Raw genomic sequence first — 60948 nt, forward strand, 5'->3', positions numbered from 1 at the left:
GTTTGTATTATTTTGGGTGGTTATCCTAGAATTAATACCACAGTCTTAGACTTAATGGTGTATTAATTCATGTAAAATTAATAATCTCCTGAGAGTAAAATTCCACTTGACTACTTCCTATTCTTTTGCTATTTTTTTTTTATGTATTTTACTTGTGTTATAAATGTCATGACCCTCAGTCAGTTATCTTATGCAGAAAATAGGAGTAGGGAAAAAAAGAGCAATATTTTATATTTACCCATATATTTCCCATTTCTTGCTCTTTCTTTCTTCCCAGTAGATCCAATCAGGTATTATTTCTCTTTGGCATGAAGACCAGCCTTGAATATTTCTTAAAAGTATAGGCCCACTGAGAACTAATTCTCTGAGCTTTCATTTATCTGAAAATGTTTCTATTTTGCCCTCATGTTGTAAGAGTATTTTCATTGGATATAGAACCCTAGCTCAATAATTATTTTATTTTTTCTTTCAGGATTTTGGGGATCCATTTTATTGTCTTCAGTCTCCCCATGTTTCTAATGAGAAAGAAGCAACTAACATTCATATCACCGTTCCTGTGTACGCAATGTGACAGAAATCCGTGTTTGCTTTCCAACACTTTGACTATGATGTGCCTGCCATGTACAACCTCTATAGATTTTCCCTTTTTGGAAAATGCTTAGCTTCCTGGATCTGTCAGATGATGTTTTTCACTTAATTTGAAGCCATTGTTTCTTCAAGTATTTTTCTTCCCCATTCTATGTTTCCTTTTTTTCTGAAATTCAAACTAGTCATATGTTACATCACACAATATCATCCCATAGGCCACTGGAACTAGGTTAATTCTTTCTCCAATCTCGGTTTTCCTTCTCTTCTTTAGATGAGATCATTTTTATTGTCCTGTCTTCTAGTTACTGACTGTCTTCTGCTTCCTCTATTCTGCTGTTAAGCCCATTCTGTGAATTTTTATCATTTCAGAAACTGTACTTTTCAATTCTCAAATTTCTAGTTTTTAATAGTTCATTTCCTGCATCTAGTTTTTTATAGATTATCATTCTTTAGTTTTATAGGAGGTCATCAAAAGGACATAACTGCTAATTGACTGGTGAGCTGGACCCAGGCAATCAGAGGCTCCTCATTCCCTTCCCTGTCCTTGAAATATACATTCCACCCACTGTTGTCATTCAAGAAGCTATTGCAAGGACACAGACTTGAGAGAGAAATGTGTTGTTGAAACTATCAGGACTGAATGTGATTGAACCCCACTGAAGCTTCTATATAAACTTGAGATTCTGGTGGTTGGGTATGGAGATCTACTCATCTTGCAGACGCCCAAGACAAGCCTCAATATGTAAGTCCCTTTGCTTATTAAAACTACCATCTACCAACCCGGGTGGTCTGCCTCTTTATTTGGTCTCTGCTTGCTTTACATGTATGGGGGCCAGTTTTGAATTTCACTCTGGGAACTCCCTAGGTTGTGAACCAACATTTACTGAGATTTCTCATCTGTTCGCTCTTTAGATCTATTCTTCCCTTTAGGTAATTTAACATATTTACAAAATCAAGTTTAAAGTCTTTGTATGCTAATTTTCACGTCTGATTCATTTGCTTTTTTGTCTTGTTTACAGGCCACATTCTTTTGCTTTTTTGCATGTCTAAAAATTTGTGCTGTATATTAGATACTGTGTTTCATTATAGAGATGCTGGAATCCATCATTTTCCCCAAAAAGTGTCGGTTTTTGTTCTGGAAGGAAGATAAATTACTGGATGATTATTTAGAATCTGTGGAGGCTTAGTGTTGTGCTTTGTGGGGGTGGGTGGGTGGAAAATCCATGGGCTTTACCAAGTTCCCTAATTTGAAAGGACTCAAACTCTGAACTCTGTCTTCTCTGCTTTCAGAAGCATCTAAAATTTCTATTCAGTTTGCCATCCTTTCAGCTCTTACTTTCTAACGGACTTCATGGCATCTCCCCCATGCTTGCATGGTTCAGAAGCCAGCCAAGGACTTGAACAGAGTTCATCTTCCTATTTTTAGTCTCCCTCCCTATAAATTCCTCCTTTGCAGGAGGTTCTCCTAAATTCTCAGTCATTCTGGCATTCTCAAACTCCATCCTCTCATTTCACAAACAGGTAGAATTCTGGCTTTCAGTTTAAGTGTAGATATTCCATATCATGCTCATGGCATGTGACTTGTGTTTTAAAAAATTATATAAATGTGAATTTCACAAAGTGTGTATGGGTGTCTTCTTTTAAGGGTTAAATTCTCTCTAAATTCTGCCTGCCTCTGGCCATTTTTCAATGCCTCCAAATTGTAGATACACAAAAACACGTATACACACACATGTGCGTGTATTATAATTGTTATCTGCGGAAGGGTCAGTCCAGTTTTCTGCAATTACTGGGATTAGAATTCCATCCTTGGCATTCATTTTCAGGTCATCACTCTGAACTACAGCAAGAGCCTCTAGTTCCCAAGGGCCTTTAACTCTTCTTTGACTCACAATTTTGCTCTGTTAAAATATATTCTCCCTGCAGCAGCCAGAGTTATTTTATTAGAAATCCAGTATTAATCATGCCACTCTCCTTAACGTCTTTGTATGGCTTCTCATTACACCTAGAATCGGTCCAGAATTCGAAATATGGCCTTTAACAACTTGCACAATCTATCCCCCATCTATCACTTCTACTCCAACTTACCTGTTCGATTTTCCAATTGGATTCTGGTAACACCTCAAACCTTTAAACTTACCCAACAATATACCTGCTTAAGGATTTCAGATATGCTGTGCCCACTACTAAACCAATGTCTTTTCTACTCCCTATATGAGTCACCTGACTTAACCTTCAGGTTCTCATCTAAATGTCACTTTCACAAAGATGGTAGGGCTGATTCCACACGGTGTTAGTCAAGTACTCCATTATAAACAGTGAAACCCTAATATCCTTCTACTTCTTGGCTTGGAGAAAACTGGCAATCCAGTTTCAATCATCCATAACTTAAAAGCAGGAGATTGGGGATTTCTTTCTTGGGGTTCCATCCCTAAAGGAAAGACCTAACAGATCCCTTATGATGAGTGCTCTGCAGTGAAACTGTCTAGCTGGATTATGCTACAGAGAAACCCACCAGTCAATAGTCCCATCTACATCTATGCAGAGAGGGCTTCCTGTCACCTGCTTGTGTCTCACTCTGAAATGTGAGCAGACAGTCAGGGACCACCAGACTGTTGAGGAGAGGGCCCGGGATGAAGGACAGAGAACAAAAACACATCCTGCAAAAAGGAACTTTCAGGAGACAGAAATTTTAGATAAAAAACTTTTTTAAAAAATCTGTCATTAATGCCCTCACAGAACCAAGCTTTTCTTCTATAAAAGGACAAAACAGGACATTTTAACTGAGGCACCAAGGTGTGATGAACACTGGATATTAAAATGAGTTACGGGACAACATCCAGTAGCACTTACACATTTCCAAGTGGTGTGGTAGAAAAGTAGACAACTCTAAAGCTCATGCAGAGAGTATAAATGGGTTAGCAGTGGAAATGGAGAAAGGATTTAGGGGAAGGGTTTTGTGGGAGCTGCTGGGATGCTATGAGCCCAGGTGGGGTACAGAGGGTCTGCAGGAGGACCACTCAGAGAACTTGATATGTGCCCCAGAGTTAGGAGGGTCATGTGGACTGGTGACTGCCTCCTGCCCAGGAACTCTGGAGGGCTAGAGCGTGCTGACAGGTCGCTTTGGTGGTGGCAAAGAAGAAGTGCTCCTTATCACTTTGGGGTTAGTATGCATAAAGACACATATCTGGGGGTGCCTGGGTGGCTCAGTCGTTAAGCGTCTGCCTTCGGGTCAGGGCGTGATCCCGGCGTTATGGGATCGAGCCCCACAAATAAATTAAATAAAATAAAATAAAATAAAATAAAATAAAATAAAATAAAATAAAATAAAATAAAATACCTTTTAAAAAAAAAAGACACATATCTGCTTTCTGTGGGCAGATGTGGCCACATATTAGAGAGAACAAGCTTGGGAGGTGTCTTAGATCCTACCCAAAATTGTCACCCACATGGAAAAACAGGCCTCAGCAAAAAAGCTGGTGATGGACAGCTAGACTCCTGGAGGCTTACTGCTCTATTCAATGGGGTGACTACACAAATCAAGTGTATCAGTCTAAGCCAAGAAAGAGCCACACCAAGGAGTTTGGTCTCCAAAGAATTCTCTAAATCTCTTCCACATCCACCAAAATAAAGTCATCATAGGACAGAAACAGTAGTAAAATGATTGCCTGAATACACAGAGAATACAGCCAAGGTGTTGATGGAATTAATGTTGACATGGTTATGTGTCAGTCTTCCCTTTCGGAAAAGTTTCTCCAAAGGATGATTGAAGTTCTCCATGTTACTTTATCAGAAAGGATGGGAGACCAAACACTTACCTAGCACTAACAATATTCTAGGCACTTTCCAGGAACTTCATATTAAATCATTTGATTTTTCCAAAAACCCTATTACATAAGTAATAATATTACCACCATTTTACATATGAATCTGAAGCCCAGAAAGGTTAAGTATTATTACTAAAATCACATAGCCACTAAGTGGTGCAGCCCGGGTGTAAGCACCTTAGTCTGGCTCCAGAGTCTGTGCTCTTAATCTATATATTTTATGGATAGCTCTCTCATTCTAGATGAAAAGATTATTCCCTGGCACACATCCTTGATTATAACACATACTAATGATAATATTCTGACATGTTTCTCTTTCATTTTAAACCACGTTGTAAGGGAATAGGTTTTTACCGTTTACAGCTCTTACTCTCCATGATCTTTCTTCAGAAATAGAAGCAAAAGGAATCTACATCACTCAAAGACTATTGCTATCGTGGGATTCATCTCCGGGGTCCATCTCCCTTACACCAAATTAAGGTAATAAGTAGCTTGTTACTTTGATCAAAAATTTCTTAGTTGAGACAATCTTTAGGTTATATGCATCATAATTTAGAGTTAAGTTTGAGAGTCCAGGAACTCTGGATACACATGCAAGGCACATTAAAAATAAGCCTGGCTTAAAAAGCTAATAAAAGTGTATCAATTCTCTACCTGGAGGTCACTATTTTGAATATAGTTTGTTTCCAATCTAACTAGTTGCCAATATTCTCAGTTAAAAATTTCACATTTTAGGTCATTCAACACAAAGCTAACAGACCTCAGGAAAAAAGTGAAATATTTTCCATTCCAATTATTTCTAAAAGGCAAGACTGTTAGCATCGTAACTGAGATCTTTTCAGGTTTCTCAGGATACAGCACACATGTGGGTAATGGGAAAGATCTAGATTTCCTGATCACCGTAACTAATTTTCATTTATTCATTTATTCAACAAATATTTATTGTGCTGTTACTGTGTGATAGGCATATGCTAACACTAGAAATCCAAAATCGAATAAGATAAATACGGTCTCTGCCATCATGGAGTCTGCAGCCGAGCGGATGTCTCAGGATTGTGTAGACCTACCTGTAACATGTACCGTTGGTAAATGGAAACAAAGTAGATAATCGGGTGGCCTCTGGATGAGGACCTAAGGGGACTTTCTGTAAAATAAAGCATTAAGGCTTTATGGTATGAAGTTTAAACACCGAGGTGCTTATTTTACACTCTCTTTGAACTCTCTATTTTTATTTCATAGCACTATTTTTTGTAAAAATCTGTTACCTTTGTCACATTCATAACTAAAAAGCTTACTTCCTTAACCGTATTTTCAGGGAGCATGTTTCTGTTGCTTTTCAGTTGTTCCATATTGGGTGCTTCCTTTTCCCAAGGCAGAAACCGAAGCAGGGAGTAGACGGGCTGAAGCAGAGTGCTGTCAAGGGAGCAGCATGTAACAACTGGGTGGTTTGGAAACAGTAGCTTCCTTGAGCTTCCTAGGCTGAGTCAAAATAATGAGTCTATAAGACGTTTGGTGAGAAGTTTCTTGGCCCTGATCTTATGTTCGTCAGGCCTAAAATATACCTCATTCTAATTCTCAGTGTCTTCCCAAACAAACAGTACGATGTTAAAATAACAAAAAGAAAAGATTGGCAACTTATGAAATCCTTAGTAGCAAAATGGAATGTGGCAACTAAGTTAAACAGGCTCTATATTCCCTAATTCTCTTCATAAACTCCCCCTGAGGGGTACTCAGCGGTTAGCAGCCTCCGGAAGAGACTCCCTTGCCAAAGAGCTGTGTGAGACGCCAAGAGCACTGGAATCAGACCAACTCCTGACTTCCCTTAAGATGGGCACTTCCCAGGCCTCGCTCTCTCACCAAACCAATATTGGGGATGCCCTTTCTTCTCAGCCTCTGGATATCACAATTCTTAAAAATTATGTCTTACCTCATTTACTTTTTCACCTTCTTTTACCTTTTATTGTTTCAGATTCCCTTCATTTCTCCTTATTTTTCTCTTGTTTCAGGATGTCCTGGGCCAAAGTGTGTTGTTTTTTTTTCATGTGGAACCTGCCGGGAGTAAAATCAACAAGGATCTCTCATCTATACTTAATTTTCCTCACAGCAGGTGCTGTGATACAGCAGTGATTCTAGACAGAAATGTGGTAAGGCTTTTGTTGCTGCTGCCACGCTAGTTACCAGAAAATCAATATATGATTAGAGCACCTAACAGAGTGAATGGTTCCAGCAGCATTAAAATGATGATAGGGGAAATCACTTAAAATTCATACATGTACTCGTTCTTTGGCTGTCAAGATTTCACACTTAACATGCATAGCAGCTAACCAGTGTCTGAATATATTGTTTAAAAGAGTTTTAAGATTGATTTTTGTTGTTGTTCCATGCTTTGCAAAGAGAAAAAACAATTTAGAATTTGTAGCAATCAATATAATCAGGTAAAAAGTGAAGAAAATCAGTACACGTTCGTTTGTCCAGTATCTGCTCATGTAAATAAGTTTTCTAGATAGCTACTGTTTATTCTTTCAAGCATGAAAACTTTAAAATTTATAATCACTTCAACTTCACCAAAAGCTCTCAAATTCCTACACACAATTCCTTCCTTCCTGAAATCTGAATATGAAATGGAATTTCATATTTTTCTTGATCCAAGAATTGTAGTTACTCATTTGCCCTTGCTCTAAATACGCCTTTGGTTGTAACTGGCTTTTACAGTTTCTCCATCTTTCCACACCTGGCAGAAAATGCCACAACCTCACAAAATGAATATAGTTCAGATCTTCATGTCCACATTCAGGCATTCAACACTGATCATCAGCCCTTCTCTTGTTCATCTTCCTGTTCTCCATGCAAAATCTAAACTTTTACCGGTGACCTAAAGCTTTCAATTCCACCACTCACTCTCACCTCCTTTAGTCTTCCTATTACATTGAGAAAATTGAACCACACATCAGTCAAGGTCTTGTCCCTACTTAATTCATATTTCAACTTCAGCTTCCCTTCCTCAGGGGATGAATGGGTCCTCTTCCTTCAACCTCCGTTCTCTATTCTTCTGGTGTGCTCCAGGATTTCTGTCAACTATTTCCCCTGACTCTTCCATCTAAACCTGTTTTTAATTTTGTCTTAGAAACACACTTAAGTCTATCCCATCTTAATGAAGAATGAAACAAAGCAAAACAAAAACTCCCATTGATCCTACATCAAATTTCAAATTCTGTTGTTCATACTGATTCTTACTCACAATGGCTTGTTTCTTAGCTGTTTTCTAATTCTGAATTTTGAGCTCAGGTAATCTAAATCTATGGAAATAATGATGGGATCAGAGTTAAATGAAGACTTTTCTGGAAAGCAATTTTATTTGCTTCTGCCACATACCCATGGTGATATTATTCTAATTTCTAGGACTGGGATTATGTAAATCTGAATAACAATTCCACAAAAGGTCAGTGTTGTATTTAGGAATTCTTAAGAAATTCTTTTTTTTTTTTTTTTTTTTTTTTTTTTTTTTTTTTTTTTTTTTTTTGCCCTACCCGGAACCAGAACCAAGGATGAACAAGTGACCTTGTCATGTGTCTTTGCTGATGGAAAGATTTTCTTTTCTAGCTTACCTTTTTACTGAGAAAATATCCTTTTGAAGGAACTGACTATTGGAATCACTTTGCACAGGTAAATGGTATTATCGAGCCATGAAAACACAGCCTCTTTGTATCAGAAAATACCTTCATACAGCCACAAGTCCAGTGTTGGTTTACCACACCAGATTCCTGCTTTTTTCTTTTTGAACAATGAGGAATTCCCTTATAAATTTTAAAAAGTTTTTGCATTATGTCCAGCACATTTTGTAGTAGGAGATCTAGCCTTCCATAGTGCTAGAAGCAAAAATTCCCAGGTTTCTCTAACAGTACAATTGAAATCCTATCTATCAAGGTAACATCAGGCTCAGTCATTGTGATTACAGGGAGCTCCAAAATACAAAGTTTTCTAGACCTACAAATCAAAACATTTATAACTTATTTTGTTAGAGAAAAAAAAATTAGTCCAAATTTCCTCACCTTTATATTAACCGAACAGATAAAAACAAAAATCGGCCTTTCACAACCAACTATGGGAATTATATTTAATACAATTTCCATTTCAAAGAGATGAAAGAAATTTAGCCTTAAAAATTTAGGCAAATTGCCTAAGGTCCGACAAACATTAAGAAAGAAATCTAGGGGTGCCTGGGTGGCTCAGTCAGTTGGACATCCAACTCTTGGTTTCGTCTCAGGTCATGATCTCATGGGTTGTGGGATTGAGCCTCCACGTCAGGCTCCACACTCAGCAGGGAGTCTGCTTGAGATTCTCTCCCTGTGCTCCTCCCGCCACGCATATATGTGCTCTCTCTCTCTCTCCCTTTCTGTCTCAAATAAATAAATAAATCTTAAAAAAAAGAAAGAAATCTAGTATGCAAACACAGAGCTCTCATTTTTAAAAACCCACAATAAGCAACAGAATATATCCTCCAAAACCTATGACAATGTAGTTACTGAATAGCCACTATAAAATAACTATATTTAGAATAAAAATAAAAGATATATGAAAAGAATAAAAGACATACCAAGAAAAGACTATAGAATGGGACAGGCAAATTTTAAAAGAATAAAATAGAACTTATATAAATGAAAAACCTAGTAATTGCTCCTGATTTTCATTTTCAGTAATTGTAGCAAAGTAAATCAGATCAACCCTAATGCTAAGAAAAACTATTAAAGTTGGCAAGATATTTTTTTAAATCTGCTTGATTTCATTTGAGGGTTAAAGAAGCAGGGATAAATTAAAAGACAAAGATCTAGGGGAGGAAAGGAAGAAGACAAGAGGTCTGTATCTGGTGCCACTTTTTCTTAATGTACATACTTATAACAGAAGCATCTGAGAGAATTACATGTACGTGCTTTTATCTGAGGCATCTGAGAGAATCAGAAACCTAGCAGGATTTTGAACAGATTCATGGTGCCTATGGAACAAGAATTGGAGTCATGATAAACATCTTGGACTTGGGTTTGGGATCACAAAGTCATATACTCTAGGAATATGGGTTTATAATCATCTTAAATTGTGATTGAATTAAGATGATCTGAAATTTGTAACTACCTACCAGAAAATATGAAACCTCTCTGATGGGAAATATCATCATACCCCTAAATTAGCTATATTACTTTGCATTAAATGTACCATTCACATTAAAAAATTAACAAGATATGGGGAGTCAAGACAACATGATTACAACCATGAGAAAAACAGGTAACAGAAACAAACAGGAAATCCAAATAATAGAATTATTGGAAACAGATTTTAATATTTTTAAGGATTAAAAGATAAAATTGATAATATTGGCAAATATAAATTATAAAAAAGAATCAAATGAAAATTCTAGATATGAAGAAAATGTAATGACTAAATATTAATAACTCAATATATGGGCTAATAGCAAATAAGTCACAGATGAAAAAAGAATAAGTCACCTGGAAAATAGTTTGGAAGAAAATGTACAGAATTAGGTAGAGAAATAAAAGGAAGGAAAAATAGACAAAATTACCTAGAAGATTCATAGAGGATGCAGTGAAAGTTTGAACAGATGTGTAATTCAGGTCTCAGAAGAAGAGGAGAGAAAAATGGGGCAGAAAATGGTTGAAGAGAGTATGACTATGGATTTTTCAAAACTTGCAAAAGAGATCAAGCCATACATTCAGGTAGCATTAGAAAACTCAAAAACGAGGGGTGCTTGGATGGCTCAGTCAGTAAAGTGGCTGACTCTTGATTTTGGCTCAGGTCATGATCTCAGGGTTGTGGGATTGAGCCCTATGTTGGGCTCGCACTCAGAGCAGAATCTGCTTGAGATTCTCTCTCCTCTCCTTTTGCCCCTCCCCCTGCTTGCTCATGCTCTCTCTCTCTAAAATAAATAAATAAAATCTTTTTTTAAAAACTGAAAAAAGTAAAGAAAACCCCAAAACGATAAATACAAGGAAAACTACACATAAGCACATCATATTGAAATCAATGAAAATCGAAGAAAAATAACAAAATCATAAAATTGGTTGTAAGAAAGGCAAAGCTTGATGGGATCCATAATAAGACTCATTATTGACTTTTTAATAAAAATAATAGAAGGCAGAAGACTATAAATTGTATTTTCAAAGTGCCAAAAGAAAATAACGGACAACCTAAAATTCTATAATCAATAAAAATGTTTTTGCAGAATTAAGATATTCGCAGGCTAAGACAAGAGAATCTGTTGTCAATGGATCTCCTGATGTTCTCAGTAAATTCCACTAACAGAAATATTAAAGGACTAACAGTTACCTCTAGGTAGGAAGAAGGTCATAATGATTGGGATAGGGGGCTTCTGGGTGCCGACAAAATTCTACTTATTGACCTAGGTGGTGGTTACTGAGTATGTTTGGTATGTTTATTTTGTAATGATTCATTGAGATTTTTCCTTACAATGTGTGCGCTTTACATAGATGAGTTAAACAGAAAGGACTTTAATCAACTTGATAGAGATTTAAGCAAACTATCCAGAAAACAGCATAAGGAAACAAAGAGATGGATACAATGAAGAAGTTTAGAGACTGTTCTAAAGAAAGGATTCACACAGCTGTACTCTCAGTTTTGAAGGAGAAAAAACTAATAGAAACAGAAAGAAGAAAAGGGAGATCTGCACATAGATGAGGGCAATAGTAAGCCGTAAGGGAGAATAAGACAAAGTTACAAAAAAAAAAAAAAAAAAACGGTTACTTACGACATCCAACCTCATTAGCTGGGGAAGCGCGGTGGAGACAGCCAGGCTGGGGTCCGGAATGAGAAGGCTGGGTGGAGCGTCCTCCCCTCAGGTGAGACTTGCAGCTGACCATCCCCTTAAGGGCCGTATTTATAGGGCAAATGACGGGGTCTGAAGTTAAACATTTGTTTGCCTCTGCACAGTTTGGAGCAAGCTGCTTTCCTATGTTATTATGTCTTTACATATTCAAGGGTCTGGGCTAGGTTGTTCTGGTGCTTGCCTCCGCTCCCAGATTCCATTCCAGGGGGCCAGCCCAGCCTGGAGCTAGAGGGGATGTAAGGCAAGATTTACAGCTCTTGGAGCCCAGACCAAAGGGCCAATTTTAACCTGGAGGCCAGTTTATGTCAACTAATCAGGCTCCCGAGGTCGCTTATGCAGCACAAGTCTCATTAACAACATTCTTTAGCCTGTCTGCCTGCATACGTGGGTCTGAGTGGTCGGTTATGCAGGACACATCACAGAAACCTCCACCCATGTAATAGAGAGACACAGAGACTAGAACATCCAGTTGCAAAGGAAAGTATTGAAAGGTAAGAGAGAAGCCAGAAAACTCTTTAACGTGCTAAAAGAAAGTAACTGTCAACCTAGAACCATGATAACTTACCCATCAGTTAAGAGTGAAATAAAGACATTTGCATTCATTCATTCACACATTTTTTTTCCCAAGGATTGTTATTGGGCGCTCACATTATCTAGACATAGCGACATGGTATTAATGAAAATAGAGTTTCTGCTCTCGCAGTTCTGAGTTCAGAAGTCTGAAATGAAGTGCATGGGATAAGAATAAGGATGTCGACAGGTCTGGTTCCTTCTGGAATTTCCAGGGGAATTCTATGCCCTGCCCCTCGGGCTTTCAGAGGCTGCTGGCATTCATTGGCTTGTAACTGCATCACTCCACTCTTTGCCTTCTCTCTGACTCCTCTTGCAACCCTTTTATAAGGACTCCCGCAATTACATCAGTCCCATCCGTATAATCAAGGATAATCTCTCCATCGCAATATAGCCTTAACTTAATCACAGTCCCTTCAACCGTCGTGTAAGGTAACACAGGCTCTGAGGATTAAGATGTGGACATTCTTAGGGGGGCATTATTCAGCCTACTACAATACATATGCATTTCTATTAGATTTTACCTTGGAGTAAAACTATTAGTGTATAAGATATTCATTGTGTTCAGCATTAGTAGATAAGCCAATCAGTGTTTCCAAATTGTATCTACTTCTGCTTCAACGAGCTGTGTTTCGCATACACATCAACACTTGGTTTTAGCTTAGTTTTAGCTATTCTGGTGAATGTATATTGTTCTTATCATTACCTTAGTTTCATTTCATGTCATTAGCAATCTCCTAGTAATTAATGAGGTTGAGCACATTAGCACATTTCAAATGTTTAGTTGTAATTTAGATACTCTCTTTCGTGAAGTACCTGTTAAGTTTTTGCTCATTTTCCTGTTGGGTTGTAGTATTTTTCTTACTGATTTGTAGAAGTCCTTTTTATTTCTTGCATATAAATTGTGTCAGATATGTGTGTGTTAAAACTATTCTCTACTACCCTGTGTCTTCAATATCTATTGTTAGCCTTTGATGAAAGTTTCTAATTTTAATGTACTTCAATTTGTCATGTTTTTCCTTTTTGGTTAGTATTTTGGGGGGTAATGTATAAAGAATTTTTACCAACTCCAAAGATGAAAAAAAGGTTTCTTTATGTTTTCTCTTACAAACCACCATTTTCAAAATATTCCCGTGGCTGTTAGGTGGGCAGTAGTCTTAAATTGTATCAATTAGGAGATTGCTAATATACACTTACTACTCAAAGATATCACTACCAAAGTCTCAGTAATTCTCCTGGATTTACTTTTTAGATTCTGCTGAAATTCTTGCTACCACTTTCACATGATAGACATTAAAATACAGGAAGCAGCAACATAAAAAGAGTGTTCTTTTCAGATTTATCAGCTCCTTCAAAGGAGAGCTTTCCCCAAAGCTTCAGCCAGAGACAACTCTAAAACCTCCTTAACCAGTCCATTTGCAAGAGAAGTAAGGAATTGTCATTTTTTAGCTCACTACTATGTCACTCCAATTTAATAGGATATGATTTTTAACAAAAGAAGAGAGAATGGATCTTTGGGAGGTAATTAGCAATATTCACTGAGAGGACAAGAGTAGAAGCAGGATTATCAGGAAGCAAGCTGTTCCCATCACCCATCTGAAGAGGACTAGGATGATGGTGGGGGACATTGTAAAAGTGGTCAGATTCTGCAGCCATTTTGAAGATCAAATGGGGTTTGCTGATGGACAAATAAAGACTATGATAGTTTTACTATTGATGGCTATTTGCAGAGAGTATGGATGGATCTATCTCATAATGAAGGAATTTGAACTAAAATGAAGGAGTAGATGGAAGATGAAACTCAGAGGGGGGAAAAAGTTATGCCTTTGACTAATTTGGAGAATAAAATAATGGAATAAAGTTTAAAAATTATATAACTGGAAAAAATTAAAGTTTTCTAAGGTCCTTCTATTATTCAAGAGGAGAGCAAATAAAGGCTATTAGAGCACAGGAGGGAGAAAATTACATGGCCAGGGATAAAGAAGAGAGGAAAGGGCCTTTCAGAAAGACCAACTATTAGATGCAAATAATCAGAGCTCTGCAGGAATCCTGCAGATTTCGAAAAGGACAACAGTGTGGCATGTGGCTGTATCCCAGCTTTCGTTAAGGGAGCTAAGGAAGGTTAAGACAAAGCTGGGGCAGTAAATTGGGGACAGAATGTATAGGGTTATTTCGGGAGGTATTCGGGAGTCTGTGCTTCATTGCTTTGACCAATGCAGAGCCATTAGGTATTTTTAAAAGCATGTGTGGCATGAACCATGCTTTTAAAATAATTATGTTTTTAATATAAATACGTTGTAGAAATGTAAACTAGAATTAGCAAAACAAGTAAGTGACTACTGTAATAATCAACGTGTAATGTAACAATTTAATATTTCACCTCAAGGCACTGTGCTGTATGAATGTGTGAGTACAAAAATGAAAGACATGGTCCCTAAACACAGGTACCTTGTAAGACGCGTTGCTGGTGTTCGAAAAGAGAATTGAAACAGGTGAAGGATGTCGGAGATTAGAGGCAAAGAATCTTTGGGGTTCAAAAAGTGCTAGAAGATGTCCCTGGTGGTTGGTTTTTCCATAACATCTAACCACTCCCTAGCATGCACACACACACACAAACACACACATACACACATATGCAACATCCCTTTCCATTGTCTGGCTTGTGTGTGTTGAACAAATGCCATTAGGAAGAAAAAACACTTTGGGTTTAGAACATGATTTTATGCTGTATGCTTAGAGAATTTCGTATTTGTTTAAGATAGCAACATATCAAATTTCGGAAACCAGGCTAAACAAATAATTAGTAATACTTTAAGGACTTCTAAACATGTTTCCTTTTCTTTAAGATTTTATTTATTTATTTATTTATTTATTTGAGAGAGAGAGAGAGCACAAGCAGGAGGAGGGGCACATGGAGAGGGAGAAGCAGATTGGATCCCATGAAACCGGGATCATGACCTGAGCCAAAGGTAGATTCTTAACTGACTGAGCCACCCAGGCACCCCAACATGTTTCTTTTCATGTTGTTTTCTCAATGAAATTACTCAAAAGAAAGCCATCATAGACAGAAGTGAAATGTGTAAAGCCTTCATATGGTTATGTGGCGTTTCATGGTGTAGCTATAGGGTTGAATCTCAATTCTGTCTCTAGTGTCGGAATTAAGGTCTCAATCTGAATATCTTTTCTCTCATATCCCAATCGATTCTAGTGTGTTTCATTTGCTTGAAAGATGAATGCCTCATATTGCAAGGAGCACAGATGTGCCTCTCTTTCTCGGCCATAATGATGAAAACCTCCAGTAAGCAACTATTTTGTGAATGGATTTTATGGGATGCCAACTCATACTGCAAAACTAATTCATCCTTCTGCTAACAACAAACATTCACCCAAATTTCCCCCACCCACCTTCCAGAATAAGTATGATAACACATACAAGATTTTAGATCAAAATGTATTTACCAAGTTCTGAGGCAGTGTTCAATCATAGCAATTTTATAGATTTTCATGAGGAAAATCCGTTAGACTTTGCTATGTTGCAGTATATCACAATCTAGAACGTTGTACTGTCCCAGAATTTCAAGGAAGCAATCTTGTTATGAACGTTGTTTTGACCTCCGGAAAAGCAGTTGGAAATTTCTAACTTTACTTATAAGACATGCATATCTTGAGGATTGGGTACTTCATTACTGACCCTTTGTTTACTGTCCAATTTTTTTTTATTTATAGCTAAATATTTCATGAAGTAAAATAAGAGGCTTTACTGTCTGTTGGTAAAAGTTTGTTGGCAAAAGATTTTTTTTTAATCTCAATGCTTTCTATTTATTATATTTGGGGTTCAGTCTAAACTCTGGGGTCTCTACCAAATAAGAAGATCAGAAAGGTTTGTGAGGCATTAGTACTGACAAAGTGGATGGTCTTAATTACTTCAACTACTTCACCACCTTCAAGTTAATTAGTGTATAAACAACCCTACTTTTGTACTTCATGTCTAAAAGGAAGAAATTTCCCTTGTGATATCCAAGCTTAGTCCATCTTTATTACTTTTCTGTGACTACTGTAAGAAATTACCACAAATTTGGTGGCTTAAAACACCAGAAATATATTCTCTCCTTTCCTCATCCAGCTTCCGGTGGCTACAGGCGTTCTTCAGCTTGAGGCTACATCATGTCACCTTCTCCCTTTCTGTATGCCTCTCTCTTATAAGGACATACATGATTATGGTTAGGGCCCACTCAGGGAATCCAAGATAAACTTTTCCTCTCAAGAGACCTAACTTTATCACATCTTTTGTCATATAAAGTAATGTTCATAGGGGCGCCTTGGTGGCTCAGTTGGTTAAGACTCTGACTCTTGGTTTTGGCTCAGGTCTGATCTCTGAGCTCAGTGGGGAGTCTGCTTGTGATTCTCTCCCTCTGTGTCTCCCCACACAGGTGGGCTCTCTCTCTCTCTCAAATAAATAAATAAATCTTCTTTTAAAAAAAAAGTAATGTTCATCAATTCTAGGAAATTGACATGCATATCTTTTGGTGCTATTCTTCAAATGACCACACACCCTTTATCTGTGATTTTATCTCATACTTTTCTGCCATGTCTGGGATTTTCTCCCCCTGATTCCCACCCTTCTGCCTCCTCTTCCCTTTCTCTTGTCTTTGATTCCTTCCCCTTCAACAGTTCCTTTCCCTCATCATGTACTCATACTGTGTCAGCTTGCTAGGGCTGCTATAACAAAGATTGAGGGGGTGCGGGGGTTAAAAAACAGAAATGTATTTTCCCACAATTCCAGAGGCTGGAAATCTGAGCAAGGTGGGAGCAGGCTTGGTTTCTGAGGCCTCTCTCCTTGGCTTGTGGATGGCTATCTTCTCTGTCTTCTCACATGACTTTCCCTCCGTATATTTCTGTGTTCTGATTTCCTTCCTTATGAGGACTCCAGTCATATTGGATTAAGGCCCACCCTAATGCCCTCATTGTACCCTAATTACCTCTTTAAGGACACTATCTCCAAAAACAGTCACATTCTGAGGTGCTGGGGTTAGGACTTCCACATATAAATTTGGGGGAAATACAATTCACTCTGTAACACAGACCGTTTTTTCCCATTCTGGAAAAAACAAAAACAAAAAAACCTTCCATCTAAAGAAATACTCCCTCAAAATACCAGCTGTATCAAACATTTACCCCCATCAAATAGCCTGTGTTTCTCCACATTTCTTGGCCCTCTTGTTACAAGGTGGAACCTTGGGACTAATTTCTGGGAGGCAGAACTACAGCTCTAATGGACCAGGAGAGGTTTGTACTATGAAAATGCGGATATAAAAAAGAAAAGTAATTTCATTTTAGAGTCACCGTCTTCTAAGATGGATAACAAATGGATGATAAATGTTTGTTTCACAGAAGGCAGTTTCTGTGATACTTTCAGCTGCATTTTGTTCTCGTGTCCTCAGCCTTCATCAATGGAGGCTATAATAAATAGCTTCACACAGTCTGTTGTGACATTTACTGTAGGAAAACTATTTACTATAGTACATCTCCAAAAATCTTTGCTTCCCCTGAGGGTCCCTCTTCACTTTTTGGCCAATGATCATCCTGTAATTGACATATTTGTTTGTTTTGGTTTTGTTTTTGTTTGGCTTAAAAGCCATATTTGGGGTGAAAGTCATACACTCCAATGTAAGCTCAAATGAAGGTAAGAACAAATGAAGGTCATTCACACATCCCCTACGCCCAGTAGAGGTGTTCAATAAATATGTATTAAATAAACAAATGAGCCAGCTTCATAGAGCTATATGGCCTGAATGCCCACACTATTTTTCCCTAGATCTTGACTTTCTGTGTTTACTTGTATTGGGGGGTATACTTTCTCTAAATTATGGACATAAATATTGTAAAAGTTATGAAAATATCTTTAATCAACATTTAGTTAATGGATTATCTCAGTTGATTATGTTGTTTCCACGGACCTGATACTTTTAAAGGATGAAGTGCCAAGGGCAGCCTCAGCAAGAGACTCTATACATTCATTCTCCATCAGATCAGCAGTCATCACAGAAAGGGTTGAAGCATCAGTGCTGAGAGGGTCAGTCAGGAACCTCTAGTGTCCCTAAAATCTTTCAGGGGGTCTGTGAGGTCAAAACTATTTTCAAAATGGTATTAAGTCATTATTTGTCTTTTTCACACTTATTTTTTCATGCATATACACAGGGAAGTTTTCCAGAGACTACATGATATGGGATATCATAACAAACGGAATTAAGAAGCACCTATTAAGCCTCAAAATGAAGGACACAGTCTGAATATACCCAAACACCCAACATTTATAGTCATGTAAGCAAAGTTTAAAATTGTCCTGATTCCCAGAAATGCTGACTCTGACCTTAAATAAAACTTACACTTTTGGGGCACCTGGGTGGCTCAGTCAATTAAGCATCTGCCTTTGGCTCAGGTCATGATCCCAGGGTCCTGGGATTCAGTGCCACTTCAGGCTCCCTGCTCAGCGGGGAGTCTGCTTGTCCCTCTCCCTCTGCAGCCCCCCCCCCCCGTTTGTGCTCTCTCTCTCTCTCAAATAAATAAATAAAATCTAAAAACAAAAAACAAAACACCTTATGCTTTCTTCATATCAGCATGACTTGATAGCTTGCTAGCCAATCACGTAAGCAGAGAGGCAAACAAATCAGCATATAGAGGCTACTACCCTAAAAGGAATGTGAGTTTCTAGTCACAAACCACAACAGAAAACAATGCACTTCCTCATTCATGCTTTATAAACTGAGCTGTAACCACTGAAAACCCCTCTTTCACCACTTTTCGTTTTGAAGTCTCTCTGCTTATGAATAGTTTGTTTCTTGCTCAATAAAATATTCATATCAGATAAAGTTCTCTGAATTTTCTTGTAACAAGCCAAACATTAAAAAGATTTGGAAAAACATAAAACAATGCCACTCCTCTCACTAAATTTTTTGTTCTACAGATCAATTTTACAAAATAAAAATACATTATTTATGTTAACAGGCATTTTACTGTAGTCATTCTCAATAACTATTTTAGTTTCTTTCCGTTTTAATTTTAACACAGTAAATATTAATAGGTATAACCCATACATAGAAGCTCTTTGAGAGATCCTCAGAATGTTAAAGACCACAAAAGTTTCCTGCGACCAAACAGTGAGAACCACTAGGAAAAGAATGAACTCCCGCTTTTAAGAAGCTCCTTTCTCTATGCTGTGATAAAACAAAACTAAAAACAAATGTGTCCCTTGTGCTTGGGTGGCTCAGTCATTAAGCATCTGCCCTCGGCTCAGGGCGTGATCCCAGGGTCCTGGGATCGAGCCCTGCCTCGGGCTCCCTGCTCCGCTGGGGCCTGCTTCTTCCTCTCCCACTCCCCCTGCTTGTGTTCCCTCTCTCTCTGGCTGTCTTTCTCTCTCTGTCGAATAAATAAATAAAATCTTAAAAAAAAAGAAAAAAAAAAACAGTGTGTCCCCTTTCACTACTTTGGATCATTAGTCCCAGGAAACACCTATGATATCACAATTAAGCACCCCTGTGAAATTAAAAAACAAAACAAAACAAAACTGTTCAGTAGAATAAGAGGAATCTGAACGATGGCCACACAGACAATTTATAGATTTATAGATACAGCCCCAAAGTATGTTTTCTCCTTTGTTTCCATCCTACATTTAGTCTAAGTCCAAACCAGACTTATCTTTCCTGCTGGCTCCTGAGAAATTGGGATCTGTATCCAATTCTCCTGGTGCAATTCCCCATTCAGAGAGGTATCAACATACTCCATGGGTGATCCTTATATTTCTGATGTCACTGCCCAGAGGTCTTTTTACATTAGGATATTTCTCAAAGGTGTGGCCTTGTTCTAGAATGGGGAATATATTTCATAGCAAGTGCCAACTTTGATATATTGTTAGCAGTTGGCTGGAACATTGTTTGAGAAGGATTCTCAGGCATTTCCAGGCTTAGCAAGACAAATGTCATAATTGATTAGTGGTCTACCATGGGTACTAAAAGGAAGAGTACGAGCTTATGGGCTGTGTATTTGCTGACCAGATGAAATCAATTGGAACTGCTATGGTCAAACAGGTGTAAGCAAGACAGTAAGTGTTTAATCCATGTAAAAATGTCACGGGAATGTAGTTATTATGATGAATAACAGGTATCAGCAATAATATCTCTCTCATAAACAAACTCAACCTGCTTAAAATATGAGCACAGGTTTTAAGATTCAAAGAAACAAATTAATTTAAGAGAACATAGGAATAGCCTTAAAGATCTGTAGTCACGTGGACTGTGCATGTATATATCTGAAGACATTTTTACCTTGCACACAAACTAGGATAGATGCCAACTACCCTTGATTTTGGCACTTTTAGGAGCTTGACCAGAACTTACTTCCGGAAACAGTCTCCTCAAAGTGGAATTTTAAAAGGTGAATATTAGGGATGCCAGCTGTGGCTCTGCACAATTTCCAGATGTTGTCACTGCTCCTGCTATTACATGGCATCTGTTACAAGTCCTCAGTTTCTTTATAGCATATCGTCTTGTTGGTGTAATTAATGATTCATACATGGAGGAAGCAGAGGAGGAGGAGAAAATCAAGATAGGAGAAGCAGCAAGAGATAAAGAAGAAAGATACCTGATAGAGAAGGACAAAGCCTCTGTGATTTCACTTAAATGTGGAATCTAAACTAAAACAAACTCATAGATATAGAGAACAGATTGGTTGGTTGCCAGGGGTGAGGTGTTAGAGGTGGGCAAAGTGGGTGAACGTGGTCAAAAGTACCAAGAAAAAGAAGAAGAAAGACATAAGTCATTCCTGGAGATTGGAGCCAGTGTGACTTTTTCCTTGTTTGGCAGGAAACACAGATACTATATATTTCTTTAGAATGTGTCCCTGTGACTGTTAACTCTACATACCATTCTGTACACCACTGCCTTAGCAGTGACACAAACTGCCAATATAGTCCGTTACATCACATTTTGTTGATAAAAGAGAAGAATTTCAGCTCCTTTGAGAACAACACCCAAGCACTGACAAGAACACTAACTTGTTCCTTCGAGAGTTTGCTTTTTTGTCATTTTGCTTGGCAGTTATGCTGTGGAAAAGCGTACACAGGAAAACAAGTGATGCCTGGAGCTAATAAGTCTGGCTCTAAATACAGCATTGCGAAGAATTTTCGGGGTGGGGGGACAAAACCAGAAAAGACTAATATAGAACTTGTTCCCTTGGAAACAAAAGAATACTTCATGTTTGAGGAATAAATATACATATTTGCAGAACAATTTTCACAAAAGTATGGCTCTAAAAATCCTGACAATATAGTCACAACAGTGGTGAGGAGTAACGGGGGGCATAAATATATAGATAATGTTATATTTTATTAAGTATTTACATGCATTTGATTCCAGAGGACAAGCTACAAAGATGATGTACCAATGATAAAGTGATGTGAACCAGAAGGGACACCTTTTATTGCTTTAGTGATAAAGATGAAAGGTCACAATGAGCAGAAATTTGTTCTCTCATCCCCCAACGAAACCTACAAATATCAAAAAAGAATTTTAAGCCTCATTTTGGAATGAGAAGAAAAGGAAAAATATAGGAAAGCAAAAAATATTCTAAAGTAAGCTAGCAAATAGATGGCTTTTGGTAGGATTTTGATAAAGAAACAGTGATTATTATGAAACAGCATGAGTTCTTTAAGAGTAAGTCTTGAAAAATTTGCTCCCTCTAAGACTGATAAAATCTGAATTTTGGAATTCCATAAAATTTTTATTTTTTATTCCATAAAAGCTGTCATTCCATGACTTTCCCCTTAAACAAAAAGAGAAATACGGTATTTAAGACAATCACACTCAAAGGTACATGTTAATTCTATAAAATAAATGAATCAGACTTTTAGATGTCCCTAAGTCCCCTCTAGCTCTAAAACTTTTAAACTTTTTGAATCTAGGATCGTAACATACCAGTGTCATCAGCTTATCACAGTATATATTCTTGTTTCTCTCTTAACCAATTGTTATTAACTTAAATAAAAATTATATTTTTAAAATTTATAGATGACAAGTGATGGCAGAAAGAACAATGTTGAATGACATTTAATTTTTGAAATAATCTCAATTGGTTAGAATAGTTTTTTCTTCTTGGTATCCTCAAGGCATACCACAACGCCTGGCAGATAGTAGACTTCAAATACTATTTGTTTGAATAATGAATGAATCAATCAATCAATCAAACAATCAATCAATCAAAGCTAACAAGGTGAAATTAATTTTTTCAGATACAGAGTTGACTAAACCTAGTTTGATAGCAATTTAGATAAATGCCAGTCAGATACAGTGCATTACCAGCTCTACTTAAGCCAAGAGTCCAATTAACAGAAATCTAACATCTAGGGAAATTAATCTCACTGTTATCTGCTCTAGTCAGACTATGTGCAAAATACTAACTTCCTCTGGGCATCACTTTCTAAAGCTGATATTGGCAAACTAGAGTTCAATAAGAGAAGGTGACCAGGATCTCTAGAGGTCTGGAAATTCTGTCAGGAGATATAATCAAAGGATCTGAGATGCTTCACTTGGAAAACGAAAACAGGAGGGACATGTTGACTCTCTGGAGGCTTTCATGGGGAAGATATACTAGAGTCATTCTGTGGAGCCAAGGAAAGAATATGGAAGCTACAAAGAAACAGATCTTGCTTTAGAATAAGGAGGGAATTTCTAACTGTTAGATCTGTCCCAAAATGGATAAGCCTACTTGGCAAAAAAGAGAATACTTCATCACTTTAAGTGGTCAAGCAAAAAGTACATAATCTGCCAGGGCCTTGCAGAGAAGTTATTACTGTGGGTGGGCATTAGCATGAATGATCTAAAGAGCCTTTCCTGCCCTAAAACGCTGTGATTCTGTGATTCCTGAGTGATTGCTGCCTACCTCTTCAACATCATCATAATCTCTCTTTTCACTGACTTATCTTCTATTCATTCAACATCTGATCAGGTCTCTCTTTGTTCTTGCTCCAATTATTCACATTTGCTCATGAGGTAACCTACAATCTAACTTCCATTGCTATCATAGCAGGGAAAAAAATCCTCTCTTATAAGTCATAACCTCTTTGCTCTACTAGCTAATGGGCTTGCACTTATTTTCATTATTTTTGACTCTGTAGAGGTATTAACTATTACAGCCCCCACACCTTCTTGCTTCCTTTATTCCTAGTTCTTCAATTTCATCTTTTTTCTGAACTTTTTGCTTTTCTTCCACCCATAAATCCTAGTGGCTTCCTGAGGCATGGGTGCTTTTTATGTATAAGATTTTACTGCCATTTTTATTGGTGGTATTAAGGTAATTGCTAAGTCCCTAATTACAATAAGATACCAGAGATGTAATTAACACAATGTCTTTGTCATTTCTCTGCAATGACTTGTTCGACAACACACATCCTGTGGTGGTTTAGGTTTCTTTTCCTAGTTGAGTTGGAGAAAGTACTTCAGATTTTGTTATTTTCTAGTAAACAGAGGGAAATGCTTCACATTTTATTAAAAGAAAAGCTTATCTTGGAGGAACTTTATAGTATCACATCTTACATCATCAGAGAAACCATCAATCCACACTACAAATGTTAGAATGCTTTATTAGCCTTTGAATTTAAGATGAATCTGAGGACGGTGTCACAATCATGTACCTAGTGTAGCTGAAAAGACCATGGGTCCTTCCCACATAACATACACGTCAAAATTTGACTTATGTTTGTAGACACAAGCAGTTAGAAAGTGTTTTTTTAGAGAACTGAAGCTGTTCTCCAAGTCTACATAAAGCTTGTTCTTAAAAGGAATCTTTCATCTCTTATTCAGTGACCACTTGTACTGTTCACCATTATCCTATCCATACGTTAGATTACTTAAAACTCCTCTACTCTGTATCCCAGTGTTAGCTAACTTTGAAATGGTCCCCATTCAAATTCTTATTCCTCCTTCAAATTAACTGATACTGCAGTTAAGGTATATTGTTGCTAGATGCAGACAGTTGTTTTGAGTCTTAGGATCTCAGAATGAACAAACATGTGCCTTTATTAAAGGTCTAAATCAGAGTTGTCCATAGAACTTTCGGTGAAGGTGAAAATGGCTTTCTATACTGTCCCATAAGATAGTCATGAGCCACATATGGCTATTGCACATTTGAAAGGCGGCTATTGTGACTGAATGACCAACTTTTAAATTTTATTTAATATTTTAAACACTATTTTTTAAGGGCAGTTTTAGGTTCATAGAAAAATTGAAAGTAAGGTATAGCGATTTCCCATATGATCTCTGCACCCACACATGTATAACATCTCCATTATCAAAATTTCCCACCAGAGAGGAGCATTTCTTACAATTTATGAACTTACATTAACACATCATAATCACTCAAAGTTCATTGTTTACATTATGGCTCCCTCTTAGTGTCCTACATCCTATTGGTGTTGACATATACATGGTAACACATGTCCATCATTATAATATCATACAGACTATTTTCCCTGCCTTAAAAATCTTCAGTGCTCTGCCTGTCCATCCCTCCACCTTCCCCAACCCCTGGCAAACCCTGGTCTTTTTACTGACTCCATAATTTTGCCTTTTCCATAATGTCATATAGTTGGAATCATACAGTATGTAACTTTTTCATATTAGCTTCTTTCACTTAGTAATATGCATTTAAGGTTCCTCCATGTCTTTTCAGGACTTGATAACTCATTTCATTTTAGTGCCAAATAATACTCCATTGTCTGGATGTATCACAGCTCATTTATTCATTCACCTGCTGAAGGAAACCTTAGCTGCTTCCAAGTTTTGGCAATTACGAAGAAAGATGCCTTAAATATCTGGTGTAGGTTTTGGTGTGGACATAAGTTTTCAACTGCTTTGGGTAAATACCAAGGAGTGCAATTGCTGGATTATAGAGTAAAAGTATTTTTAGCTTTGTAAGAAAGCACCAAACTGTCTTTCAAAGTGGCTGTCCCTCTTTGCATTCCCACCAGCAACAAATGAGAGTTCCTATTGCTTCACATACTCATCAGTATCTGGCATTGTCAGTATTCTGGAATTTGGTCATTCCGATAGTTGTGTAATGGATCTCATTTCAGTTTGCATTTCTTTGATGACATGATGCAGAGCATCTTTTTATATGTTGTTTTGCCATCTGTACACCTTTTTTGGTGAGGCGTCTGTTAAGGTCTTTGGCCCGTTTTTTAATTGGGTTCCTTGCTTTCTTACTGTTGAGTTTTAAAACTTTCATATATATATATATATTTTAAAGATTTTAATTATTTATTTGACAGAGACAGAGACAGCCAGCAAGAGAGGGAACACAAGCAGGGGGAGTGGGAGAGGAAGAAGCAGGCTCATAGCAGAGGAGCCTGATGTGGGGCTCGATCCCATAACGCCGGGATCACGCCCTGAGCCGAGGGCAGACACTTAACCGCTGTGCCACCCAGGCGCCCCAAAACTTTCATATATTTTGATTAACAGTCCTTTATCAGATGTATCTTTTGTAAATATTTTCTCCCAGTTTGTGTCTTGGCTTCTGTTGTCTTGACTTTGACTTTTGAAGAGCAGTTTTTAATTTTAATCAAGTCCAGTTTATCAATTCTTGCTTTCATGTGTTGTACCTTTGGTATTGTATCTCAAAAGTCATTGACAGACACAAAGTCATCTAAATTTTCTCTAGTTATCTTCTAGGGGCTTTACAGTTCCATTTTACATTTAGATCTGTGATCCAAATGTAATTTTTATAAAGGCTGTAAGTTGTGCATCTTGATTCATTTGTGTGTGTGTGTGTGTGAATGTACAATTATTCTAGCAACATTTGTTGAAAACATTATCTTTTCTCCATTGTGTCACCTTTGTTCCTTTGTCAAATATTAGTTGACTATATTTGTGTGGGTTTATTTTTCATCCCTCTATTCTGTTCCATTGGTTTATTTGTCTATTTTTTCATTAATACCACACTGTCTTGATTAGGATAGCTTCATAGTAAGTCTTAAAGTCAGGTAGTGTCAGTCCTCCAACTTTGCTCTCCTTCAATACTGTATTGGCTATTCTGGTTATTTTGCCTCTTTATATAAACTTTACAATAAGTCTATTGATATCTACCAAATAATTTTTTTGGATTTTGATTGGGATTGCATTGAATCATAGATGAAGTTGAGGAGAACTGACATCTTGACAGTATGAGATTTTTTCCCCTTGGTTTTCCTATCCATGAACATGGAATGCCTTCCCATTTATTTAGTTCTCCTTTGATTTCATTCATCTAAGTTTGTAGTTTTCCTCTTATAGATCTTGTAGATATTTTGCTAAATTTATGCCTAAGTATTTCATTTTGGGGGATGCTAACGTAAACTACATTGTGTTTTCAATTTCAAATTCCACTTGTTCATTGTTGGTATCATTTTATTTAATTTTAATTAAAATTTAAATAGCTTCATCTTGCTAGTGGCTACCATTTTAGTCTAGTCTCTAGAAAATACAAACATAAATTATTCTTTTTTAAGGAATTATTGTCTTTTAAGAACAAATGTAAATGGGGGCGCCTGGGTTAAGCATCTGCTTTCAGCTTAGGTCATGATCCTGGAGTCCTGGGATCAAGCCCCACATCGAGCTCCCTCCTCAACAGAGAGTCTGCTTCTCCCTCTTCCTCTGCCCCTCTCCTCACTCCTGTTCTCTCTTGCTCTCTCTCTCTCTCTCTCAGATAAATAAAATCTTTTAAAAAAAGGAATAAATGTAAATATTATTATACCATATAAAATGCCGCACCAAAACATTTACACTGTATATGAAATATATCAGGCACTATGTACCAGTTGTCCTACTAACGCTATGGAGCATTGAGGAGCTCAGACTATTTAGAGATGTAGTAAGTAAAAACTGCAGTATAGCTTTGCTTGCTATTATAGACCCCTGAATAAAGAATTGCAGGGACACTGCATACAGAATAACTGTAGGAATTTAAGAAGGTTTCGTTGGAGAGTTTTATTTAATCTGGGACATCATGGAAGAATAAGTTACAAAACAAATGGGAGCATGGAGCAGTAAGGAATAGGACAGGCATTCCAGAAAGATATGGAGTCCTGAAAGGGCTTGGTGTGTCTAGGCCACTACTTCACATGTGGTGTGAAGTAGCTGATGCTGAGAAAAAGTAGAATCCAGGCTCATAGAGGCTTGTATGGTAAGGAAGAAGTTTGAATGCCAAGTGGTCACATGGTACACTATACTTTCTCTATTGCATTTATAGTTTATACTAAGTACTTTTTTCAAAAATCTGCTTTATTACATTTATAAGTTCTTATGGCAATATCATGTCTGCCTTACCAACCAATGTACTCCATGGTATCTGATAGAGAATCAATAAGTCTCTGTTATATGAATGAATATTTCCGGTTGTTCTGAAGTCTGATACCCTTTGGAACCACACCACCTACCCTCTTCCAAGTTCCCTTCTTGACTTCTGCTGTTTCACCTCTTGGTTGGCAATCACATTGACAAACAGTATGGTTGTTTGGTGGCAGTACTTAGTAACAGGTTTTGGGCTTGTGTTCTCTGCATTTTAAATAAAGCTGGGAATTTTACTGGACAAGTACCTTTGTGGCATTGGATTTGAGTCACCCCAAATAAGACCTGAGATTGGAAAAGAACTGGAACAATTCCCCTTCACCAACTCTGTAGAGCATGCAGGTAAAAGGAATGAAAATTCTTCTTTTAAAGTGGAAACTTAGGTATAAAAGTAAAAGGGGACAAGAAATTTACTCCAGAGTAAATACTAACTTTTACTGATATCAATACAGAGAAAAGCAAAATAAACGTAACCTTTGCCTCCTGTATTTCATCCGTAACCATATATACGTATTATCGTATGTTCCTATTTCTTTATTGCTTGATGGAGCCAATCTTCCCCAGAGGAGAAATAGGAAAGAATAACATTCTTAATCTAGAATGACATGAAAGCCATTCCCAGCCCCAAATAGTCATCTTTGTGCAAAAAAAAAATTGAGTATCTACCTTCAGTACTGTCTCCCAACTTGTCTCCCAAAAGGTACAACTGCTCTGTGCCCAGGTAAAAATTAGCATGATACCCGGTGGACTGCTCCTTGTTAACAGCCAGAGAAGAGATACTACTAATTGCAGGCACAGGCACATCTCCTCCCCGCTCTCTCCCCAAAAAACAAATGAAGGGCAGAAGAAAAAGAACATTGGTTAATTTGATTATCAGTGACCTGAAACATTAGTTACAATACAAACAAGAGTAGCACTTTACTAACTTGACCCCTCCCGCATCCCACCCTATAGCAGGAACCTCGTCACCTGGCTTCCAGCAAAACCCTGAGGCTCCACAACAGGGAAGACGCCCCGCCCATGCGAGGTGGGCGGGGCTGCGGCTCTTCCGGCACGCCCCTCCCGGGGCGCACGCGTTCGGTATCTGCGTCGGGGGAGGAGTCTCTTGTCCCTCCGCGCGGCCCGTTCCGCCTCGGCTCCCGCTGCCTTTAGGCTGACGTGTCGGCAGTTCTTCGGCGGCTTGGCGAGTAGGGCCGTGATGGCGGACGCCTGGGAGGAGATCAGGCGGTTGGCGGCTGACTTCCAGCGGGCGCAGTTCGCAGAGGCCACACAGAGGTGCCGACCCTCCCTCTCGGTTGCGGAGTCCAAAATAGCCCCTGGGCAGCCACGCCGAGATCTGAGGCTGGGAATCCCTGGCTTTGGACCCCGCACTTTCCCACCCTGTGTTACTATTTCTGCCTCCTGCTTCCAATCCATAGCCTGGATTGCAGTTCCAAGTATAGTTCTCGGCGATGAAGCCCGAAAGCTACTACGCCCCGGACCCCCCCTGCCATGCCCCAGCCAAGAGCTGGCGCGCCCCGCCCTCTTGATGGCCGAGGCTGGTGAATTCTAGCTGTCTTAAGAGTGTCCCTCTGATCCTTATTTACCCGTTAAGTCCTTATGGCATCATTGCCTATTATACCTTTCCTGACCTAGAATAAGCTGAAAAGGAGAGGCTAACACCAAAATACAGTACTTAGCAAATGCTGTGTTGACTCTTTAAGCATTTTGCCTTTTTGTGCACCAAGAGTTGTGCTAGGCCAGACCCACAGTCCCATCTGTCATTTTTAAGGACTCCTGGACACTGGCATTTCTTGCAAACCCACAAACCTTTGGGGGATGTGTCCTGGACACCCTGGCTCTGCTTTTTAATGTTACAGAACACATATACAATGTTAATAGAATCCTTTTTTATACCATGACTATCTCTTTGATATTTTGTGCCTTCTGGGGCTTGAAGACCTTAATCCCTTAATGCTGTATTTTGTAGCACTGAAAGCAAACTAGGACAGATACTTAAGTGCTTGGATAACAGTTGCAGTCATGTTTTTCCTAGGCCATATCTCCTGTCTACAGACCAATAGTAGTGAAGCAATCACACAATTTAAAAGAAAATTCTGGTTTGTTTGGTTTTTTATTGAACTTAAACTGGAAGTTGAAATAAAAGGGCAGGTTTTTTTTCCTACCTAAATTATTTGTCCTCATTTTTCTATTCAGATTTGAAGAGTAGAAGCAGGCCCTGAGGAGAGAGCAAACTTGAAATTCTGTAATAAAAAAATGGTTTGTACCAATTAGGTATATGATTTAAGTTTATGCAAATCTGCTTGCTCCCAAGAGTTTTTTTTTTAACTTATTGAATCAATATGGTTATACTAATAAGAGATACAGATTTTGTAATATAGAACCTAGTGACTTTTCACCCAAACTTTTTTTAAAAGCCCATTTTCATACATTGTTAATTTTGTTAAGCACAAATGTATCAAGTGCATTTTAAAACTTTTTGTGTCTCTCAGGTTGTCAGAGCGGAACTGCATTGAGATTGTGAATAAATTGATTGCTCAAAAACAGCTAGAAGTAGTTCACACACTTGACGGGAAGGAATATATTACACCAGCTCAAATTAGTAAAGAAATGAGAGATGAGCTACATGTCCGAGGTGGTAAGTAATTCCTTATTTTTCTCCTCTGGTTATTTGGAAGGGAAAAAACAACTTAAGACATAAATAATAAATTATTTGGAGGGTATAGGAAACCCTTCTCGATTGTTAATATAAAAACCAGCCTTAAAAACAATAAAATAAAATAAAAACCAGCCTTAATATCTTTAATAGCTTGATTGATCATATACTTATGATCAGGTAAAGGTGATCAGATAATTTAAAAGAAGTCAAATATTGTCACCTTACAAAATAGCATCTTTTATTTTTTTATTTTTTATTTTTTTTTAAAGATTTTATTTATTTATTTGACAGAGAGAGACAGCCAGCGAGAGAGGGAACACAAGCAGGGGGAGTGGGAGAGGAAGAAGCAGGCTCCCTGCTTGTGCAGGGGAGCCTGATCTGGGGCACGATCCCAGAACACTAGGATCACGCTCTGAGCCAAAGGCAGACACTTAACGTCTGAGCCACTCAGGCGCCCCAAAATAGCATCTTTTATTATTATGAGTTGTGTGTTCTGTATGTGAATTAATCAACTGTTTCTATTCACAGTTTATGAATTTATTGCGTGACGTGTGAGGGTATTTAGAGATCTATTATCAGGTGGTAATTATGAAAGGAGAACAGAGATTTTAAAGGATTATAGATTGTTGAAACATAGGGCTATACTACCACACTCTTTTCAAAAACTTACCTTTAAGTATTTGCAAATTAGGAAACAATATGGTACTACACCTATTATATTGTAGGAAACGCTATTACAAGCACATGAAGTTTTTGTTTTTCTTTGTCACTTTAAAATTTAAAATTTGAACAAACTACTGAGCAAATTTGAACACTATTTGATTAAAATAGAAGCAACTATGAAAACAACTCTTCATTTGATGTTATCAGATGTACCCTTGGTATTGGTTCATCTTCCTGCATAATGCTAATAAACTATTAGGTATAATTTGGAATACTTGACAAATTTTCTTTTGCCAATAGGTGGAAATCTACTCATTCCAAAAATTTAAAAGTTCATCTGAATTTAGTTGTATCTCTTTGGTCACAGTAGATAAATTGTGAAGGGGAGATAAATGTTAAATCCATAGGTCTGGCCAACTTGTGAATCAGTTGATGTTCGGTATTGGCCTGATGTGACAAATGAAACTTCAAAAATAAATTATTGCCTGTGCCTTCAGCCATAAAGAATTATTCAGCTAATGGTTTATATATGAAAACATTAATTATTGTGGCTTTATGTCCTTTGTAGAAGGAGGACTTCGACTGCCCCAAATGTAAATCCGTTGATATTTACGGTTTTTGGCTTGTGTGTACTTACATGTAAATATAAATATAAAATCAATAAATGTCTTTTCTTTAAAGGTCGAGTAAACATTGTTGATCTGCAACAGGTAAATTTTAAATTTATAAAATTTTTTCCTTTCTCAATTTTTTGGTACTATGCCTTAAGTATTCACTAATACTCTGGTATCTTATTTTGTATAATGTTTGTGAAGAAATAGTTTTATAGTCCTCACTAATACATTTAATCAATTTAATAAGTTCTGATATATTGAATTGATTTAATAAGTTAATAAGTTCTTCTTTCTCAGTTATTTGCTTATTCTTTATGAAATAAACTCATAGTTGTCATTTCATGTAATTTGGAAAGAAAAATAACTTTCATTTTTATGTGCTTTTAGTATATGGAAGGAATAGAGAAATATTTTTAAAAGTAGAAGATATTTTTAGAAAATATAAGTGTGCATGTCATTATCAAGGTACATTATATGCAAGAAGCTGGAAAATCTTGTGTAAATGGTGCCTATTGTATGAAAATGTAGCTTCTTAATGCAAACTTTCCTAGCAAATGAAAATGTAGTTGTTCAGAAATGAAAGTTAATAAGCAATAAGCTTCTAATTTTTTATTGGACTGAGACTTTTCACAGTATTTCAGATTAACCTGAAATTCATCTAAGAGAAAGTAAGTTTTTAAAAAGATAGTTCTAATATGTAACTTCAAACTCAAGAAACAATATGAACTTATCACTAATTGAATTTTATTCATTTTCCAGGTAATTAATGTGGATCTGACTCATATTGAAAGTAGAATTGGTGACATTATAAAATCAGAAAAACATGTTCAGCTAGTATTGGGACAACTGATAGATGAGTAAGTACAGTGTTTAAGAGCACTTTTTTGTGTTTCTTTTTTTTTTTCGTAGTGTTTTAATTTAGAACAATTGTGACCAGTTTGGCATTTTGTTTAGAACTCTCATAGTGCTGATTTTCATTGTAGAGATCATTGTACATAAAAAGTAAGTACTTAATTGTATGGAATACTTGGAAATAATAAAAACTTTGAATTTTTTCCCAATTATTTTAAAGCAGCGCAAAACATAATTTTTACAATCTTTCCTGTGTGATCTTAACTCTGAAAACAAATTTCTTCCAAAGTATTAATGAAAAACGACTACAGGAATTTACATTGTTAAAAAAAAATCTGAGCATTTATCATTTGGTTGACCTTATATTTAGTTACATTGATAAGAAAAAAATAATTTTCAGAATATGAGTCATGCATCATGTTTACCTAAGCATACCCTATTCATTATTTTGTCGGCATATATTATTGCACAGAAATTAAACATAAAAGAGAAAAACCATTACTCCTAATTTTTTTTTTTTTTTTAACTCTTAGGAACTATTTGGATCGGTTAGCAGAAGAGGTAAATGATAAATTGCAAGAAAGTGGTCAGGTCACCATATCGGAGCTGTGTAAAACCTATGATCTTCCTGGAAACTTTCTGACACAGGTATTTTTTCTTAATAGTATAATGTCTTTTCAGATAAATAAAGAATTTTAATTGGAAGAAAAAACTAGATTTTCTTACCATTAATTAATTTTTTGCAAATATTTGACTGTTGATGTAGCAATGTATTTTGGGAATACTTCCTATACCTCCATGGCTCTGATTAGATCATTTAGAAATGATTATTTCTTTGTTCCTTTTTTTTTTAATTAAGGATTTTTTAATTATTTATTTGACAGAGAGACAGCAGAGCAGGGAGCCCGATGTGGGGCTCAATCCCAGGACCCTGGGATCACGCCCTGGGCCGAAGGCAGACGCTTAACAACTGAGCCACCCAGGCGCCCCTATTTGTTCTTAAAATAGTTTGACATTTTAGAATTATAGACATTTATTTTGTACAATGGAAAGTACATTATGTCACTGTTTAGTTATTCAGTGTTAGGAAAATTGTTTCAACTCTTTTGTGATTCAGTTTACATATCTTTGAAATGGGAATAATTACCTTTTTCATAGATTTTAATAAAGTTATATACATGGTGTATCTAGTGAGACGTCTGGCACAATGGAGGTACTCAGTAAATGATGATTTTGTTTTGTATTTGCTGGAATAAATAAGAGAAAAGCCAAATCTCTTTTAAAGTATATATCATTTTAAGAAAATCCAACACTTACAAAAATTCACCAAACCATAACTGCGTGAGATTAGTTTATAATACAGACAGATTTAGTCACCCATTTTGAGAGAGTGATTTCCTATTATTGCATCTAAAATACTATTTGACCTTTTTTACCTAGCATTTCAGGAGCCTTAGTTCTATTTTAAGTGAGCAAATATATTTTAATCACAGAAGGTCAAAAACATATTTTTAAAACACTTTTTAAAAGTATCAGAACAGACCCAAATGATTTCTTATAAAACTGTGCTGTTGATACATTTTGGAAATGTGTATGTTTTCTTAACATTTTTCAGTTCTAGTTTTTCTGAATATCATAGGCAGTATTCTAAAAGCTCATTAAGACGTTGTTTGAAATGCATTTTTCTATATCAGAAAAGTATCAGTCAGGCTGCCTTGAGTAGTTTTAACTCATCGTGGGATGTCAAATATGTCCAAACTTATGTCAGATGTACCTGACCCCAGTCATAGTGTAGCTGTGGAGAAATACTCTCTTGGGATTACCAGGAAATCTTGTTGTTTGCAGTGTAGATCTCTGGACACAGATAAACTTGTTAATATTTGCATCAGAGAAGATAACTTTTTAGGTCTTATGTTTCCCTAGGTTTCAGAATCTTGGAATAACATTTATTTTACTCAGTGTTCAAGGCTCCAGATAGGATCTTCTTCAAGACCCATGTATATGTCTGGGCTGCCCGTATGTTTTAAAGGCTGCCTATATCTAGAAAATTGGTTAATCAGTCACTTTTATTTCACATTAGAAATAGCCCTTCTTAGCAAGTAGCAAAGTCTTTTAACGTATCAGCTAAATGACTCATTCAATTCTTGGTTCTGCTCTGAGATTATGAAGTTTCCTAGATTCTAAATCTTCATTTTAGCTTATATATCCTATGAATTTGTGCTTGTCAAAATTTCTCAATCATGTAGATAATACAACATCAACGAGCAGCATGACTTGAAGACTATACAGTTAGATATGTAGAATTTTGTTCTTTCAAATTAATAAAAATTTGCATCTTTACCCCCAGGCACTAACTCAGCGACTAGGTAGAATTATTAATGGACACATTGATCTTGATAACAGAGGGGTAATATTTACTGAAGCTTTTGTAGCTCGACATAAAGCACGCATCCGTGGACTGTTCAGTGCTATTACCCGGTAAGCCTGTTTCTTTTTTTTTTTTTTAAGCCTGTTTTAAAATATGTATATTTTTACGTATCATTGATCATGGTTTCCTTTTTTTTTTAATATCAGGTTTTTTTCTTTTTTTTTTTTTAATTGAAATCTCATTCAGGACCCTAATTTTTTAGACATATAGAAAGGTTGGTGGCTTCTATGAAATGGGAGTGAGGATTCCAGAGCCCTAGAATGTAGCCACACTCTCTCCAACCCACATCTCCTTCCACTCCCCATGTTAATCACCCTCATGACCCCCGATGCAGGTCTGCAGAACACCTAGATCAGTATATAAAGTCATCCTGGGATCATGGAAGGAGCATGCAGTTTAAAGTCAGAAGTCCTCAGGGCCTAGCTCTGTCTATCACACAGTAACTGTGTGAGCTGCAGCAGATGAATCAGTCACCTAACTCCTTTGAGCCTCAGATGGGACTAGATGATTTTAGAACCCTTTTTACTAAGTGACATTCTGTAATTCTAATGAATAACAATGTTCATTTCAAAATCACTTGAAGTTTTCTAAAGTAAGAATTTCTGAAATGTTTGGAGCCTGAGTGACACTACAATATGGAATTAAGAAAACCTACATTCTTGGGGTGCCTGGGTGGCTCAGTCCTTATTAAGCGTCTGCCTTCCTCTCAGGGCGTGATCCCAGAGTCCTGAGATCAAGCCCCACATCAGGCTCCTCTGCTGGGAGCCTGCTTCTTCCTCTTCCACTCCCCCTGCCTGTGTTCCCTCTCTCGTTGGCTATTTCTCTCTCAAATAAATAAATAAAATCTTTAAAAAAAGAAAGAAAGAAAGAAAGAAAGAAAGAAAGAAAGAAAGAAAGAAAGAAAGAAAATCTACATTCTAAATTATCTCCTCTCTCCTGTGTCATTAACTTTATCTCAGTGATTTTTGGGTTCAGATTTCTCCCATTTTAAAACAGTCAAACCTCTCTCAACTCCATTTTCCACTCTACCGCCTTGTCTGTCCCTTTCCTTCAAGTAAACCATCTCAAGAGTTGATGTCTGCATTTACTGTCTTAGTTTTCCTACCTTTTGTCACTTCTCAGCTCACCCATCTGGCTTCTACCAGCTTACAAAGAAATGATGTCAGTATCATGAAATCTAACAGATACTTTCTGACCTTTATTTGACTTGGCAGCAACATTTAACTCCAGTTAGGTCTTCCTTCTTGAAATGGTCTCGTTCCTTTTTTTTTCTTCTTTTTTTATTTTGACATCACATTTTACTGCTTTCTTCTTACCTCATTTGGTTGTACCTTATATGTCACCTTTTCTGGCTTTTCCTCCTTTCCCTAGCCTTTAAAGTTTTGTTTCAGGCCATATTTTCTTCTCAGTCTGGCACTGTCTTCCTGGGTGACTTTACCTTTCTTTTAAATTTCAGACTCATTACCCACACAGCATCTCTACTGAAATGTTTTATAAGTCCCTCTAATTCAACATATTTATCACTATCCCTGAGCTACCCCACCTGAATTTATTCTTACACTAGGGTTTCCGTTTTATGAGTAAATGTTATTAATCCAGTTGGTTTTGCCACAGTCCTGGGAGTCATCATTTACACCTATCCTTTCTTTCCCTGCCCCCTTTTTCATAATACAAAGACTTTTGAATTCTCTATTCTAAATATTTATGTAATCTTTACTTGTGTGGCATGACCATTCCCCCCACTTCAGTCCATTTTTTAACTGGACTATTTTAATAGCTTTCTAACCAGTCTCCCTTCTTTTATTCTTATTATCTTCTGGGATATTGTTTTACACAGTAATCACAGCGATTTCTTTTTGTCATTCAGCAAATCAAAAGCATTTATTGAGCACCTAATACATGCAAGGCACTGGTACAAAAGACTAGGTTAGAGGAGAAAGCTTACAAGTTAGTGCAAACATTTTCTTTTTTCCTTTTTTTTTTAATAAAATTATCTCACAATTACCAAAAAATTGCAAGAGGACCTTTTTTTTTTTCTGTCCATTTGAGAGGAAGTTCCTAAGATAGTATTCCATCACCACAAATGCATTAGTCTGTGTCCTACAAACAAAGGCATTCTCCTATATAATCACATAACTATAATACAAATGTCAGAATATTGACATTGATACATTCCTGCCATCTAGTCCTCAGACCTCATTCACGTTTTACCAGTTTTCCAATAATGCCCTTCACTGTAAAAGGACCCAGTTCAGAATCACTTATTGCACTTAATTGTCATGTCTCCTTAGTCACCTTCAATCTGGAACACTTACGTGGTCTTTTTTTTTACTTTCATGACCTTGACACTTTTGAATACCATAGGCCAGTTATTTTGTAAAATGTTCAATTTTGCTTGTCTGCTGTTTTTTCATGCTGATGTTCAGGTTATGCATCTTTGACAGGAATGTAACCAAAGTGATTCTGTGTTCTTGTCCTTGAATCCTAGCAGGGGTATACAGCTTAGATTTTTCTGGTTACTGATGGTGTGCATTAAAACTTCTTAATAAGGAGGTATCTGTTTAGGCTTGTCATAAAGCTACTTGTTTTTCCTTTACAATTAAGTATTTATGAGGAGGGCAGTTTGAGATCTTGTAAGTTACCCTGTTTTTTATCAAACTTTCAGTTTATTCATTTATTTAAATCAGTATGGACTCATGGCTCCCTGTTTTATCCATTTGGGTTAAAATCTATCATTACCATTATTTAGATATTTTTAAATTGGCTCTGATTTAGCTATTGGCCCACCCTTCATGCTGGCTTCTGTGTCCTTTTAATATGATGCCATCCTTCTTGGAGCACTTCTCTTCTTTCTGGTACAACAAGAAGTTGTAAGCATAGTTCATACTTTTCTTGTCCCAGACCTGGAATCAGCCATTTCCCCAAACAACCCTATCTGGTTCTTTTCGGGAGAGTATACTGCTTAGAAACCAAGATCTGGACACTAAATTGCTTATTGCTATTTGGTTGTCACTGCTCCCAAGCCCTCTCAGCAGACAAGTTAGGGGATAAACATAGACATGTGTATCCACCCCTCTATTTATCTATATTTTTATGTTTATCAAAAACCATGAATTCACACTGATACTTCTAGTTCCCTTCCAAGTGCCCAGTTAGTTTCGTCCTAGTTCTCTCCTTTTCCATATTTGCAGCTCCCTCCTCTCACCCTGACAAACCTAGTTCCCATTATCCTTAATATAGAGTTGACCCTTGAATAACACAGAGGTTACGGTCCCCAACCCCCACACCGCACTTGAAAATCTGTGAATAACTTTTGATTCCCCCAAAACTTAACTACTAACAGCCTACTGTTTACCAGAAGCCTTACCAGTGACAAATAGTTAAGTAACGCATATTTTGTATGTTATATGAATTATATACCATATTCTTACAATAAAGTAAGCTAAAGAAAAGAAAATATTAAGAATATCAGAAGAAGGACGGGGTGCCTGGGTGGCTCAGTCAGTTAAGCGTCTGCTCGGGTCGTGATCCTGGGGTCCTGAGATCCAGCCCTACTTTGGGTTCCCTGCTTACCAGGAGTCTGCTTCTCCCTCTCCCTCTCCCTCTGCCGATCCCCCCCACTTGTGCTCACTCTCTCTCTCTGTCTCTCAAATAAATAAATAAAATCTTTTAAAAAAACCAAGAATATCATAAGAAAGAGAAAATACATTTACAGTGCTATACTATAAATATTTTTTAAAAATCTACGTATAGGGGCACCTGAATGATACAGTTGGTTCAGCGTCCAGCTCTTGGTTTTAGCTCAGGTCATGATCTCAGGGTCGTGAGATTGAGCCCCGTGTCAGGCTCTACGCTCGGCACGAGTCAGCTTGGACTTTCTCTCCCTCTCCCTCTGCCCCTCTACCCTGTGCTCATGTGCTCTCTCATTCTCTTTCTCTCGAATGAATGAATAAATCTTTTTTAAAAATCTACATATAAAGTGGACCCATGCAGTTCAAATCCACGTTGTTCAAGGGTCAGCTAAATTTACTTATTTGAGTAATTCTCCTTCACGTAACTGATTTCCCATTGCTGCTGCAGCTCTCGTCCCCATGTGGATGCCCTCCTTTCTCCACATAGGCTCTGACAGCCTGCGCCCTCGTAACACAAGAAATTGGTAGCAGTAGTTGTTTCTGGAAGAACTGGTTAGCTGAGTGATAAGAATGAAGGGGGATTCAGTTTTGTACCTTTTTTGTACTGTGTGTGTTTATTACTCGGACAAAATGTATATATATATATATATATATATATGTATTCGTCCTATTGACAATTTTTTTTTCTTTGACTAATTATTGTGGTGAGTGTAATTGTCAGGTTCAGCAAATAATTTTTTTTCTGGCTCACGGTAGCCCTGAATTTCTCTGTGTAGAGGTAGTATCAAAGCATGAGGGCAAAACAAATTCTGAGCCTCAAACGATATTGCTAGGCTGTGTGGCTATCAGATAGTTCCATTTAATGTGCCATATCATCATATTTGTCTCTTAAATATAAGGAATCTTCTGCCCCCTACTTTTCTGGTCTAACTTCAGAGAAAACACCTGCATCTCTGATTTTAAAGGGTTTATATTGTTGTTATAGGGAGCCAGAAAGAAGACCAGGGAATAGTTAGAACAATGAGATAATACAGGTATACCAAACTACATTGTATTCCAAATTGAAATAAAAATTCAACAGCTAAGTTTTACTATACAAAAAAAGCTAGAAATTTTGTGCAGTTCAATTAAACATTTACTGAAAACCCACAATAAGTTATGCACGCAGAAATTTTAAGATAAAGTCCTTGAAGGAGCCCTCTACATTTTTGTAGGGATGTGTTCAGGTAGACAGGAAAAGAAAAGAAAAAACAAAACATGAGAAGGTTGTAATAATTATAAGATAAACAGAGAGCAAACTTCACCAAGCACCTAAATGGACCTGATTGGTCTGGGGGCTCTAGATAATGTAGCTGAAATAGTAGGATAAATTAATTTAATAAAAAACAAATAATCTACATAAGAATTTGATAAAAATAATAATTTAGCCAAAATTCCCAAACATAGGGTTTTAAATATCAATTCATATTCAGACAAATGTTTCTGCTCTCCCAAGTTTGTCATAGAGAAAATTCATAACATCTTAAATAATCAACAACAGAGAATTGAGTACTTGGAATAACTAGTCTCTTAGTTATATGCCTAAAAATAAAAACATAGATTAAACCCAAACCACAAAACAGGCATAATTGGCTTAAAATAAATAGGGAAAAATATATAGTCATAAAAAGAAAGTCCGTGTTGTTTTCTTTATAATTTCCCTTACTTAAAAAAAAAGATAAAAGAGAAGCACTCACAGGGATCTACCCAAAAGAAAGAGATATGTCCATACAAAGACATGAATACAAATGTTTGTAGCAGCATTATTCATAATAGCCCCAAACTGGAAACAGTCTGAGTGTTCATCAACTGACGGATGAATAAACAAAATGTGGTGTCTCCATACAGTGAGATGCTGTTCAGCAATAAAAATGAGTGAATACCGATTCATGCTTCATCATGCGTGAGCCTCAAAATGATGCTAAGTGAAAAAAGCCAGACATAAGAGACCATATATTGATTCCATTTATATGAAATTTCTAGAAGGGCAAATTTATAGAGGCAGAAAGCAGATCAGTGGTTCTCTAGGACTAGGGGTGGAAGCAGGAATTAACTACAAACATCTGGGAAGGAATTTTTTGGGTGATGGAAACATTCTAGACTTGAGAGCTATAGTGATGGTTCCTAAACTTTATAAATTTATTAAGATGCTTGAATCATATGTAAATTATACCTCATTAGCACTTTTTTTTTTTTTTTAAGAAACACAGCCAGTACAGAGAATAGTGATAAACAAAAAGGAGCATTTTAAGTGGATCCCTCCCAGTCATCTTCCTAATCTGGGAGTATATCACTCCAGATTCCTTTCACTACATGTATGATTTCACTTTCTTCAAAAACAGAATCAGATAACATTCACTTGGCTATTCCTAGGTGGAGAAGGAGCCTCCCAGAGAGAAAGAATAGAATGAAGAAAAACAAACATAAATAAAAGCAGATCAGGTATTATTAAATCTGAGGTAGAAATTGGTGAGAAAGTGAATTGTTCCTGGATTATGGATACAAATCAATTCCCCTGGAATTTCAGTAGTGTAATTCTGATTAAGGATGTAAAATCTGGTATTATTTTTGCCTTCATTTTTTTCTTTTAAATTAATTGGTGTTTTTCATAAACTAGTTATCCTAGTTAGTTTTATAATTCATAAATATGTGTAACTCTAGAATGAATAAGATCTTTTTCTTTCCATAAAGGCCTACAGCAGTGAATTCTCTCATTTCAAAATATGGATTTCAGGAACAGCTGCTTTACTGTGAGTTTGCTTTAAATTATATGTCACTTAATTAGCTGCTGAATAGACATTAATGTGAAACTTATAATTTTTCATGTTTTGACTTCTTTTAACCTTAAAACTTACATAACTAAAATATTTCTAGTTGAAAAGTTTATACCAATTTTCATGTATATACGTATTTGTCATATCCACCAAACGTTTAGTGTTGGCTACCCCCAAAGGAGTAGAATGAAAAACAAACTCGTGTGTGTGTGTGTGTGTGTGTGTGTGTAAAATACTACTATACATATATATTTATAGAGACAGATTTAGAATTGTAGGATTAAGAATAATTTTCACTTTGTTTCTTACAGATTCTTGCTACATTTTCTAACATGAAAGTAAATAATGTTTGTCTAAAAAATTTTTACAGAGGTTCCAGTCTGGCTCAGTCAGTAGAGCATGCAACTCTTGATCTCATGGTCGTGATTTCAAGCCCCACATTGGGCGTAGAGCTTGCTTACTTAATAAATAAATCAGTAAATAAATAAATTAAATACTTTAAGAAATAAAAAAATAAAAAAATTTTATAAGGAGGATAATACCAGTAAAAATATGTTTTTAGTATTCAAACAACATTGTAATATCTCCAAAATAGTCTTGGTTTATTACCTGTATTATGTGTGTGTTTGTGAAGCTCTTATCAGGTTTTGAGGGGCTTTTTAAAGTCTTGCTGGAATAATTTTTAAAAACAATGACTTAATCTTTTGGCTCAGATATCTGTGCACATAGAAGAATTAAAATGAAGGATGGAAAAGAAATTCATGTATAAAACCAAAAGTTAGTTTTAATTCACTATATTTTTCAGAATATGCAGTTAAATTTAAATTTTTTGTTCAATACATTTAAAATTAAAAATATAACATAGATTGGAATCTACTGATTGGAGATTGGTGGGATTTCATTATCATGTAAAGTTCTTCAAGTAATAATTGATAGCTTGATAACTTTTGTCTTAATTTAGCATGGATTTGTATTGTACAGTTGCAAAATTTAAAATTATGTGTTGCAGTCTGTTGAAAAATCTAGACTTTTCTAATGTATCCTAATTTACTCAGCAGCGAAGTCTTGAAACTCATGTAAGCTAATTTTTATTTCTGGTAAAGGCTGATTATTTCTTAGCCAGTCATCTTTTGACTGTGCTTTCTGATTTGCTTAGAAATAACTCCTTCCTATCTGCTTTGTCTTTTTCAGGGGATTTTGATATTTAAACAATAAAATGTTTAGTTAAATGTTACCGTTTAAATAAAAAGCATATATTTTATGTTAATGGCAGTACTGTCCAGTTCTCAGACTGGCATCTCTTTTGATGATGATGATGGTGATAATGATGATGGTGGGGGGGGGTCATATTTAGTTAACATTTACTGAGTGCTTACTGTATGCCAGCTACTGTTCTGAGCACTTTACTTGAATACAACAATTCTCGGAGACAGTTGCTATTATCCTTATTTCATGGCTGAGAAAATGGAAGCATAAGTAAAATGACTTGCCCAGTTTTTGTTAGTGAGTAGGTGACAGAGTTGCGATTTGGACTTAAAGGGTGTCTAGATCCAGATCCATTGTTTTAACTACGTTATACTTCTCTTACATGTGTTGCAATTTAAACAATAGAAATGTAATAACTTATAACAAAACAGTAGAAATGTAATAACTTATAAAAATTTTCATGGCTTTATTTCACACAGTTGATTCTAATGTGATCCAGGTGTCTTAAGCTTTCTAAATATGAGAAAATTGAACTTGGAAACACTAGTGATTGCATATTATCTATTCTCAAAGTGTTTAGTCATCCACTTTCAAACATATCATAAGATAAATAATGGCATGGGTTTTTGTTTGGTTTTTTTTTAAGATTTTCTTTATTTATTTGACAGAGAGAGAGACAGCCAGTGAGAGAGGGCACACAAGCAGGGGGAGTGGGAGAGGAAGAAGCAGGCTCCCAGCAGAGGAGCCTGATGCGGGGCTTGAACCCAGAACACCGGGATCACGCCCTGAGCCGAAGGCAGACGCTTAATGACTGAGCCACCCAGGCGCCCCGTGGCATGGTTTTTCCCCCCCCCAAATTACCCTAACTAAAAAATTCAATGTTAATATTAACCAGTTTGAGTTACAAGTTCAGCACCGTTAGCTAGTTGCCAAAATTTCCTGAATTTGTGACCTGAGTGTTCTCATAAATGGCAGGAAAGTTTTGTCTAAAATATAATGTCTTCATTTATACAATTTAAACTTTAAATTGCTTTTTTTAAAGGGTAAGAATAACTAAATTGTGAAATAGTATTTTAGTTTTTGACATTTATAACTGCTCTGATTTATCTGTATTTGTTTGGTTTTGTTTTAAGCTGTGCTTGAGGAACTCATTAATAGTGGACGTTTACGAGGCACTGTGGTTGGTGGGAGACAGGATAAGGCGGTGTTTGTCCCTGACATTTACTCCAGAACACAGAGTACTTGGGTGGATTCCTTTTTCAGGCAGAATGGCTATCTAGGTAACTATTTCTTTTTGTCTTTGCAACTGAAACTTCTTTCTAATACTGCACACGTTCTTAGAAAGTATTGTGTCAGTCCAGGGAGTACACACACGCTCCGCTGCTGCCAGCAGGTTATAGTGCTTCTCTTAGAGTGTGAAAGTAGTCAAATTGAAGATTTTTGTTGGTTTTGGAACTGAGTTTAATTTCATAGTTATTGAACAGTTGTAATGTAGAAAGGCCAAAAGCTGGTATTGATTGTTACCAATTTTCCAGTGATATGATACTATTACAACTTCAAATATATTTTAAGTCATGAAAGGTAATTATATTTATTATATCTTATATTTTATGAAGTTGCCCAGTTACTCAGTGACATAATCTTAGAAATACTTTATTGGCTATCAGCTTTACAGTGTGCATCTTTATTAGTCATCCACTTCTTCAGAAACCCTGAAGCTATTCTAACTTCTGTTTTTGAGGTTCTGTCATTAGGATAAAGTAGATTGACTGAATTTAATCATTAAGACAATTAGCAGTTATATATATACATATATATAACATTCATATATATTATGTATGTACATGTAGCTCACTTAATTTGATCAGTTTCATAACCCAAGTCAAATCATGTAAGAGATCAGTTGCTTTCTCAGTAATAAACCTATAAGACATTAATGTTCAAACAATTTAAATCTGTGCAAGAATACTGGGCTTCACTTATGTTTTCTTGGCTTTCTGTAATATACTTTTCAGTTTCTTCAACCATGGACTTAGATTAGAACTTCGTTATAATTAATGTTCTTAAATATGCTTATTTGGGGGCAGAGAGGACAATAGATATCTTCAATAACTTTAATGGCTATAAATTTAAGTTTTTTTTTTTTTTACTTTTGTTTATATGCTAAGCCTAGTTTATATGCTAAGTCTAGTTTAAACTAGACTAGGGAATTACTTTGTCCTAAATTGTCTGATACCTTTAGTTAACTGTAGTAAGCAAAATAAATTCCAGTTTTTGTTTCTTTACTTAAATGATTACATTCTCCTTAACCCCCATTTCTACTTTTTTGATCTGTAGTTCTCATGTTTCCCTTTGACCCCTCAGTTGAAGAGGGTGTGACATAGCTGGGTTTGAGGAAGTATTTGAATGAATTTTTCTACAGCTATGTTCAGTAATAAAAATTTGTGAAGTAGCCAGCCACCTAACCAGGGAATAGGCTGTGGTACCTCTCTATGCTTTATTCTAAAAAAAAAAAAAAAAAAAAAAAAAGTGCAATCACAAAGAATAGGTGTTGGTAGAACTTAATTTTTCTAAGATTTCTAAAAGATGTGGATGATTGACAATTCTGTCCCAATGTATTCTGTTCCATTTCTATTTGTGATATATTTCTAGAATTTGATGCTTTGTCCAGACTTGGAATCCCAGATGCCGTGAGCTACATAAAGAAAAGATACAAGACTACACAACTCTTGTTTTTGAAAGCAGCTTGTGTTGGTCAAGGACTTGTGGATCAGGTGGAAGCATCAGTAGAGGAAGCCATCAGCTCTGGAACATGGGTTGATATTGCAGTATGTTTTAGCTTCTTCTTGTTAATTTTTCTTTTAAACCAGTGACAACTGATATTCACTAGTATATGGTCATTTTAAGTATTAGGATACATAAAGGTAGTTTGGCGCTGTAGCCAAATTCTAGTAGTCATTGTTATAGCAAAACAATCTTAATTATGCTTCAAGACTTTATAGCTTTTGAGGTAGAATGACGTTTTATATATGGATAGTCAACATCCAGAATCCTATAAACTTCAAAACAAATAAGCAAACAATGTAACACTCATATCAGTCTTGCCATACAGAAATTGATGAGGTTTCTCACAATCTTACCAAAGCATTTACAGATTTACTGGCATCAGGTACTATGTAGCATTTGTGTATCCATTCATCAACCTTTGTTCATGTAGTAACATGAGCTGCTTAAGCCCTGATAGTGTTTTACTTCAGTGTTCAGTATTGACCTGCCTTTATTATGCCAAAAAGTAAGTGTAGGTGAAGAGAGAGAAACAAGAGGCCATTCCATTATTTACTAGTCAGGGCCCAGACTCTTTTTATAAAGCAGACAATTACTTGTTTTGGATATACAAGTTTCCACAGATTCCAGATTTAGGTGTTCATTTATTCATTCAACAAATATTAAGTACCATCTGTGTGCCAGGAACCATTTTACTTGCTGGGAATATGGTACCGACACCAGTTTCCTAAGGGGAGATTGTTAATGAAAGGATAATTTCAGATAGTCCAAAGAGCTAAGAAGAAATCTGTTTTGGAGGTAAAGGTGTCAGGACTTGATGGTGGATTGTTTGTGGTTTTATGAGAGGAACTGAGTGTGACATGTAGGTTTGGGGCCTCATCAACCGAGTGGAGAAGAGTACCATTAATTGAGATGGGGGAATAATGGAGAAGGGTGGGTGGGAGCTAGGTGTTGGGAGGTAGGCGGCTGCAATCAGTTTTGTTCTGGAATTTGTTGTGGAACTTGAGATGCCTATTAGGCATAAGAGCGGAGATGTTAGAGAGGCAGTAGGGCATATGACTCTAGAGCTCAGATTGATGATGAAAGCAGAAATATAATTGGGAGGTTATCAGCATAGAGATGGTTCTGACGGCCACTGGACTTAATGAGATCACTTAGGGGGGCATATATGTAACAAATGGTTTATCTGTATGATGTTGTATTTATAATTGTTTGCATTTTGTTTCTGATTCTAGCCTCTGTTACCCAGTTCTTTATCAGTTGAAGATGCTGCGATGTTGCTTCAACAGGTGATGAGAGCATTCAGCAAGCAAGCTTCAGCTATAGTCTTCAGTGACACTGTTGTAGTCAGCGAAAAATTCATAAATAATTGCACAGAACTCTTCGGTGAACTAATGCACCAGAAAGCTGAAAAGGTATGCCAGATTTCCTTTCCCCTCCTAATCTTAACAGGATTTTCACATTAGAATCATCTGACATCTTTTGAAAAATAGAGTAAGCAGCATATACCCAGAAATGAACACCGTGTTTCATGTATCATTTCCCTTTAATGCATCGTTCCTTTTTATTTCTTCTCCTCAATTTTTCCTGCTCTTCACTCCCATCAGAACATGTGTGTTAGAACTTAGGGAGCTGATTTTAAAAATTGAAATCATATAAATGAAGGTATACACTTCACAATTAAGTCACCTAAAGGTATTTGTCCAACATCAAAATCCACAAAAAATGGTATCTGTGGATTATATGCATAATATACAGTATATCCAACACTACACTGTATGTTTACTAAATCAGGTAGAGCCTTTTTAATTTTATCTATTTGGGATGCACGAATGGGATAACTTACTGAGGAAAGAAATTGTTACTATCAAAAATTGATTAGCCCCTCAGAGCAAGTGCTGTCAAAGTGTTTAGAAGCAGAGGTCCTGCCAGGTCTGCTCTAGTGCCTTGTCAATTCATGTTTCTAGTTAGCAGCCCCATCTACTTATAAAGCCTATTCGCGGATAGGCAGAACAAGCCCATTTACTTTAGACTGTTAATAAATCAACGAGAGCTTATTAAGTATATAAATAATTTGTATTCATCTCTATTCCTTTTAAGCTCTTTAATAGTTTAAAAAAAAAGAGATAATTTTCTGTGTCTTGACTGCTAAGCAGCAGAGAAGGGTTAAAGTACATAGAATTGATACCAGTACACCTGAGTTCCAATCTCAACGTTAAGTTTACTCTCTTTGACTTTGGACAAATAGACCTACAGTTTCCACATCTTCAAAGAAAGGATGATGATGCCTTCTTTCTAAAGATAAATTTAAATAAGGAAAGATGTATACAAAACATCCAGCACATATTAGCTCCAAGTCACTAAATGGCTACATTGTTTTTTATTTATTTACACTAAAATAAAAACGTGGTCATCATTTTTTTTTCTTTGTGCTCCTCCCTCCAACTACAAAAATAACTTGAGGAAATAAAAGGTGATTCTGTTGTTCGAACTGTCAATATACTAAACATTTTTCTTCAGGAAACCAGAAGGGAAATGCAATTTTTAACATGAAAATGTACTTTTGTCAGTACAGATTTAGAACCCTGTCCCATGATGAAAAAACAGTTTCTGAATTTGGATATAGTTCATTATTATTAACATAAATTTTTAAAAAGCAGAGATCAGGAATGAGTCCAGAGAAAAAAACAGTTTATATGATTAAGTATGCAACTCATCATACATGGTCGTTCTGTTAGGGTGGAGGATGGAGATTTGGTTAATCTTTCTCATAATCTCAGGTATCCAAGTGCCACTGGACTTGGGAGCCTGAGAAGGAAGAAGAGCAAGGTCACCTAGTAAGCAGTGGTAAAAGAAGCCTTATCAGCTGAAGAGGATTGCATCTGATGTGTGATCAGTTTCTCAGGGACCAGATAGGGTTTTTCATTATTTGATCACAGATTCAAAAAGTCAAGAACAGCAAGGGAAGAGATTGATCTTTGGCAAGGATAAATAGTCTCAGAGTGGCAACTGTTGGACCAAGCTCTATAGTTCTTCTTAGCAATGAGATCAAACAAGAATAATTAGGATGAGTAATAAATAATTGAGTATGTAAATAACTTTTATTTTATGCTTTCTATAATGCCATATATTTTTGCTTACCAAGAAAAGCATGTTTTATTTCAGGAAATGAAAAATAATCCCGTTCATTTAATCACTGAAGAAGATCTGAAACAAGTCTCCATTTTAGAAAGTATTAATACAAGTAAAAAGGATAAAAAAGATGAACGAAGGAGAAAAGCAACAGGTAATAAATCACTATTAACCAAGAAGATTCAAAGATGAGTTTTGTTTATTTGTTGCAGTGAACTCTACATTTATTAGGCTCTTTGAAGGGCCTTTTATGTGGTTGATTCATCTTTAACTGCTAATATTAGTCAAATCTTTTGCTAATGAATTAAATTTTGATTATGAAAATGGAAATATTAGGGATTACTTATTCTTTTTTTTTATTTCGTGAGAGCTAAGTTAATTTCATGACCTGGCCCATGTCGCATTGTTTGTCCCCTTATCGTCTGTGTTCCAGCCCAGTAGCCTTTTTTTTTTTTTTTTAATTCTCAAATTTGGCAAGTTTGTGTTTTCCTGAAAGCATTTGCACTAGCTATTCCATCTACCTGAATGTCTCTTGAACTTCAGGTAACAGATTTCTTCTCGTCATTCAGAACTCAGCTTGAAATGTCAGTTCCTCAGAGAGGCCTCCCTCACTACCTGGAATGGTAGACATGGTCACTGTCCATCATATCTTCCAGTCTTTTTGTATCACTTTTATCACTGTCTTGCATTTTATTGTTTGGAAACTTTGTCCATCTTGTTTATTGTTTCCTTAGTCCTTAGAGCACTTGTGGGTGTATTTTAGGTGTTGTATAAATATTTATTGAATGAATGAATTTCCCAAGAAGATCTCATTTTTCTTTCTTTCTCTTTTTCTTTCTTTCTTTCTTTCTTTCTTTCTTTTTCTTTTTCTTTTTCTTTTTGTAATTAAGAGTCACTGGAAATTATTCTAGGTAGCACTGGTATAGCATTTGGGAATTAACATGTGTTTTCCATACTTTTTATAGTAGGAACAATTTTATTAGTGCTATATCAGAGTTAAAGAAATTAGATATTCAGCATGTTTCATTAATACAGCTATATTGAAGATGTGTTATAAAAACTTCATTTTTATTTGTTGTGGGAATTTACTTCTACTTTGAGATTGTTTCTTTCCTCTTCAAAAACCTTTTTCTACATGATCTTCAATTTTGATACTTGAAATTTCTCTGTATTTTTCTGGGAAAACTATACTCCAATAAATCATAGAATTCACAACCATGCCTATTTTAGCATATTATTTGAAGATATGCTTATAAATTCACCTTAATCAGTTGGTTGCAGTTATGTCAGAATAGCTAGTCTGTTTTATTTCCTTCTAAAAATTCAGAGTCATCTGGTCATCATCTCAATGATAGGTACTATCATAATAGTTGAGGTATAGTGCATGGAATGATGTCAAACCCTATAAGAAATTTATTGCCAAATGTGTGCTTTTGGAAATTGTATTTTTCTATCATAAAAGCAAGGGAAAATAAATTAATAGAACTTATAATTATAGGGCCTGATGAAATTTGAAGGAGTTGTACTTAGAATTTAGAAAAAGATCTGTAGTTTGTATGTCATTTTACTTTATTGAAAAATGAATCTTTTATGAAGAAATATATTTTCAATATTTTTCAGTGTTTCAATCCCATTACTAGATAAGTATTCTATTTTGTTGAATAGATAATTTAAATGTAAATATGTAATAGCAGAGAAATACCTCAGTGATACTACTTTTATTTACAGTGTTTTGGTTTGTCTCATAATTTGTATTTTTTTAGTCTTTCTGTAGCCAATAGGTAATTGATAACTATATTTTTCTACTCTTCCAACTTAATATTCATGGTCAGCATTTATCGAGCTCCTGTTAATGGGTACAAACATTAGTGAGACATGCTCCCTGTTCTCAAGAAGTTCATTGTCTTATTGGGTGGTGGGAGACTCAGGATGTCTCCTGTAAACATGAATAATATAATCTTTCAACCAAAAAGACAAAAACAAGGGTAATTAAACTTGTGAAGTACCGTAACGGGATATTGACGAGGCTGTAGTAACAGAGATGAGCAAATGAGGGCACATTTCTTTTGGGGAAGGTAGAAGAAGCAGTAAAGGAATGGGTTTGGCCAAGAAAAAGTCAGACAAAACTATAGAAAAGAGGTATCTAGAGAAGGAAGAAGAGACTGGGGAAGAGACTGCCTATAGATTAGGTAAGCTGTCTGAATGAGTTGCTCAAATTCAAGAGATTTCACATATTTTTTATTGACTGAATCACAAAACTTCTGCTGTAATAAAAAAAAAAAAACCTCCCACCTTAAATAGCAGCTGAAAGTTTATTTGGCTTTTATTGTTCTTCTGTAAAGTTAAATATGACAATATAGTGTCATCGTTTTCTAAAAATGGTTATTTAGGATTAGGTAATACTAACTAATATCATTTTCCACCAGAGGGCAGTGGAAGTGTGAGAGGAGGCGGTGGCGGCAATGCCAGAGAGTACAAAATTAAAAAAATCAAGAAGAAAGGAAGAAAAGAAGAGGAGAGTGATGATGAGTCATCTCACACTGGTGTGTAGCTTTATTTTACTCTTCCTTTGTATGTGTGTGATTTTGTAAACACTTTCTAAGATGCATTCCGTTAGATCTATATGCTTATGCAAGGAGTCCTTGCCTCGCACAGTTTGAGTGGACGCGAATTTCAGTTACCACAGCTTAGTTGATGACACCAGGCCCCCAACAACACGGTTCCTCTTCTGGTTACCAGGGTGTATTAACAGTGAGTAATTGCATCAAGTACAGACATTGCTGCTGGCTCCTCAGTGCATGGATCAGCACATAAATAATACACGTGCATCACGAGCTGTGACAGTCACATCACTTATTTCAAAGTCTGTCAGGGATTGATCACTGTGCGTCTCTTCTTCACTTTATGCACAGACAACAACCCATGTAGTTATGTTGCCTCCTTGTCTCCCAGTGATGAATCCATATGACATTTTGCAAAATGGATAATCAAAAGGGAATTGGCCAACAAAGATGAAAATGCAGCAGAGAAATGAAAGGTGATAACACTGGAAATAAAATATGAATCAAGAGTAAAGGGTATTCGAGAAAAACTAGCTGACTGTGGGAATGTTGGCATTGCCACTGTTCAGGAGACTGGGTATGCAGCCACAGGAGCCTGGTAAAGCACATTTAAGTAAACGGGGAAAGTGCTTGTGACAGGAAGGATGAAAATGTCTTAGAGGGTGTGTAGTTGGCAGAAAACTTCATATTAAAGGAATTCTCAGAGATGTTTCACAACATTGAAAGGGCAAAGGCTAAAATGCTGTGAGCTGGTCCAGAGTTAAAAAAGGAGTATGACAACTTGCCAAGGCATAGAAAAGATGCTTGCTCTGGATTGTAAGTTACAGCATGAGAAGAAGGCAAGCACTGTTCAGACTATTTTTGATATGTTTTTTTTACAAAGAAATAAAATACTTTGTTGCCCAGTGTGTCTGAGGAGCTAAATTACAGTATACTAAATTAGAAGTATTAGTTTTCTTTTTCATTTTCCTTTACATTATAACCAACAGTAAGAGCTCCTAATGTTTTCACAGACTTTTTTTTTTTTTAAACCACAGAACAATCATAAGTTTTCCCATTGTTTGTTAAGAACACCTTGCAGTTTCAGCTTGCGTGGTCATTTTTATGGTTTCCCACTGCCATACAAAACAAATGACGAAGTTTTATAAAAAGTGGATTTCTGCATATTCAAGTAGGAAACATTGATTTTATGCATGTTTAAGTTTTATGGTAACATCTAATTGGTTCTATCTAAGGGGGAGAATTAAGTATATGCATCTTTCTTTTCGGAGACTTGTTAGCATTTGGTACTGTTAAGTCAACAAGAGACATGTTAGTTTTTCTAAGTAAAATTATGATTCTTTTACATTTGTGTTTTAAATAAATTTACTTAATGAAACTGTGATACCTCCCTCTTCCTTTTCCCCGGTAAAAAGAGAAGAAAACTTGAAATGATAATAATTTGAAATTTTCATTTTACCTCTTCCCCCGAGCTCGTTATGTATGGGCCAGAGCTGGGAGGTGTGGGTATCAGGTGACACGGCTTCAGCTGTTAATGTGCTACTACTAGTGATAGCATCATTGCTTAAGATCTAACTTTAAAGTATTCTACCATAGGTAAAAATAGCTACTGTTCTCAACATGCATAAAACAGTATTAATTAAAACTATCTCCATAGAAACTACTAGCCCTGTTATTATTTTAAATAGTATTAAGACTATCCTATGTGGGTTTTAATTTTTCACTGATAAATGAATTTCTCTATTCTCCAGATATACCAGGGGTGGGAGGGAAGGGGCATTTCAAAAAATACTTCTCTAATATCTGTAGCCTTAATTGTTAAATGAGGCATGTGATACTCCTTTTGCGCACAGATTATGGAGAGGGGCTATAAAGGTAGTAAAACCATTCTACCTAAAAAGACATAATTTCAATGCCTTTGAAAGGGGGTTGTGTTATAATCTCTGAAATGGGGGATATAATTAGGTTCTCAGCAAAAATATAGCATCAACTCAGTGTGAAAGATGACTAGATGGAAATATAATTTAATAACTTGTAAAATGCATGCAGGAAGCAAACAGAGAAAGCAGAAACTATGTAATGTGAAAGTTCAGGAACGGATAGCGGATCTCAAGAAGAGAGGATAGTGGGTCTGTTCTAACATGTCCGTCTGTTCTAAAGCCGTGATGTCAACTTACTTAGATCATGACACATAGTGAAGACTGATTTTTGAACTAGTTTTTATTTTATTTATTTTACTATTTTTTTATTTTTATGTCTAAGGTTTTACAATAACCAAATTTAGCTGGAAATAATCACTTCTATATTTTTATAATATGAATAATGGAAATATTGTTAGCTTTCCTTGTCTGCAACCGGTGCTTATCCAAGTCAGTGAGAGGGCATGACATTTCCACACTTAACAAGTATTTCCATTACAGTAGCTGCATACAGATTTTTCCTGGCATAGAATCATTTTTGTAAGAAGAAAAATAAATGATGAATGTAAAATTATGAGGCTTTTTTCATCTTTGCCTTTCCCAAAAGACAATTTTTAGCTTAATTTTCCTGAAGTTGTAGTTCACATGAGTATAAAGACTCTTCCTGAAGATCTTGTGTAAATTATAAGGATGATTTGATTTTTAGTAACTATTCATGTTTGTAAAGAAGGAAATTCCGCTCAGTATACCTTGTTCAACAAAGAGAAGTTATCTTTTTCTTAAAAGATTTTTTTCCATCCAGTCAATGGTTTTGATTTGCCACTATTTGCATCATCCAAGTTAGATTGGGGGAAAATCATCCTTACTATTTTCTGATTGACATTAGAACAGTCATTAAATAAAGTCAGAAAATTATTACTCAAAAAGAAATGCTACTATATATCCTATTTTTAAAATTGTTTTCATTGGTTATTGCTATCTGACACTGGCAATGTCAGAGTCTTTATGGTAGGTGGAGAATGAATTACCGTCTTAGTAAATATGTTAATGAACCTTGTCTGCTTTTAGGTTGCTTTATGTTTCTGATATTTTTCTATTGTGCATTTCTACTCTAGGAAAGAAGAAGCCAGAGATCACTTTTATGTTCCAAGATGAGATTGAAGATGTTTTAAGAAAACACATACAAGATGCCCCTGAGGAATTTATTTCTGAACTGGCTGAGTACTTAATAAAGTAAGTATAAAAACATATTTTTTTCTGTTTTATGATAGAAATTCAATGAGTTATTAAATAAAAGGTTCCCCAACATCATGGAAAACATAGATTTTAGGTCTTTCTTTTCAAAGCTTAGAATTTAATCTAGCCACCAAATTCCGGATTTTGTTTACCTCCAGAGGCTATTCAGTTCAAGAAACGTGTAAGTGCTTTGGGCGAGGCGGTGTGGGAAATCAGGCGAGAGTGTGGAAGCATCGCTGGTCACTGATGTTTCAGTCCTAGTTGGGAGAAAAACACCAGCACCAGTCACTGGCTGCTCTCTGACATAGCGTGAAAAGTAACATCTAAAAGAAAGAAAAGACCATTTTCTATCTAGATTTGACAGAGCGTAAACAGTGCACTTTTAGGGAGAAATAAGTACAAACTGTGTTCAGAGAACAAATTTGGACAGCACTAGCTTGTAATTGAGCCAAGCTAAATTTATTTTTATACAGAAGTAAAAGAAATTGTGTATAACTTGACCATTACTAACTAACATGATTTTCCCTCAAGTTAGTTCCAGTGTGTAAGCTCCTATAAATGCAATCCAGGAGCCCAGCCATTTAACTTTGAATTTAGAAATATAGCTTTTGTAGTGAGATTTTTTTTTCATTTCACTGAATATGTTTTGTGCGTCAATACAGTACATAATCCTATTTTTCATATGTAAAAAGATAAGTTACTACTAACCATTTGCCATGACTTAAAATAACCTATTCTGAAGTTGTTGAGCATAAAACGTTTTTTAAAAAAGTTTTTGATCTGTTATGTTCTATAGAACTTTAGAAATTTAGAATTTATTATTCCTAAGAATGGAGAACAGATTTATGTCCCATTCTCCATATTAACTTTTAAAAACGACTTCGGACTGTATTTGAATTAAAGCTTTTGTTACTGCTATTCTTACTGTCGTTAGTGCAATAATTTTGAGTACTTTAAAGTGGGGAAAAATAATGCATTTAAGTTATAAGTCCTAGGATTAGAGTGCAAATTCTTGTGAACTATTCTCCAGATTAATCTTATTTGTTTAAAAACTGTAGAGGTATTTTCTTGAGGCTTATTTCCATAGAAGCAAAAGTTCTTACATGTATAAACCCAGTACGTTTTAATAAACTGAATATATTCATCTTGTGCACAGACCTCTTAATAAAACTTACCTCGAGGTGGTACGTTCAGTGTTCATGTCTTCCACTTCCTCCGCCTCTGGAACTGGTAGAAAGCGCACAATCAAGGACTTGCAAGAAGAGGTTTCAAACCTATACAATAATATTCGGCTATTTGAAAAGGGGGTGAAGTTCTTTACAGGTATGTTTAATAGTGTTTTTTCATTGATTTTCGTCATTGTTCCTGGACATTCATTTTAATAAAGCGCCTTTGTTTTCCAGATGATACACAGGCCGCTCTTACAAAGCACTTGCTGAAGACAGTATGCACTGATATCACTAACCTCATTTTCAACTTCTTAGCTTCGGATTTAATGATGGCAGTAGACGATCCTGCAGCCATTACAAGTGAAGTATGATAGTGATTTTCTTGCATTCTTGTTGTATTATGTTTTGAAATAAAAGCATATTTTATTTTCTCACATTAGAAGTAGTCAAAAGGAAAAAAATATAGGAAAGGGTTTTTAGGGCAAAAAAATCCATCAGATTTTTAGTTTAAATTGGTGATAAACCAGTCTGTTGAAAATAATAATGCTTAATTACTTTGGAATGCTTAATTACTTAATTAATTTGGAATAATGCTTAATTACTTTTCCTAATTATTGTTATGTCACATCCCCTTTTCCTGCCGAGTTGCCAATCCCTTGACAGTGTTCTGGCAAGATTCCATAACTTCACAGTCATTTTCATGTAGTGACACCATTCTCATTTCAACATTTAGATGAATTGCAGTTTATTTGTTAAAATGTTAATCTCAAACTAAAGTCAAAGTTCATTTCTTCCTCTCTCAAAATGTAAGATAGAGCTATGGCTCCCAGTTGCTTAGAGAAGGAAAGGTATGATCTGTCCCTAACACTCCTCCTCCTCCTCTTCTTCTCTATCCCTATAGATCCACTTCAAGTTGGAGATTTAGGAAAAATGAAGGAGGCAGAAGTGTTTCATAGGAGTGACTGCATATCACTGGTTATGATCTAGGCCCAGTGCTGTGGCCTCATGATGTGTCTCTTGCCCCATTTGGGGGCTGTCTTTTAGCATGTGACTCCCTCTCATAGCAAGGACCTCCCCCTAAACCTCCAAACAGAGATACATTTAATTCTCCCTCCTACCCTGGCAAAGTACTGTCCCCCTTCCCTTCCTCAGCTTGAGCAGTGAATCTCCAGCTACCTGGACAGTTCCATGTATCCTGCCTGTGTGCCAACCTCTGCTGCGGGAAACACATGGGGTCCAGTCCTGTGCCCTTCAGGGGCTACAGAAGAACTGGTGTGGCACGTGACAGCGAGTCAGTATGTTTCCCTGTCTTCCAAGACTCACTGTAACTTTCAGGACCTACCAGCCAAACCATTCCACTAGGCCTCCACCAGAAATTTCACACTCAGTAGGGCCATCAGACTCTGGTCAGGAATGCCGCCACATTTCACAGGACACATCTATGTGGAAAGGGGGGCTGCAAAGATTCTACACACTGTGTAGTATAACAAGCCACCATCCATGGAGCAAGTTCCCTAGTTTATAGGCATTCTGGAACTTATGAGTGGGAACCCCCTCATCTGGCATTAGGGAAAAACATTCTTCCTACCCCAGTGGAAAGGAGGGAGTAGCGTCTTACCCCAATTCTCTTTTCCCCACTAGATGAATGGTTTTCTCCGCACTGCCCCTCCCCCCCAGTCTTCCTCTTCCGCTGCTGGGCCGGAAGGGAGAAGCAGGGCTATATCTAGCCTGATTGGCTGACTGGCTATTGGCTAGCTCTCTGATTTTAGATTGTTTTTAGCATATTTTTGTCCCTAGTTTGAAAGCTAAAATTCAGAAACAAAGATAAATTCCATTCAGTATTCTCTTACAGTAATAAATATACTTTGTTTTCTTTTGTTTGATCTTATATCTACCACATGTCAAAGTCACAATCCCAAAAGAATTTTTTCCCCTTATAGGTAAGAAAAAAAATTTTAAGTAAATTATCAGAAGAAACCAAAGTAGCTCTCACAAAACTCCATAGCTCTCTGAATGAAAAGGTAAGTAACGTTTGATTCTGTTTAGGTAATGGGGCTAGAATTTGTGATCTTTGAGTAGATTTTTATCAGAATAAATGTAAACAATCTCTTTGGGAGGTAAAGGGGGAAAACAGGCTGGGAACATTTTATCCTCTTTATCCTAAATCACAATTTCAAATTTAACAACAAAATGACCTTTTTAAAAATTGTATTTGGGGTAAAATTATAAAACTATTAAGTGACTGCATTTCTTTAGGCAACCTGTTAATAAAAGTAAATCATGGCATTAAATACCATTTCAGAGCATAGAAGACTTTCTTTCTTGTCTGGATTCTGCAGCAGAAGCTTGTGATATTATGGTGAAAAGGGGAGACAAAAAAAGGGAAAGGTAACATTGAATTAATCTATATTATTATTAAATTCCTAGATGTGTGATATTTCATATCTGAAGTTGGAATTTGACCATCTGAATCTTGCACAGAGAATGTTTGTATCCAAATGGCTGCATACCTTCGAGCATATTCAATACATAAGTGGCCCTCTCTGACCAGTATTGATAAGGTAGCAAGGTTCCCTAATCCCAGAGTTGATCAAGCCTGGGAACTTTAGCTTTGAGACCTTCTTTACAGGAAATCTTACATCAGTGCACTTATGTTTGATCCCCAACAGTTCAAAATAAAAAGTAGTTTGAGGATCCCTGCTATGTAGTTTTCTCTGTCATTTTCTCACATATTAGTTTATCCACACCTTTTAGGGTTTAGTATGTCTATATTTCATTTTTAAAATGTCCCTTAAGATGTTTATGGAGCTAGATAATTAAACTAGAGAAGCTAAAAATGAATACAGAAGGGAAGAACTAAAATTGGTGAGAGCTTGTTAAAATATGAGAATGTGTTTTTGTGATTTTATTTTTGTTTAGGCAGATACTGTTCCAGCACCGACAAGCACTGGCTGAACAGCTAAAAGTCACAGAAGACCCTGCTCTTATTCTGCACCTCACAGCAGTCCTTCTGTTTCAGTTCTCAACCCACAGCATGCTCCATGCACCCGGAAGATGTGTCCCACAGATCATTGCTTTTCTTAATAGTAAAATTCCAGAGGTATTACATTTTCCATGCACTTGAAACTTTTAAAGCTTTTAGATTCTGCATATTTTGAATGGATAGGTTTGAATCATCATGAACAATAAGGCACAACACATATTAAATATGACTTCCTGTTCCAAGAATGTGAACAGTGAATCAGAAGATTGATTTTTAAAAACTCAGCATAGCTCAAGAATCTTTTGGGATTCTATGTAAGATCTATGGTAAAAAGAAGTCTTCCATTTCAGCTTATGCAAATTTAACCTGTCCTTCAACGACCAGTTCCAAAAGTCTTACCCTGCACAAATCCTTCTGAGAAATTGTCAGCTAAAAGGAATCTGGCTTCTTTGAACTTCCATATCACTTTGACTTAATCTCTGGTAGCTTAGTCAGTTTACATTAAAATGATCTGTATTCATGTTTTATTACCCCTAACCTGTAAACTCCTTGCCAGCAAGGACCTTGCTGGATTCAGCTTTCTACTAACATGGCCAGTGATTTGTAAAGATGAAGACCTTCACTGTGTATTGGTGGAACAGATCGGCTTATTCCACAGAAAATTAAATCACGTTTGTTAATTTTTCTTCTCTTTTCACAGGATCAGCATACTCTTCTGGTAAAGTATCAGGGTTTAGTTGTAAAGCATTTAGTTAGTCAAAATAAGAAGACTGGACAGGGAGATGATCCCTTGAGTGATGAATTAGACAAAGAACAAGAAGATATCACCAATACTACTCGTAAAGAGCTTCAAGAACTTTCTTCAGGCATTAAAGACCTTGTTCTCAAGTCCAGGAAATCATCTGTGACAGAAGAGTAATGATCTTAATTTACTTTTGTCATATAGTAAACATTTTTCCCAAAGTTTAAGGTGACTGGTTACCAAAAACTATTCACTTCACAAGCCTCGGTTCTCCCCAATAACACCCCCCCCCCCACACACACACACACAATTCAGTTTAAACAGTAGTGTTGCATTCAGTGTAAATCTTAGAAAAATGTGAAACTTTTGTAAATTGGGTTCAACCATGGAAGACTTGTTTTCACATTATAATTCTAAAAATTACCATTTCAGGTTATTTTCAGATGCTGAATGAAGAATAAATTTTATGAAATCTTTCTTCTCTAGAAAAGGACTCATTCATTGTGTTGTTAGATTTCAGGTGACATTATTACATTTATATACATATTAGGCAGAAACTTAAAATATGGTCATGGTTTTTTTAAAGAGGGAAAGAAAACCCTTCGGTGTCGAAAATAAAAATCGTGGATTTTAAAATTAATAGTGATTCAAACCTAAAATACAGAAATTTGCAAAAAAAATTTTTTATTACTAAGCCCTTGCTCTTATTTCTGGCAGATAGAGGGCCTCCCATATCCCCCAAGAGTGAACTTTTATGTGGTTGGGGGTTTCAGGGGATGCCTTTACATGTGCAGAATACCAGAGGGGCCCATACACTGCTGTGGTCTGTTCTAATGCAAGATGCTAACGAGTGAGAGAAAAAGTAAAAGTTACTTCTAAAGAGGTATAAGTCACATTTTAACATTAGAATAACTAAAAATGTAATACAAGTATTTTTCTTTAACCTAGTTTTCATTTCTAAATATTATTTTTTTTATATCAGTGGTCACTCTGGCACCTAATTCTTTGTTACAGGAGGATCCATAAGTGCATCGAAGTCATTAGAACTTTATTTTTTTTTTCCAAATGAAAATCCTTATAAGAAAATAGGTATTCTTGGGGCGCCTGGGTGGCGCAGTCATTAAGCGTCTGCCTTCGGCTCAGGGCGTGATCCTGGCGTTCTGGGATCGAGCCCCACATCAGGCTCCTCTGCTATGAGCCTGCTTCTTCCTCTCCCACTCCCCCTGCTTGTGTTCCCTCTCTCGCTGGCTGTCTCTCTCTGTCAAATAAATAAATAAAATCTTTAAAAAAAAAAAAAAAGAAAGAAAATAGGTATTCTTGTCTTCTAAAGACTGTTAGTAGTTAAAACTAACAAATAGTTCCTTGGGAGTAATAGTTTCAAGCAAATGAGTTTTAAGCAACAGTTTATTATATGTCAAAAAGAAATTTATTTTGAATATGATAATTAAATCTCAAGTATCAAAAAAGTACTATTTTATATAATTCCTTATATGGCATTTAAAACTGTTTCAAAATGTTTGAATACAAATATCAGTCTACCTCTAACAGACAACGTATTAAGACTGAGTGAAAGAATTTGATACAAATGCTAACTGAGCATTATTATTAAAGTTGATAGGAATGTAACATAAATTTAAAAATGTTTTTCCTTTGGTAATTTTCTATTAATGTATTTTCATATGGGCAAAGGAAGAAAAATGACAAATCCTCTGTGACCACAAACTCCAGTTAGTTTTGTTTATTCAATTTTCAAAATATTGAACACCCAGCCTAATGTTTTATTCAGTCTTAACCTTCTCATTTATGTTTCAGCAGATACCAAAGTAATCCACATTTGTGTCAAACTAGATCATAGACAATGAAGCAAATAAAATCATTCTGACTTTCTTAATTTGTAGGAATAAAAATAGGAGAGACAAATGCAAATAAAAAGAAAACGATTCTGTTTTGTTCACATTATTTTTCCACAGTAAATGAGAACAGTTTTTATTGTTTTTGAAAATAAAGTTATCTAGCTGATTTTGTATGTAAAATTCTAATTTCGATAAAATAAAAATTCTTAAATGGTTATCTATTATGATCTGGTGGGCAGATTTAAGAATGTTATTAAAAATAAAGTTGCCTGTTTCTTTTACATTTTGTGGTACTTTGAAGCTTCCATTATTTTAATTACTAGAATGCATTGTGCATGTGTTATATGTAACGGATTTACATTTTAAAATTCTTACTCTGAACATTTTTCAAAGATTTTGTTATATTTTTCTTACACAAAAATCGTTCCATAGTCCTACCTCATTCCTTGAATGTTTGCCATTCATTAGTAAATCATTTTCAGTTCGCTGGATT

General features: G+C 36.2%; 1 protein-coding gene across 1 annotated transcript; it reads left to right on the plus strand.

The window, feature by feature from the left end:
* Nucleotides 1-28322: 28322 nt before the first annotated feature.
* Nucleotides 28323-59078, plus strand: UFL1 (UFM1 specific ligase 1). The gene is made up of 19 exons (XM_008705033.2): nt 28323-28484; nt 29702-29847; nt 31213-31241; nt 31905-32002; nt 32531-32645; nt 34345-34475; nt 40788-40846; nt 43210-43356; nt 44729-44904; nt 46096-46275; nt 48026-48146; nt 50419-50535; nt 53588-53705; nt 54865-55031; nt 55112-55242; nt 56818-56898; nt 57180-57265; nt 57797-57977; nt 58561-59078. The coding sequence occupies exons 1-19, from the start codon at nt 28408-28410 to the stop codon at nt 58777-58779; spliced, it is 2379 nt and encodes a 792-aa protein (XP_008703255.2). The 5' UTR covers nt 28323-28407; the 3' UTR covers nt 58780-59078.
* The last annotated feature ends 1870 nt before the right edge of the window (nt 59079-60948 follow it).

Source organism: Ursus maritimus, unplaced genomic scaffold (assembly GCF_017311325.1).
Source record: "Ursus maritimus isolate PB19 unplaced genomic scaffold, ASM1731132v1 scaffold_13, whole genome shotgun sequence".
NCBI classification, from domain to species: Eukaryota; Metazoa; Chordata; class Mammalia; order Carnivora; family Ursidae; genus Ursus; species Ursus maritimus.

Coding starts and splice junctions, on each gene's coding strand:
- UFL1 (XM_008705033.2), top strand. CDS start 28,408: ATGGCGGACGCCTGGGAGGAGATCAGGCGGTTGGCGGCTGACTTCCAG. Junction 48,147..50,418: donor ACGAAGGAGAAAAGCAACAG/GTAATAAATCAC, acceptor ATTTTCCACCAG/AGGGCAGTGGAAGTGTGAGA. Junction 55,243..56,817: donor CTGCAGCCATTACAAGTGAA/GTATGATAGTGA, acceptor TTCCCCTTATAG/GTAAGAAAAAAAATTTTAAG.